General features: G+C 34.2%; 2 protein-coding genes across 3 annotated transcripts; one reads left to right on the top strand and one right to left on the bottom strand.

Moving 5' to 3' along the window:
* Positions 1–34,503: 34,503 nt before the first annotated feature.
* On the bottom strand, positions 34,504–35,373 carry LOC128671404 (uncharacterized). Its single transcript, XM_053747852.1, has one exon. It carries the CDS (start codon positions 35,371–35,373, stop codon positions 34,504–34,506), a length of 870 nt encoding a protein of 289 aa, XP_053603827.1.
* Positions 35,374–35,756: 383 nt separating this feature from the next.
* Positions 35,757–44,293, top strand: LOC128671313 (lathosterol oxidase-like). 2 transcript variants are annotated; one of them, XM_053747681.2, is made up of 9 exons: positions 35,757–35,952; positions 36,031–36,132; positions 37,280–37,369; positions 38,603–38,834; positions 40,287–40,483; positions 41,700–41,948; positions 42,480–42,663; positions 43,618–43,790; positions 43,928–44,293. In XM_053747681.2, the coding sequence occupies exons 4-9, from the start codon at positions 38,609–38,611 to the stop codon at positions 44,093–44,095; spliced, it is 1,197 nt and encodes a 398-aa protein (XP_053603656.1). In that variant the 5' UTR covers positions 35,757–35,952; positions 36,031–36,132; positions 37,280–37,369; positions 38,603–38,608; the 3' UTR covers positions 44,096–44,293. The 2 variants fall into 2 exon arrangements, with proteins under 2 accessions (XP_053603656.1, XP_053603655.1); XM_053747680.2 differs by lacking the exons at positions 35,757–35,952; positions 36,031–36,132; positions 37,280–37,369 and adding an exon at positions 36,985–37,107.
* Positions 44,294–72,089: the final 27,796 nt, after the last annotated feature.

Raw genomic sequence — 72,089 nt, forward strand, 5'->3', positions numbered from 1 at the left:
TGATGTTACTTTGTTCATCTGTTACAGAAATCTTGATTTGTTGTCTTATAAAAATAAATTATACTTTTGATTCAGGATCAGTCAAATATTTTTTTTTTAATAAATAAATATTTTAATTAATAAATAAATATACTAGGACAAATCACATAGATTAAGCTAGCCCCAAAGTAAGTTCGAGACTTGTGTTATGGGATACTAACTCAACGATACTATATTTTATAACAAATACATATATAGATAAACATCCAAGGCCCGGGCCAATAAGAAAAAGATCATTTTCCACCATGACCCGACCGGGGATCGAACCCGGGACCTCTCAGTTCAGAGGCAAGCACTTTACTACTGCGCCACCGAGGTCGCACAAGTAAAGCTTAAGTCAACACACCAACAGATTTTCTTGTGGTTGCCTTCTCCCAAAAAGGTCGTTGGTAAATATACTCAACTAATTAGCGTAGCCAATCATGTGTTATATAAGTTACTTGTTGATCATTTTGTATGATGATATGTATATTATATTTCATATCTGGGCGATCATTTGCTTACGGTGAATATTAAACATTTTGGGAGAAGGCAACCACAAGAAAATCTGTTGGTGTGTTGATTTAAGCTTTACTTGTGCCTCTCTCGCCTCGGTGGCGCAGTAGTAAAGTGCTTGCCTCTGAACTGAGAGGTCCCGGGTTCGATCCCCGGTCGGGTCATGGTGGAAAATGATCTTTTTCTTATTGGCCCGGGTCTTGGATGTTTATCTATATATGTATCTGTTATAAAATATAGTATCGTTGAGTTAGTATCCCATAATATAAGTCTCGAACTTACTTTGGGGCTAGCTCAATCTGTGTAATTTGTCCTAATATATTTATTTATTTATTTACTTAATGAGAACAAAACTCAATTATAAAGAATACTACTGTAATAGGTAAATAGAACTGAACCTAACAAATTTTCAGGATAGATTTCACTCCTTCTTTTTTCAAAAATCCACACTACTATTCCTCATTCCTAGAAATCCCATTTCCTCGTCTGCCGTGACACGACTTGTGTCCGTCGCCTCCTTTGTGCGCCCACGACTTGTCACAAAAGTAAGTGCTCATTATGTTCTTGTTTCATTTTACAAAAGCACTGACACAGAAGTTCTACAAAATACTGTAAAGAATAGAATAATCTTGGCGAAAACCGTTTTCAAAGGTTTCAATTAATTTAATATTTTCCTAATCTTCGCATTTTCCAGATTGCGTTCGGGGCTGCGACGGCGACGCTGCAAATCTCGGCGTCAACATAAAAATAACCTGAAAGTCCGACTGTGACCGGCCTGCCTTCAGTGCGACAGTCACTTCGCTGCCTGACGTCACCTTGAGGATGATATTGTTGCTTATGACCTTCCTAGGCTATTGGTCGCCTCATACGACATCCACGGATATGGAATGGTCCTATTCTAGAGCCGAACCACACGCTTCGAATGAAATGTCAGTCGATGATATCTTTTTTGAAAACTAGTTGTTACACGTGGCTCCGCTCGTTGCAAAAAATGACCTGTCACTTTCAAGCTCTCTACCGTACTGTTACCTTACAAATAACAATTTTTTTTTTTTAATTAGCTGTTTTAGTCCCACTGATGGCCAAAAGCCTCCCTTAACTTCTTTCACGCATTCCTATCCTTTGTGTTCTATTGCCATTCTTCGTCGAATTTTTTGATTGATTTTTGATTTTTTTGATTTGATTTACACACAAAAAATATATTGTGCATAATTTAAAAAATATTTTGACGACAAAATGAAAAATTCCTTATCTCTACTTCAGTGTCAGCATCTACATAAACCAAATATTTTGCGAAGCTGGCGTGTTCTTGTCGGTAAACAAAAGGTGTGATGAAGGGTTCAGTAAAATATCCCATGCTGACTAGTGCAGCCCTTATCCAACAAACTCTTGGGCCAGTATTAATGCTGTGGTTTCTCTGTTTTTATAAAGAACTAGCTAACAGTGAGAATAGTATCAGAAATCGGAAACATTATTGTTCGTATCACCGGTGACTCGAACGATAAATCATTCAATATCAAATCTAGAATCCCTCGACTTCGAGCGGTGAGTCGTGCATTTCACCGAGCTCCTCAATTTGCTTGGTGGAATAAAATGCATAAGTTTTATTCCAAGGAATTCTTGAATTTCTGCACAGACAGACAACCCTTTTCTGTATGAGACAAAAACAACGACATCAGCAGGGAATTGTAAGATTGTCTCTCAACCTTTGCATATTATAATGCTATGCGCGGCTCGAGTTAAGTTAAAATTTTCTATAGCTAGTCCACTGCAACGCTTATTATATTCTAACTGTAATATTACAAATGCGGAAAAAGGATTGTTTGTTTGTGTAATTGTTACCTCTTCAGACTTCATCTACACAACCAATGTTCTTTAAATTTTGCAAACATGTGCATGATAGAGTGTTCTTTTGCTTTTCCGCACCGAAGTGCGAAGCTGGACATAAGGTACATGGAAAATTCACGCCGGTGAAACCGCGCACAAAAGCTAATTAATTGACATGATAAGGCAGTCTTCAAAAACATTAAGTTTGTTTTTGTCCACCAACTGAACATGGATGCTTAAAACTTAAGAGTTAGTTTTTACTACAAATATCAAATAACATTTGGAACCAAAATAAAATGTATGTTAAATATCGTATAATATTTAAGTTAAGTATGCTTTGTTTTTTATTTCGTCTCACATATTACAACGATACTTTTTATGATGTCGTAAATTCGCACGAGAGGATTACATGAGCAATGAAACCCACTTCTACACCACAAAGCTCAAACATCAACAATGTTACAGTAACTGCTTACCATGCACAATATGATATTCAAATTGGTACAAGAGCAAACAAGACCGGCGCACTAACGCAATTGACCCAAACTGTATCTTTGTTGCGGCGCTCGCGCCACAGCTAGATCCAAATCAGAAGTGCACGTATACAATTATTTTGTGTTGTATAGTCAATAATATTCTTCTTCTTCATAGTCGTATTCCTCATGGCTGGGTCTCGTGGTTGTTACTTGGAATAAAACACACACAACAACTTTCTTGGCATTATTAATGGAGTGGTTAGCCATTGCGGTGAAGGAAAACATCGTGAGGAAACCCTCACGATGTTTTCCTTTACCGGAAGCAAGTGGTGGACGATGAAAACTATACATGAGTCAGATTGGTATACAAACTCATGTGGCACGAGTAGGATTCGAACATGGGACCTTTCGATCCACAGGCGGACGTCTTAACCATTACACCACCACCGCTCAATAATATAACAACATGCAACATCTTGACAACCCGAAGCCGAGTTCTCTGGCGTAGGTATACGAAGAGTACTACTATACGAAGAGGCTCAACCCCAAGTGAAAAGGGATAAGGGATGAATAAGTCACTAATCTTTTAATAATCTTAATGCTTTCTCGTTGCATTCAGGAGTGTGACGACGCAGCGAGGCTCGAGGTCAGCATAGAAAAATAAATAAAATGTTGAAGATTCGGCTATGAATTTACAACATACATGGTTTGAGGAGAACGGATTCCCTTAGAGATTTTTTAAAGATATTAATATTTTAACTTTACCCTCTCAATACATATATGTCAATATTATGCATGTCCGGAAAAATTTAAACTTATTTAAAAAAGTTGGTGATTACACTGATAGAGCCTTACGTAATAATGATAAATTGTCTGTCCCCGGGCATCGGTTGGCCAAAGTTAGATCGTCTTTTGTTGGGAACTGTATCCGTTTTTATAAAAAATTGCCTAAATGGATTCTTGATTTGCCGGACAAAAAATTTTGAAATTATATAAAAGAAGTACTTTGTAAAAAGGCATATTACAAGTCTGATGATTATGTGAACGACAATAATGTTTGGCCCAAGCATGGTGCAGTATCCTCATAACATATGTAATTGATTTATGACATTATTACGTACGTTTTGTACATTTAACTTTTTATTTATATATATATTTTGTGTGACAATTTTCAATAATTTTATTGGAAATACATATTTTATTTTATTTATTTATTCAAATTTTGTCATTTTTAATAATGATGTAAATTCGTCCTCCTAATTTTTAATATATATATATATATAAGACCTATATTTGTTAATTGACGTCCTTGGAGAAAAGGCTGCGGTGAAGTTTGTTGCGCCGCTTCTTCTTCACTTGCGCTTTGGAAGCCGGCAGTAGACTTAGTTTAAGTAATTTTTTTGACGTCAATAAATGATGTATATCATCCTAAATTGAATAAAGAATTTTGAATTTGAATTTGAAAATACATGACGCCGCCCCTCTCTGGTAATGCCATTGTTGCCTTCCAGCTGCCACCGTAACATGGTAACGGACTGCTATACTGGATGTCCCGGGTTTGATCTCCGGTTAGATCAACATCAATAATTATCTTTTTCAGATTGACCCAGGTCAATCTGAGAAAGATTCTGAAAAGAAGAAGTTTAGGATGTTTACCTATGTATATACATTAGGTATCCTCACATATTATAAAACAAAGTGCTCTACCGCGTCTGTCTGTCTGTTCGGGATAAACTCAAAAGCGGATTTTCATGTGGTTTTCACCAATAGTGTAATTCTTGAGGAAGTTTTAGAGGTATAATTTATTTTGTTTTTACCCGAGAAAAGCCGGGACGGGTCGCTAATATGTAATATAATATAGTATCGTTGAGTTTAAAAGTTTCAACTTGAAGGAGGATAAGATATCTGTGTCAAGATGAATATGAATTGATGGAATCGATGCTTGTAGAGTTTCATAAATATCAAAATCATTTTTGATTCATCATTTTCTATAAAAGTACATTATTCACATTATAGAGATTACCTTCTGGTCTTATGATATTTACTACTTTCACCTAAAAGAACGGTTTCTTTGAACGCGGCAATAAATACGAATCCTGAATACCTATTATAATATCCTTTGTAGAAATTGTGTTATATTTCGATCTTCAGGGTATTTGAACGTGTTTTTTGTTATGGAAGTAATGTCAATTTAGTTAATGGAATACGTATCAGATAAGTTTTATTGTGATCTAAATCGAAAATAGAAAAGAACCAATACTAAGCTTATGTTTATCGAATAAGATCTTGGGACGAATCTATGAAAATTGTTTTGTTAGTGTTCTGTGTATTATTAGCACTGAATTGTTATCGCTCACAAAATAGTTGTATTTTATTGGCATGAAACGAAATTTCAATAAAATATGTACCCAGAAATGTGATCATTTATTAAATCGAGAAGCATAACGACTTGGGAGTAAATTTATTGCGAGTAACCAGCTTTTGCCCACGGCTTCGCGCGCGTGAGTTTCCCACGGAAACATTTGTTTTTTCGGGATAAAATGTACTCCTTGTCCTTCTCCATACTTCAAGCTACATGTATGCAAAATTTCAAAAAGATTGAATAAGCAGTTAAAGCGAGAAGAGGAAAACTTATTTTCGCGTTTATTATTTTAGTTAGGATAGTGTAAGGCTTAGGATAACTTTTTTACTACCATAATCGAAATATTCCTCAAGCAGTTTCGAAATACTGGACACCTTTCTTGCAATTCTGTGAAGTGCAATTGAGAATCACAGTCTCAGTTAAACGTGAATACTGGAAGATAGATGAAACCACCACGATCCGTTGCAAGTTTTGTGTTTGGTACAAGTTATAAACTTAAGCATGTGCTTGTGGTCTGAGGGCCCAATTCTTGAAATTCTACGAAATTATGCTTGGGATTTAGTGAACATTCCAAAAGAAATGTGAAAGCAACATTTGTTTATATTGACTTCACAATCTGTAGAGTGGATATCGTTACGCCACCGAACTAAAGTTCAAAAGCGATCTCCAGAATTGGCACCTGGCTAGAAGGAACGATAGAAGGCGGAGTAAAGCTATAACCGATTGGTGACCCAGAAATGGAAAACGAAGCTTTGCCAGATGAGATATGAACATTATAGAATACAACTGACCTAGGTAATTTAAATATATATTGTCGCAAAGATCTACAGAGCCTCTGAGTTCAGATGTAAGTAAAAAAACTACCAGAAACTCCATACAGATAGTGGTGCGACCACTTATAAAATCATACTCATGCAACACTAGATTTATAATATGAACATTGCCTATTATGTGGCCTAGCTAGAGAGTAACCTGTAATTACACATTCTTCAAACTGAAACGCATCATTTATTTATTTATTTATCAAACAAGCACTGCTGTTTTTTAGCTGTAATAGAAGAAGAGTCTTTGTAACAAGGTTTACCTAATTTATTAGCTAGTGATTTTATTTTGAAATAAATGATAATTATTTGATATAGTGGATTCCCTTTAATGTTTTATTCATACTAATACTAATACTAATCTATAATAATATTATTATAAAGAGGTAAGCGTTTGTGAGTTTATGACTTTGTGAGTTTGTATGTTTGGAGCGGGTTATCTCCGAAACTACCGAACCGATTTCAAAGTCTTTCACAATTAGAAAGGTACATTATCCAAGATTGCTATAGGCTATATTGTATCTCAAAATTCCCACGGGGGTGAAGACCCGGGGAACATCTAGTATTTTTATAATTGTATTTACAATTGCATAATACTTTATTTCTTATATTATCTTTTTTTTTAATTTTAATTTTAGCTGTCAGTCACTGTGTAGATATAATAAAAACAAATGCCGTATTAAAGTTTCATATAATCACACGTATTTATACGCTGCCCTTTATACTTTGTACCACAGACGACAAGTCGCCTGCAATCCAAAGTGCTTGAGACGTGTCCTAACCATAATCAGACTAATGCTGCGCCGCCGCATGACTTGTGATGGAGGAATATTATGCAGACGATGTGACTGTTTCAATTTTTAGTTTTAAAAAAATCTTGGCAGCAATTTATTTTGTTAAAAATTCAGGTGTTTTTTTTTGGCATATGTTCGCACACACTTTAAATTTATCTTTGTCTAAGATTGAATATGTCATTTTTTGCTACAAAAAATATTGTTTGTGATCTTTTTAAATGTAGCTTTCTAATTCCTGAGAATAAAATACAGATTAAATATATAAATTTTTCTTGTCACAGTCATCATTCTATACCATGTATAAAGATACAAGTAAGTATACTAATTACCTTCAGATACTACCTTTTTTGACACTTGTTAAATTAATTCTTGCAGTTACTTAAACTCATAACTAGGATCTGAGGCGAAATTGTTAGTTAAACATTAGTTAACTGTGCAAACAGGCTTCTATCCTAAGTAAGCGTTATTAGATGTTTAAGCGTATTACTGACATGAATTTGATAGTTTACATAATAAAGTTATTAAATTTATTTGCGTCACTCTATCCAAAATTAATTTCACAATCTGCAAGATAGTTTTTAAAAACCGGTCAAGTGCGAACTGAGCTCGAGTGAAGAGCAGCATTGTATATTGAACCCGCCAAAGCTCGGCGAAAACATTGGCGACAGTGTGGAGCCGGCATTATAATGCCGGCTCCACACGATGAAAAATGACCCCGACATTGGTATATCAATGTCGGGGTCATTTTTCATCGCATAAATTATTTTGTCCTATTGTTTATTGCCATAACGATTTTGTCTAAGGCATAATTGATTTTTGGCATTAAATGTGGCATGATTAACTTTTAGAATGGATTAGGTTAGGTTATGGTTCAAATTTTTATGCGTAAGAACGTTATGCTTAAAAATAATTATACCATAGTACAGTATGCTGTGTTACATTATGCCTAAAATTTTTATGCTTATAGACAGAGACCCTTATATATCTTGACATAATAAGGGTCTCCATCTGAATTTGAACCATTCACGATGACACCAAGTCAGTGCATAAATTAAAAATCTGTCCAGTTTTAAACTATAAAAATGTAGACCATAATTAAATACACATAACAACTATACTCTAATAAGCTATATAGTTAGCCCGTAACAAAACCGTGAATGCAAACCATTCTCTCATTCAACCTTTGTCGTATAAAACAATTCCCTTCCAACATTTCATTTTATCATCTGCGTAATTATGGCGCTTTCCCGGTAAATTTAGCACACAGAATTTGCAATGATAAGACCACAGAAGTGCCATAAATCATGCATCTAATTAAAGCTTTTGCCTGCAGCGATTTATTTCTTGCGTCTGTTCACAACTTATTATTACCGATATCTCTTGTTCTAAGCTACACATCGAAATGAAACCTATAACAGATATTAAGTTAAAACTTCTGCTAAGGCTCTGTCACTTTATAGACATTATACCAGCACACAGTGCACATAATTTTAATCAACACATAGTACTTCTATTATCCTTACAATTCTAAGTTCTATGTACCCTCTATTACGCTATTTTAAATGCTACAATTTACATCTTATTTATTGTGTTTTAACGATGGCTAGGCATTAAGGGCTTACTTCCCACTTTTGAATTGTTTATTTACCGTTTATTTGGTAATGGAGCGTTTGCTCTTTGAGACGTTTTGAAAGGTTTACGCAAATGTTCCATTTTTTGGTTTCATTATTATCAATTCTGTTATTATTCCAATTCTAATATTTAACTAACATGCGTGCCACTAAGGTTGCCAAATATCGTGCGAAATGCAAATAATAAGAAAGCCGAGCCTGGGCTCCGAAACTTTTCCGCTGAGGTAGTAACCGGGTGAACGCTCAAATGAGAGAGAGAGAGGGTTGATCGCTTTCGGTGGGACAGAGATAAAATATTATTTATTGAAAGTGGTGATTTCCTGCCTAATCCTACATGTTGGGACTTTTGGTACCGTGTTCTAAATTTTGCTCAAATATAATTGGACCGCCAGCACTATAATTACATATCTTGAGACTTGGAAATCTTCCAAAGTGCTGACAAAACGTTGCGCTAAATATGATAATAATATTAAATGATGTATATTTAATGATATAGATAAAAATTCTATTATATGATCGAAGTAAATTTAATGAAGACCAAACTTAAGACACCTATATTATAATGTTGGTGATCCAAATTGGATTGTTAGTGTCCATGGGCTGCGGTGTTTTCTGATCATAAGTTAATCCACTATATTGAATTAAAAAGCCAACAACTTCATACTTGCTTGTATGTTTGCATGTTGCTGGCTCAGAAATGAGGTTTCATTGCCACAAACAAAGTTGACTGCTCTTATGGTGAGGTTTACCAATCAACTTTGACGTTAACTTTAACCTGCTTGCCATCGTTTTGTCAAAGTTAGCAAGGTTAGCTGATTGTAAAATCAAAAATCGTTAGCTTTTTATCTATCGGGCAACTAAATTATTTAAATAATCCCGAAATATCAGCAAGTCTGTGAACCCTACTCGAAGGTCGACACATCGGGTTTCAATATTATGTAAACAGCTGCGGTCCTTGGGTCCTCAGAGGGGAACAAATTTGGGTCCTACCTGGTCTTTTGTTACGCGACACTGTGGGTCTGTGGGCCCCAAGGGCGTCATTAGACCTAAATTCGGAAATAACTTATGGAACTTTGTAGTGGACAATAGGTTGAGTCTCTGTGGAAATTTGACGTGGCAGTTTCATGAGCTAGGTACCTGTTGTTCAGGAATTTGGTACTTTAATGATGGTGAGGTTTTAGAAGTAGTTGAAATATTATGTTTATTTGTCTACATTATCTTCCTAGATACATCCCTGTGTAAGCAATTGTTTTACTGATTAGAAGACTGTGGTTACTCCGGTTTCGCGTCGCTGTCGTTGGCGGTTGACGTGTATTATTGTAAGTTTTTTTTTATTGTAAGATGTTATTGTATCACCTAGATACATATCCAGGTAGACATTGATCATCATCATTTTCCTATTATCACTTCCGACTATTTAATATCGGCGCAAAATACCTAATAATATATATTGCTCCGATATAACTCCCCTCGTTCTGACGTCGGAGGTTAAATTCAAATTCAAAATTCAGAAATTAGACTTTCACAGGCACTTTTTCACGCCAATGTTTTTTATTAAATAGTTATTTCTCGCAAGCTACAAACTACTGGCATTTCGGAACGACCACTGCTGAGAAAAAATGCCGATATACTGTTGGCGTTAAAAATAAGTAGTCAACAAGAGATTTTGAATAAATGTCATATAAAAATACCCAATTCTGATTTTATAATTTTTGATTATCCGAAAGCTTTGCCCAGCGCAAAACATGTCACTAAAAGGATCAATAATCTGGGGGCACGGTGGTGACCCCGCCAAGACGAGCCAAGCAAAGAAACGCAAGGGCACTACCTACCTTTTCTCGAAACGTTTCGTACTATTTTTGAACCCTCGTAACTTTGGTTTGGATAATGCCAAATAGTTAAGACTACAGGCTCTATACCTACAAGCCCTAACTTCACAAACTCTACACATTTGTCAAAATGTATGAAAAAGTGGTCAGACAGATCTCATGTAGCATGGGCGCATATATCAAGAACCTTACCAAATCTAACTTCGCATACTCTACATTCTAGTTAAAACGTGTGGCTTGCCCGTTTTGCTGTCGTCACATAGATTTCAAATGCATTCGTTATCTTATTTCATTCATACATTTTGAGTTAAGGCTTAGAGCCTGTAGTCTTTGGAGCTTGGCTTAACACGATGTATAAGTTTTTCACAGGATAAGCAAACAAGACTCGTCTTGGCAACATTTTTACATGAAAATGTTTTTCGTCGTCGTCGTCGATAAACGTTACATTTTTCAATACCCCATTACTGTAAGTAAAAATATACCTAAATATCTAGAATAACTGAACGTTACTGTGAAACTTAATGGTTTAGAAATGTCTCGGAGTAATGCAAGTAGTTTGTTTAATGACTGAATGTTTCTATCTGACCAAACGACCTACTTAGTTTATATTGCGATTTTAATAGTCGATTTTAATGTTTAAATAGCTTTTGCTCTACTTAATATAATAATTATTATTTGTTGGACAAATTAAAAACCCCCGACTTTAATCATTAATTTCGCTACAACTTTTGTACGGCTGTACCGATTTTCATGAAACATGGCTAAGAACACTCGGGATAAAATTATCTGTGATACAAAAGAAAACTAAACAAACATCGGTTCATCCGTTTCGGAGCTATGATGTCATAGACGGATACACAGATACACACGTTAAACGTATAACACCCCTCCTTTTGCGTCGTGGGTTAAAAATAAGTGGATTGTGGACTGAACACAGGAGAATATGGCTCCTGTGGATGTATACAAGATGTTTAGCGACAAATAGCCTTAGCAGCTGATAAGCAACGATAGCATTCCCAAGGAGAGTTGGCGTTAGGCAGATGGCCGGGAGTAAAACAACTGAGGTTTATTTTGAAATTGCTGTGTCACAGCCCCAAATGCAATCCGGAAAACAAGAGAATTATTTTTCATATAAAATATGTCAGAAAAACGTAATGTACGCCATTTTGTTGAAACTTAATGGGAACAGGTTAAAGTCAACGTCAAACTTTACTGGTACAACTCACCCTAGTATTTAATTGTTACTAACAGAAATTGACATCATGATGTCTCGAATAATTAAAGCGAATTGATACGATTACGTTCTGGAAACACTCATGCTAACTTTATTTCTCATTGTTCTGCATCACATATAACTATTTGACAAAATGGACTAAAGACTAAAGCCAGTCAAAAGTAATTTAACTGTCTATCGATTTGTATATCTACGTTTGCAAGGTTGAAGGGACGGGAAGTCTGGGCCTGGGCCTCGGCGTCTCGGTAAGGTCGGGTCGCATGGGCCGAACTGATAGCTGGCTCATTTACAAATTGAAATTACAGATTGATCAACACTTGCTAATTCCCAAAAGGGTGACCGAACCGAACCGAACCCTTCTTGGTGGGAGTAGAATTTTATGTTACTGCGGAAATTCGGAAATTCTCATTCGATTAATATTTTTAATACTCCAATTTAATAAAAATGCCACCTGCCCTGTGCCTGTGATTGTAATCCTACTAATATTGTAAGTGTGAAAGTTTGTAAGGAAGTATGTGTGTATGTTTGTTACACTTACACGCAAAATCTACTGGACGGATTGTTATGCAATTTGGTACATCGCGTGGTAAATATCACGTGGTTGTTGTTAAAATAATTTAAACTCATTTTGATTTCACCGTTCCTTGGTGGTCATACTGTTGGTGAATATTGGTAAGCATTCGATATTTTTCAAATTGAAAAAAAGCAGTCTATATATTTGCTGGAAACACTAAAGAAACTTATGATATTCAATATTCATATCATTTCGTATGAGGAATGTTGCCAGGGCGCGATAAACTGAACGTGTTAACGCAAGTTTTGTTCGCGTGAAATATGAAAATGTGATCGCGAGCTCCCATAGCGATTCATAGAAAGGCTGCTGACACACTGCGACAGTTTAAGACGTGAAAACTTCTTTAGCGGCGTTGTGCACCTTTTTTTTAATAGGTAAAAAAAATTAAAATCGCGTCAGGACATGTTACCTGATCGAAAATTCGTAATATGTAAAAAATGCACAATATTCAAGTTTTCACATCTGCCGGCACTCCCGGAGTGCAACCCGTTATTGTTTATTTTCAGGAGTGAAGATGAATCTTTCTCTCTCATTTGATCATTTTCAGGGTTTATTCCTCACCCAGCATGGAAGCCCAGGATCCGCTTTCGTACTCTTTCATCTCCACTTTCACGGTCACGGTTCGCGGTCGTCGGCATCCCTATTTGTCCAACCATTGGCACACACACAATCACAATATCAAGTCAGCAAGTTTTTAAGTTCTACTTCCACTACTTCAGAAACATTAAAGATGTATGTCCAGTGGTTGAGAATTACGATCTAATGGTCTTAGGTTTGAATCATCGTGCCAGATAAGTTTGTTTACCAATCTGTCTTATGTATGTAATTTTCAAAAACCGCCACTTGCTTTCGATGAAGGAAACCATCGTGAGGATACTGCGTTTTAGCTGTCTGTTTAGTTCACTAGTGAACTTATCGACTTCTGGTAGAAATCGGCAATTTAAACATTACTTGACACCAAAATAATGTCATAATTTTCATTTGTTTCGAAAACATGAATATGTAAGTTATAAACTTGAAATGTTCGTTAGTTCTTATGAAGAATTTGAGTCATGAGCTTTCCTTGGAAATCCTGTTTTCTTAGTACAATTAAGGAATAAAATGTCGAAATGTTTGTAAGTATACAATGTCTGAGTAAATATTGAGAAAGGTTTCAAACAAAATATCATCTTGATATTATTTTACTAAACTTTCCGATCACAGGCGGTCGGTCTTAACCACTTCACCACTACTGCTTTAGATTAAATTTAATATGTATCTATAAGTATGCTATTATTATAAAGAGGTAGGTAAGCGTTTGTGAGTTTGTGAGTTCGAATGTTTGAGGCGGGTAATCTCCGAAACTACCGGACCGATTTCAAAAATTCTTTCACCATTAGAAAGGTACATTATCCAACATTGCTATAGGCTATATTTTATCTTAAAATTCCTGCGAGAGCAAAGCCCCCGGGCAACATCTAGTATTATATAAAAGAAATAACACTAAATAATCGACTGACATATCAACGCACAGCCCAAACATCTGGGTCTAGAAACTTACAATTTAGCACGTAGATTCTTCATGTGGTCTAGGGCTGCACTAGGAAAGGATTTTTCAAAATTCATCCTCAAAGGAGGTAAAAAGGGTGTTGAAAATTTGTATGGGGAAACCAGATTAGTTACAGCGACTAAATATTTCACTGAAGGGAAAATTACGCGGGCGAAGAGGCGGGCAAAAGCTAGTAATATATATAATATATTTGACAAAAAAAAATTCATGGACTTCAAAATTATTCTAATATTAATACCATGTGAACACCAACCTTATTACCGCGTTGTACTGCTCGTTGCAACATCGATGTTAGCACATTCCTAAGTAACATGAGTTTTATACTTCTACGGATATGGTTACACAACTTTACTCATGATTATTATGTTCCTTGGTTTACAGTGAATATGAACAATGGCAAGAACGCACGATATTTGAAAACCTTCGTGGCGTAGTGTTCACCACGGCCGTCCGATATCTATAGGTCCTGGGTTCGATTCCTAGTGTAGGAAAATATTTACCAGTCACAATCACAAACATTTGTTTGTGTGTTGTGCACGTTTCTGTATTTGTATCATGACGTTGAGTATGTTCATTCATTTATTTATATCTGTCATTAAACGTCTTCCGTTGAATAGTTTCGATACGAAAATAATGAGATAATGACGATTTTTTTATATTGAAAAATGAACTCTAATTCAAGACTACAATATTATGGAGTTAGTCAGCCTCATGATGCCACCATAGGCTGCGGTGATGACTACCAACCAGCTAGGTCACATGACTGTTTGCTAGCAAGCATTAAAAAAAAACAGTCGTAAGTTATACTTAAGAAAAGAAAAAAAAATACGTTTAACCATTCGAGCACATCACCGAATTACCCGAATTTCATCTTAAAAATCTATCTCCAAAAATATTCCGTCGATCACAAACGAAATCTTCTAAGCGGCGCTTCATTCCAAAGTTTTCCATTTTCAATTGTCGACAGCGACATAAACTTATCGTTTCATTGCCCCGTAGCAACGAATGATTCGAAATATTATATTTTCTTTACAAAAATGTCATTTTTTGATACAAGCATTTAATGTCAAATATATTTGTGTTTATTGTGTTGTATCAATGCGTGACAAAATCATGTCCGATCAGCAAACCATTGAAGAATTCTGTCATCGGGAGCTATGCCTGGGTGCACCATCAGATCATGCTTATCAAATTATTGCATTGTCATCCAAACTAAACGTATGTACAAACTTTTAGTTCAATCGGTTGAAGATATCTGCTTCACAATTGAGTTGCAAGATTCCACTCGAACATACCATACATACAATATAAAAGCTTGTAAAAATACTGGTAAAGATATTTGAAACTCTCACTATTCATTGTAAGTTTACAATAAATTACACAGCAAGATGAAAAACAACAATATTTCGCTTTAACTAAGAATATAACAAGATACGTGAGGATAATCTGAAATACCAGTTGCAGCGTTCAACGGACCGACGGACGCTGAAATATATAGAGGAGATTTATGAAAACACTAGCAAAATAAATTTTAGTTAGCGGGTAAATACTGTTAGCGCGTTTAGAGTTAGTTAGGAAGGAGTTTAGTAGTTAAGGATGACATACTATCTGAGCGAGTGAAACAAAATTGAAATATTTTTCGTTGTAAAAGATAATGTTGGGAGAAAAAAAGATTTCCATACATAATTAAAATAATATACATCTGTGTGTTTTAGTAAGTGATTCTCGCTAGTTACTGATTGTCATGTTTATTTTATGGGTGAGTTGCACCAACTTTTACCTTGACTTAGACCTGCGAACGTACCTCTATTAATGATAGATCGAGAAGGAAATTTCTATATTTCATATACTTACATAAGGGGAAATAAATCACGCATGTATGAGCTAAGGCCTTTCAAATGGAAATGAAAGTTTTTCCACGCTCATAGTGCCTACTCGAAAACAATGCGAAGCAAAAGCGAAGTTTAATATTCCTATTAAATTATTACGGTTGAAGGAACAAGCAATTTACGAGCATGCGTGATCGCGCGCCAAAAGTCTAAAGGGGTGAACATGTTACAAAGAGCAAGCGGAAGAAAAGGGTTTTTTAAATTATCAGGTCGTAAGGCACTTATTCTATTACGATTTCGGCCAGGACACCCTCTGATTGAACCATTGAGAAGGAACTTATTTACAGGAGATCCGTTATTTTAATTTCATCATCGTGCGCTTATCCTACCGAGTCCGAGACTGGAGAAAAGGCTGCGGTGAAGTTTGTTGCGCTGCTCCATTATAACCTGTGTAGTAAAATATGGACGTTAATATGTTATGTATATCATCCTATGTTAAATAAAGGATTTAGATTGTTTTTAAAATGACATTTATCTTTTTGAATTCCATCCATTAAAATGCGTTACTTTTTCTAATTATGAGTATAATGATGAAACAGCATCGACAACCAATATCGAAAGTATGACCACCCGGACATGATTTGTCAATGACGACAATAAAATGTTTAAAATAACGCATGACATGTTTAAAATAACACATTTTGCCTTAGGACTTTTTTTTTTATATTTTATTTCACATATAAAGAACAAATATATATAGTACATAATATAAGAACACTGACAAAAACCACAGAGGTTTGTCCACAGTGAGCATCAACGTCAGCAGTAGTATAAAATATTTTGTATTAATCACTTAACAGTAATATAGGAACCACGTACGTAGACCATTTTAAACAAAACAAGTACCTAGTAGTAAGTTGCAATCTAACACAATTGTTCGATAAAGTAGGACTTAAGTTTATTTTTAATATTTTTAGGAGTTAAGTCATTTTTTACAAAGGTGGGTAGTGCGTTAACTTATTTTTCAATATATATAAAACAATATACAATCGCTTTCGGTTGCCAGAGTTCACAGTGTAAAAAGGGCCAATAAAATCGTTGAAACGGTTTACATCGCCTATGTTCTGTAACACGGGCATAAAGGTGAAAATTTATTGAATATCAAACCAGAATTTATAGTTGCCACTGTAATTAGGTCGACGGAGGCCCGACTGATGAATAAATCTAAACATTAACGTAAAATAGATAGAAATATGTATACTTGTATTTGTTTTTACTTATACTTTTATACATAAATTTATATTTAAAAAATGGTAAGCCCTTCTGCCATAATCTGAGACCAACACTGTTTGAATGAGTTTCTTTCGGCATTTCTTCTCAGCAGTGGTCGTTCCGAAATGCTTGTAATTTGTAGCTTTGGTAAAAATCATTTAATTTAGAATATGACGTGAAAAAATGCCTGTGAAGGCCTAATTTCTGAATCTCCCACTAATATCATAAATGCGAAAGTTTATATGTTTGTTACTTCTTCACGTTCAAATAGCTGGGCCAATTTTTGTGAAATTTGTTACCTATTTGTATCGGGGTACTTTTTATCCCAAAAGTATTAGATTTCCGTAGGATTTAGACAAAAGGTCGATGGTCAATGGTGCTTTATGAAGTAGATGGCCCTACCGTGCATAACAACGTATTTTTTCTGTTACTGTATCACGTTATCTCGTACGGTAATGGTAGACGTTTGATCAATATGAGCTTATGTGCTCTGTCATATTACTGAAAAAAATGTAATACGTATTTAAAAAACAATAATTAGCTAGTAACAAAATGTCATGATAGGAATAAGCCCATTTGTTATGACTCGTCATAGGAAGCAACAATGCTAAAATGATTTTTTGGTATACTCAGCAGCCGTTCTGTAGTTTGTAGCTTCGAGAAATAATTATTATAATATTAAATTTGTCGAGGCTGTAAAGGCCTAATTTCGGATCCCGAAGGAAGCAACTGTGGTTGCTTCCAGCCATTTCAAATAGAAATGTTGCAAATTAAAACAAAGAAAGTTAAACAAAACACAAATGTCTAAAACACCGCATTGCAGATTCAGGAAATTAATCTCAATTAATTTTGTTTTATCAATTTTCAGAGCAAACACAAGTCTCGTCCAAAGTAAAAACAATACATCCATTTGGAACCTTATGTTTCATACAATAAGAGTAATTTTATCCTTTTAAACATTTAGATGTTCGGTCACTGGAGTATTCCAGTTAGCCCCTAAATTTTAATTACGCTCTTAAATTGTGCCTGACAATATTTTCTGTAATTTTATTGCTGAGTGTGGCAATTAGGAGCTCTTTTGAATGTAGAAAGAATAAAATTGTTTAAAATGACACAATCTATCAAAAATATTTGTTTGCTACTTACCTAGTTATTTTCAGATACTAATAATGGAAGTTATTGAACGCGTTTATTCTGTTTCTCTTAGACTGATTTAAATAATTTTATTTTTGTCTACGATACATATTACATTTATGTCTCACATATACGTGAAGAAAATATCTAGTATATATACAGAAATAATACAATATAATTAGATTATTACAAACAGCCAGTAACATTAAAAATAAATAAACCGGACAGTATCACCGTCTGTTCCGTATTATTTCAAAATGTATAACGTTTAAGTATGTATTATGGTAATTTCTTGGATTGCTTTAAGAAAATTAAAAATCTTGATTCAAACAAACATTTTAAAAAAGCTAATTTTTCGTTTCTTGAAATCGAAATTTAAAGTAATATTGACACTATTGAAAGTCATAAATCTTGATATAGTCTAAGAGTGAATTTGTACCAGTCAACTTTGACGTTAACTTTAACCTGCCTAGAAAAATGCAAAGTACCCCGTTTAAATATTCAATAACATATATACAATATTCAATAGATATATTGATAAACGTACAAGACCCAGGTCAATCTGAAAAAGATAATTTTCCACGCTGACCTGACCGAGAATCGAACCCGCGACCTCAAGTGTAGCCATCCAGCGTGATAACCTTTAGGCCAAGGAGAATAATGTAGTATGCTCAGATCCAAACACGAATGAATTGTCTTGCAGTTGATGGCAAAGCCTAGTTTCGAAAACGGAAGAAACTTACAAAGCCACATTAATCTCTACCAAGGAGCTGAAACGAATATGGAACAAAAAAATAATTCTTCATAGTCGTATTCCCCATGGCTGATGGTCGTGGCCATTACTTGGAATGAAATACACACAAAAGCTTTCTTGGCATTATTAATGGGTTGATTTACCATTGCCTTCTCCATTTCACACACAAGTTAATAATAATCAACCAGTGTGCAGGTTTCCTCACGATGTTTTCCTTCACCGGAAGCAAGTGGTGGTCGATGAAAACTACTATATATGAGTCAGATTTGTATACAAACTCGTGTGAAGAACCTGAACCTGGGACCTTCACTGGGACGATCCACAGGCAGGCGTATTAACCATTACACCACCACCGCTTCAAAAAAAAATAATATCGAAAGTTAAAAAAATAAATATTTCTCTCAAGACATCTGCATGTTCAACAGTTACAAAATCTTGTAATTTTTTCAAAAGTGTTCAATCACAAGTTGAACAGTTCTGATGGCAATGTTTCATGTTTATAATTACGACGATGATCAATTTAAAATCTTTTAAATTAAATACCTATGAATGATTAATATATTTCTATTAGCGGAAATAATAAAAATCGCAAAGATAGTATTGTCAATATTATAATATCGTCATTCTGGCTGCATATATAAAATACTACCTCATTGCCTGATTGATTAACGGCTATTTTAGCGTTATTTTTCTGGTATAAAATAATATAAATATAAATATATTAGGACAAATCACATAGATTGAGCTAGCCCCAAATTATAGCAATACATATTGATAAACATCCAAGACTCGGGCCAATCAGAAAAAGATCATTTTCTATCATGACCCGACCGGGGATCGAACCCTGGAGCTCTCGGTTCAGAGGCAAGCACTTTACCACTGCGCCACCGAGGTCGTCAAACTACAAGATGAGTCAAGTCAAACATTTTTTTTAATTAAAAATAAATTTAAAAAATATGTTACTACAATTATACATATTTATTATTTTTAAATATTTCTTTGACCTCCGTAAAGTTACTCTAATTCCATACCAGCTCTCTGACTTCGCCATAATGAAGTGTCTTGAGGCGCGGATTTTTATAATTATTTTAATTGCTGTACGTGTCGCCATCTTGTTGACGTCTGCGTTTGAAGTTTCTAGAAGAAAAGCTTCTTTGTTCGCGGGTTATCTTTGTGTAACGACTCTTCCATTCCATTTTACATTCTATTTTACTCGAAATTGCCAGCTCAGGATCGAAGGAACATGATAAAAACAAAAATGATTCTCGTAATTTTTATTATTTATTTTTGAATTTGGAAGAAGTTTATGAATCATTTATGGTTTGGTTGGTATTTTTCTAGCTGTGTGTCTGTTTCACGGCTAAACCGGACTGATTTTGATAACATTTGTTATGCATGTAGTTAAAAAAACCTCCGTTCAAACATAGGCTAATACAAACCCCCAAAAAACTATAGTGAGGAGATATAAAGTTCGTACGAAAATCTCTAAACTCTCGAAAATCTCGAAAATCACTAAATAATGTTCCATCACACAAAATTTGGTCCGAGAAAATAAATAAAAAAGATAATCTGCCATGGGTAAAGTCATATAATCACAAAAAATATAATTATGCTATCAGAAGTAAATATTCTACGCTGACGAAGTAAACAATATTAAAACAAGACTATATAGGCAAATCCGATAAGATATTATCCTATACTTTTTCCTTTAAAGTAGTAGTATTTTAAGGCAAATCAATAAAACACTTATTTGAATTAAGAATGTAAAAAACTACAAGCAAAAGAAGACAAACATCAAATTTATTCTTTAAAAATGAAACATGAAAATAAAAAAGTAATCGCCTCAAACCACTTTCAATATTGAAGCAGATATGCTGGCTGGAAACAAAACAAACATTGCAAGATCAAAATTTGATTTGAATGGAACGCCGGAAGGCGCTGTGCACGGAATTCGGAAATTTTATATTATAAAATTAGAAAGTACATTGTCGACCGGTAAACCAGTTTTCTAAAATACTTTTTATCGCATTGACATAAAGTTCACTTTTGTATGACGTAAAGTTTGCATGATATTATGAACTAAAAATGAAAAATAACTTGACTCGACAATGACGTCGATCACAATTAAATCAACTTTAAAACTTCTTCCTCATTTTCTTACAAATTTTTTTAACAGCAGCGACGCCCACAAACCGACAAAAATAAGTTTGTAGTGTAAACGATAAATTAGCACCTACCACCCCTTCTTAACAAAACAGATGCTGTATCATCGCAAAAGTCATTTCTATATATTTTTTAGACTTCTGTGAAATCCCCGGGAGATCGCCGATAAATATTAAAGTGAATATAAAGTGACTTAGCTCTAGTTGATTGCTGACATCGATATTAAATATAAAACGAAATAAATTTTGAAGAAGAAGAAACATGACATTGTATGTGAGACCTTTTGACCTTTGGCACCGTCACAGACAATATTCTTTAGCATTCGACGTCTACTTCATATATATTACTTGTGACCGTATATTAAACGTATGAATGCAAAGGACCATGGGCTATGACGCTCTGCGGCTGAGGAAGAAAACCGGACAAACGATGAGATAATAGAGTTATGTTGTTATATAATATAAATCAAATAAATTCTAATACTCCCTGATGACTCCTGCATAAAACGCGATAAGTTTTAAAACTACTACAATAAAAACACTATTAAAGAGGAATATAGTAAAACTCTCGCTTGGAGATATAATATGTAAAAGTACCAAATTGTTTTTCTATAATATATTTTCCTGCCCGTTGCCAAGTCGTCGTGGAAAAATAGATAATTATAGTCATGACAACGTTGTTTGATATGTCCCTTTTGTCCTGTAAGATTCTATTATGTCCCATTTCCAACTGAGCATGGGACATAATAACCGAAACAAATAATATGTTATCCATTGAAGCCTATTCCGTCGACTGAATACCTTTGTAAAAATTTTGCTTTCCACTGTATTTTTACTATTTTTAATACAAACGCGTTTTATGTTGTGGCAAAAAAATTCAATTATTTTTTCAGCTTTACTGATGATATAATCTATTTCTCATGTGGCAGAAGGGGCAAGATCAATTAATGCTAATTTGATGTTGTTAAGGAGGATAAAGGTTAGAACTGTCTATTAATACACCAATGGTCTGAACACTAAAGATACCGAAGACAGTGCGAAGTGAAGAATAAAAAAAATAGGAAAGCGAATCTTCAGCCCAAACACTTTAAGGCTGTGAAACGCTCAGATGAGAGAGAGAGAGACAAAATGAGACAAAAGACAAAAGGAAAATGATCCGATGAGAGCGAAATAAAATAAGACAAAAGACAAAAAAAAGACACTCAGACGAGAAAGACAAAATGAGGCAATGAGACGAGTTTTTACTTGTATGTAAACATGTACTAAAATTATCAAAGTACGTTTAGACGCAATGTAATCCGCATTTTGTTAAGTTTACCCATTTGTTTCAATGTTTACCACGAGCTGAACTGTAACAAGATATCGAATAAGTAAATGTTTATCTGATTTAATTACTGTATCTTGTTTGCCCGATCCAGTATCGAAATAGAAATTCTACCTAATTTAATCGGTTCAGAAATACAGTGCGTTTCTACAATCTCACTTGGATATGATAAAGCCTTTTATTTAATTCCAATTTTAATCTCATTAACCCTATTTTAAAAATCTTTTTTTTTTATTATTTAGTAAACTGAGTGGACTTAATGCATTTCCAGAAAAAGAAAGTATTTTTAGGTTGAGTAGCAAAAGTTAGTAGAGTGATATAAGTAACCTTAAAAGATACAATACATTTAATTTAATCCAAAGGATCCGATGTCGAAGGAGAACACGAAATCAACCGAAGTCATACATTGTAATCATGCAGCAAAGATAACCAAGGAGACACTGATTAATTCTATAACAAAGCCTAAGGCTTTTGTAAGTAAGAAAGTCACGAGATTGAAGGAATACATTGTCGTTGAACAAAATGCTCCCCTGATGATGATTACGGATTACGTCATATTGATCTGCGAGAAAAGTAATTTTAAATAGACGTTGTAAGGGATGAAGGGGATTTGAGAAAGAAGAGTGGAGCCCGAGATTACATATTTCTTAGTTACCCTACCAACGTGAACTATTACAATAAGATATCATTGATTTTTTTACATAATAATATAGTTCATAATCAATGCATATAATAAAACTGAAGAAAGGTCAAATTTGTATATTGGATATTTTTTTATTCTTCATGGAATATACTTAGTTACGATATAGATGACGAAAATATAGTTTTGGAATTTTTTGTCTGATTGTTGATTTGCTTGAAATTTGGTATGTGGGTGCCTTATATACCGGGATAAAATCTTAGATACATTTCATCTCGGTAAATGGTCAGGTTCCCGTAGGATAATTAAAAAACGACTTATGAATCAAAAATGCCTCGGAATCCCGGGTTAACATCTTAAAGACATTTCATCCCGAAAAATGAGGAGGATCCTGTAGGAAAATGAAAATAACAATCCACGGAGCCGATTTACTTTAAAATTTTGTAGAAAGGTGTAAACAGAATATAAATAAATTGTTTTTATCGATTAAAGTCTGATATAGATATAATGGACGCAGTATGTATCAATATATCACTATAAAACTCTTTCGAGTGACTGACTGACAGACAACATACACCCGAAACTGCTGGGCGGGAAGCTGAAATTTGGCATGGAGAGGATTTTTGGAAATTCTACTCCGAAGGGGGTGAAAGGGGAGAAATCTGTAAATATAAAAGTTCTACACCGTTGAAGTTAGTGACTTGAAAATTTGGATTTTGGTTGTTTACAACAAAGTAATGAATACGTGTTTCAGATTTTTCTGAAAATTAACCCTCAGCCCCTTCGTAAAGGGGGTGAAAAATTGTATGGGACTTAATACAATTTTCAAGATAAAAAGCTGAAAATTGGCACACTTACTTTTTGTAGCAAATAACAGTAATAGTAAATACAAAAAAATGTTTAATTTACGTTTGTGGTAAAAACCGGGACGTAAAACGTCATGGAAAATGGTACGACACGTGTTGCAGAAAGCGGGAGTGGGAGTAGGAGCGGGAAATGGGAAGGAGACACGCAGTGGGAAACAGAAAATTGAAGTAATGATGAAAAAAAATGCGAATTTGAATCATATATATTTACCAGTCTTACAGAGCACGCGATAAAATTACTGAGATTTTGCTATGATATTCACGCGGGCGAAGCCGCGAGAAAAAGCTAGTTTTAATATAAATTTATTGATTTTAGATTATTTTATTATTATTTTAACAATATTTCAATGATGACAGGATATTTGTCGAGAAAGATCTCTTCAAGATAAAAACTTTATTGAATATTCAAGAATTTTATTTATAAGTTTAATTTTTATTGCAATGTTTAGGTATAGGTGGGTATAGAATAAATTTATGTTTGTGTTTAAAGTTAACTATAATTTCTTTTTTAGACGAAAACCTTCACAAGAAATAAAATACTATTTACGCTTCCAACTTGATTTATAAGTAAGCAAATTTTTTACTCATAACCATTTATGCAAAATCCAATTTTAAATCGTCAATATAAGGTTGATTTTTCTTATGAGGTTGTATCAAGAATGACAAATCGTAGGGTTTGGATAAATATGTGGAGTCGTTTGGACCCAAGTGACGCGGGTCCAGACAACGAGCATGTAATCGAGCTTATAAACCATTGGGAAGAAAAATATGTACTATTGAGAGTGACCGGCACGTTATAGTATCGCTCAACCAATTTATGGTACAAATTTATCTGATTTGTTCACTGAATTTAACTTTTGAAAGACATTTTCACTTTTTACTAAATTTCACATCACAACACTACATCTATCAGTCTACCAGTATGTATAGTAATATGTCCTCACGATGTTTTCTGTCACTAGTAGTAGTAGTGGTCTAGGAAAACTACAATATATGAGTCAGGTTGGTATAGATCCAATAAAAAATAGTTGTGGTTACAATGTTTCAGCTTTGAGTTCCACGACCCTGTGCTCATGTGGCTGGACAATTTCAAGTAAAATACATACCTAAGCTATTGGTAATATAATCAAATATAAAATAATGAATGGCATTATATCAAAATAATATCAAACAAAGGTTTACAAAGATGTTATTCAACTCATGGCTAAAATTCTTTGTCATCCACTGCGACATACCTTTTGTATCTCCAGTTATGAACTGAAAAGATTTAGTTTTTAAAGATCTAGTATTTTATTCATGGCCTAGACTCTGCGTGCTAATGAAAGTCAAACAATTCAGATATGCCATTGTTCCGACTCAAAAGTTTCCGGAAAAACTTTGATATTACTTTTTGCTGCCAACGAAGTGTTCATCTAAATTTTATGCTCATTTAAATTTTAAGAAATCTCTTGGATTGGGCAATCTCTCGATGTTGAATTTTTTTTTTTTTTGATGGATGACTAAAATTTCTCAGCATATCTAACATTCAAACCTAACCCAATGTCAATTATTTTCATATCAATCCCTAATTGCAATTGTTAATTATAATTTTCATTTTATTTTGTGTTACTACCTAGTAAGTTTTTAGAAAAAAAATATTTTATCGGCTTAGTCATGATAGGAACTGTTTGTTTGTATTATCTTTATTGTACGAAAACTCAAGAAATTAAAATTAACACAAGAAAAATACATATGCAACAGCGGGTATCAACTATGCTAAGGGACACAAAATCTTCACAGCTTATCAGCTGTGAAGATGTGGGTTCAGGTCGATTCTTCAAAACTGTAGGTAACATATATTTTTAAAGCGGAACACGGTATACAGTATAATACGTTCAATTAATATGAATGACATATAATCAAATGTTTCACTGCAATTATATGCTTTCATATTTCAGCCTAGAAATCTATATCTACATGTTCGGAATACCAGAGAAGTAATCTCAACTGTGCAAATAAATCACAAATAGCAAAATTTTTTTTTAGTACTTATCTAAATTGTTTGCACATTCCTACTTAGGCAATATTGTTTATAACAATAGTTGTTACTTTGGCTTTTGTAAAACTTTGGTTTGTTTTCTTTTAAACCGTTTTGTAAGTTGTGATTTTGCCCATAAATATGTTGATTCTATCTTCTATCTCTTTATGCCTATACTTAAGACCTGTTTTGATTGTAATCTGTTTGTGTATCAACTAAATAAATAAATAAATAGCAAAACAAGGCCGACAATTTTAGATGAAAGAGATGGCATCAAGAATAGTGGGGATTTTCGAAATAAACGTAGCGTATAATCTCAAAGGTCGGTGCAGTCACAATGCATAATGCAGCAGGCTTTTCGACGCCCGTTTACTGAGCTTTGTGACAAAGATCAACATATAGCGTACGTCATGTCCTGAGTAATATGTTCTTTAATACAATAGAATGTTTCATTTCAAATCTATATTAACTGATTATATTATAACGTCTTATTTAAGTTTAAAATTACTTTCGTTTGCAATGTTATGTCTGGTTTTGTTCATGTTAAATATTAAACGTTTAAATATATTTATATTTCTTTAAAATATATATACGATGAAAATAATTCAGTCAGAAATCAGAATGGCGTTAGACAAGCCGAGTTACGAGCCGAGCGCACTAATCATTCCAACATTGAGCTCCTGACATATTTCCTCTCACGTACATATAATTAATTATGTATATGTTTTGTGTAAGCCAAGAAGGGCATTTCTAGATGAAATAAAAGGGAAGGCAGAGGTCGTGTCGTATAGGGAGGTAAAATCGATAGCTGAGGACAGATTAAAATGGAAAGTGCTCCAGTGATGATTTTTGTGCAGACGTAAATATATCTTCTCGCTCACAGCTTATGACTTAATCAGTGCAGTCTCTGTATAATGCTACATATAGCTTGTTACGGCTTAAAGTGCCCTCAACTTATCAAGCTGGATTGAACTTTGAAAACACGCGCAATTTCATTGCCCACGTAAATCCTTTTGTTTTAAATCCTGAAATGGTTAACTTGTGGCCGATTCATTTAATTCAAGAACACAGTTCTTGTCGACGATTTTCCACGTATATACATAATTAGCTTTGTATAGCTTTTACCCGCGGCGTCGCACGTGTTTGTTTTGCTGCTCATAAATTATTATTGTCAATATCTCGAGTTCGTAGCAACGTATCGCGATGAAAACTATACCAAATTTTAAGTTAGACAATCCGACACACACCTGTGCAAATCGTATTAACCCACCCAGTATTTTTTGTACGCTGCGTAATGTAATATAAGTATGGATTTATCTTTTGTCGAGTGTCATTTATATGTGGGGCCAGGTCTAAAGTTACTTATGTACCAGGTAAGTGTCTAGATTCTTTTAACTAGCGTAACATTTTAATTTTACATAAATCTATTAACAAATATCAACCAGCACCTCAGGCCATTGTTATCATTAGAACAAACCCTTGATATGAGAAAATGTATAATAACCGTATTCCCCAAAACCACCCTCCCATTTAAAATCATTTCTATTAATGTGCCTAAGACAATGCCACTAACGACCTCTAACGGCCGTCCAGACAAACTGCCAGGACAGTTATCCCCACAGAATTGGGACTACATAGACAAAATAGAAGTGGCTATGTCAAATTTTATAAATAAATAATATAAAATCATTTTTATTCGTATAAAATAGATCCACATATGTTAGTAACAATGGTAATATTAGTATATTGTTGCTAATAACAGCTTTAAGTCTATGGTCGTGCCTGTTGACAACGTCAACTGTCACGGACCGCCAATGTCACGTAAAACTTATTATTAAAAATTGTAACTTCCGTATTATTTTGCTAATTAAAATTATTTTTGTATACAACAATGTTTTATTAATACCGAAACAACTTTTTACACGACACTCTTTATGGTTAAGCATAAAACAACCGTTAATTAAGACTTGATTTTGTTGATGATACAGTTGCCGGTGCTACGACTGACAAGGCAATGTCATTGTAAAGCTCTTGCTGATGACATTTGAAATTGACACAATTGTATTTAGGGCGTATTTAAAATCCCATATTATGTTGTCTAATGACTCTAATGAAACAACTGCACGCTTTGGCAACGGAGCTTTACTGCTCAGAATTGTCGTTCTACGAAAATAACTGCGTAGTCGCTGTAGTCAACATTTTAATTTCATTGCGTCAAACGACAAATATTTTTTTTATCTTTTTCTACTTGAGTCGTTATGGCTATTCACATAACGTGAGTCATGTGTGGCCAGTGGAAATATCTCAGTAGTTCTTAAAATCATCCGTGGTACAGGAAGTGGGATAGTATCTTCAAAAGGACAAAATGTGACGCTTCTATTCGCCATATTATTAAGAATTCTGCGGTTAGCGCCATAAATCTACCCTCAATTTTATTAACTTCCCAATGCCTGTCCGTGATAAGGGCTACTTTCATCTTTCTTCATTTGTTTAAACACACTGCTAATGTTTAGTTAGGGCTTGGTTAGGTAAGGATTTTGCATGTTTAGGTTACCGTTATATTGAATTACGAAATTCGACATGACGCTAATCAAAACACATTAATAATATAGAATCGATTAGCTTGTCTGATTGTTCTGCTTATATTACATATTACATACAGATTAACGCAGTTTTTAGACTAGTAATATTCTGAAGATTTCTGAATATTGGACCACGAAAGTAAGAAGAGTGAAGGCTTCACTCGGAAGAAAACGTTGATATTGTGTTGGATGGGCTTAGCAATAGGAATAAGGAAATGTTCATGTGAAACAATATTTCTAATATACTCGTAAAATATGTGTGTTTGTTCTTCTTTCACGTAAAAACTTCATATGCTACATATGGGATTGATTTTTCGCTGGAGTCTGCGCCACGATAGCCATGTGGCATATTTAGATCTTTTAATAACAGATGTAGGTACCTCGATATTGCTATCGGCGACTGTGACCGTATACTTCTTTCTTGGCAAGGACTTTAAAGGAATATCATGTTTTATTTAATGAGGGGGTCACTAGGAGAAGACTAAACATCTTTATAAAACATTTTCTTGATAATTTAATTCTACATACCACCATTTGGAAATTATCTGACTATTATTTCACATAAATATATTTTTTTTGTGAGTTCTGAGGAAAAGAAGATTGGCCAGGCCATCAAAAACATGCTGTATTTTTTAAACCACTTTTTTACACAAGTCTCGCAGCTCAGTTTTTCTACCGTAAAAAGTTGTGAGATCCATATAATACCAAGTCGATTAATTTATTTAGTCCCTACTTAAAGGACCTTCTGTCTTAAGTTATTACGTAATTTGTTATCATATCAATATTTTTTTGTGAGTGTTGAGGAAAAGAAGAATTAAAATGGGAATGGAACCGCAATTGGGATGAAAGATTAATTTTTCATCTCGGGAAAGGTTTGTCCAATTAAAATCAATTAATTTTAATGCCCCCTCTCCGATGTCTGCTTCAATCATGAACAATGGAGGACATATTATCACAAAATGTTGTAAATTACATCAATTATTTTTCATAACGAGTAACGAAATGTAATTGGCAAAATTTTAAACTTGATACGTTTTTCCATTCGCTTCATGTGAAACTTATTGGCGCTCCCAACTTGCGATAGATACAGTTAAGCAGTTTTATATTTATTATATTTATACTTAAACTCTCGAATCTAGAATAGCTCGTTTTATTATATTTACGAAACGTGTAGTGTGGGGTTTTGTTGCTCCATTTTCACTTTTCTTAAATCCTTACATCCTTACTAATATTATAAATGCCAAAGTAAGCTTTACCTTTTCTATCAATGTTCTCGAAATTTTGCATACTCTACCGACAATAGCATAGCTCTTAAAATAAGAAGAACAAGAAGTGGTTTGAAGTAGGTACGGAGAAAGACATACCGTACCTCTGTGGAAAATGAACGCGGGCGAAGCCGCGGGCAAAAGCAAGTTCCATTATAAAAACTTCCATTTATAACAACCGAATGGGAATCAGACAGTTTTATAGTAATACATTTACTAAAAGTGATGTTCTAAAAGGCGAAACAAAAAGTTATCTCATTTTCTCGTGTTACGTGTTCAAATTCATTTTTTTCCCATTTATATGTACAGAGCCAAGAAAGCTCGCAATGGTTCTCTTGGGAGCTATAGCGTAAGGTCTCGCTTGTCTATTATTTATTTGCGGGTGAAGACATCGCCTGTATTACAATTATGCTATACATATATTCACAAAAGTGGAACATAAGAGAAAGTACGGACCTTCTTGAAATGGATTCACATCATATTTTGCTTACGCATTTTACTTATTAGTATGTCTAATATATGTACAATGTGTGTTTGTTCGTATTTGGAACCCGCATCAAATTCCATGCACTAGTATTTGAATAATGCACGAACAAACATAAATACAGACACAGACAAAAATTATATGAACAAAGGATTTTTCTGCAATATCTCCTATACCTCCTAGGTATATCAATAACTCACTTACAGTTTTATTATATGTATAGATTGAGATTCCTATCTAGACTCAGTTTTTTGTTGGGTTAAACCAAAGATTTGTTTGTGAAATACACGTATCTCAGCGGCGCAGTGGTAAACTGCTTGCTTTTGAACCGAAAGGTCCTGTGCTCGATCCCCGGTCGGGTCGTGATGGAAAATGATCTTTTTCTGATTGGCCCAGGTCTTTGATGTTTATTTATATATGTATTCGTTGTAAAATATAGTATCGTTGAGTTAGTATCGCATAACACAAGTCTCGAACTTACTTTGTGCCTAGCTCAATCTGTGTGATTTGTCCTAATATATATTATTTATATATTTACGTAATTAAACATGTGAGTAAAACAATAGTATAATTTGCACGTGGAATCTCGTGACTTATTGCTGAAAAAACACGTCACGTATTTCACCGAATATAATACCGGCTCCACACTAGCGCAGATATAGATAGATAGTTCGTCGAACTTGACAGATTCGGCATACATTGCGGTAAATAAAAGCACTCATATAAACTACTTAATGTTCATGCATTCGCGTCGGCACCTGTCCTATTTCAGTTATGGTGCGAAGCCGGCATAACAAATATGCGCCTGTCAAACGGGAGGAGCGATCTAATTTTAGCTTAAGCTATAAACATAATGGAGTGTCTTCAAGAAAAATTTGGTACAAATTAAATTGATGTACATTTCAATTTAGGTTCAAGTATAAATCAAGCGTTCTTCACATTATTTCCTCGGCCTCTCGAGAGGCCGACGCAATTTTTTCCGTCTCGTAAGTGATGAATGGTCGACGTGAAAAAGCGGAATTCTTCCTGAATGGCACCCTATTCTTGAATCCAATCGTGAAAAAATGAAAATGAAAATGAAAAATGTTTATTTCTTTAACAAAATTGGTACATCAATTACATGTTATTGTGACCTCCTATTAAGTGAAAAACACCTGTATCAGGAGGTCACGCTCTTCCATAGCCAGTAATAGTAAAGTACCTATTAACGAAATAAATGTTTTGACAAAAATAAGTTAAAGAAAGTCGAACATGCAAAGAAGAAGGAGAGGAAGTAAGATTAACAAAAACCTATTACACAACACGTTCAAATAATTTTTCGATCTCCTCGTAGTCCTTTTCCTTCAACCAAGCAGTTATCAGTTTCTTACAAGTAAATTTAGGTAACAAATAAAAGTCTATTTCTTTATTGACTAAATTATATATACGTTTTGATTCATTGTTATACTGTCTACTTGCAAACACTGTCCTGACGCCCGTACCAGTAGTCACTATGGCCACTTTTCTTCGTTTTAATAGATATGATGGATTGGGAGTCAGTGTTTTGTGAAGTTTTAGAATTGAATGAAGGATGTAAAGTTTACGCACAGTCAGTAGGTTACAATCCAAGTATAGTTTTGTGGTAGGATGCATTTTAGGTTTAAAGTAAGCCACCTTTAACAGGGCCCTTTGGGCTATTTCAACGTCTAAGAATTTTGTTTTAGTGGCACCTCCCCAAACGGTAATACAGTATGTAAGTACCGATTGAGCAAGAGCTATGTAAATCGTATTGAGAAGACTTTTGGATGCAACATGGCGAAGCTTAACAAATATCCAAATTAGTCTACGTAGTCTACCTGCGGTTGTTTCTATATGTGAATGCCAAGTCAGATGTTGATCCAACATCACACCGAGATATTTGATAGAAGATGTTTTTTCTATTTTAGGACACGTACAAGAGAAAATGTTGGAATCAGTGCAGTTAGGGTGATGAATGCTTATACTAAAGTCTTGCGGGGGTTGAGTAGATTTGTTAATAGTGTAACACATGTACTTAGTTTTAAGAGAATTTAGAGTTAATAAGTTTTGTTTCAGCCATGTGTCAACATTTGTCAGACCTTTATGAGTATCGACAGATACCGATTGCCATGTTTTGCCAGAAAAGATGATTGCGGTGTCATCGGCGTATGAAATAATGTTGGCATTTGTCAATTGAAGGTTGAGTAAGTCGTTGATATAGATTAGGAAAAGCGTGGGTCCAAGTACACTCCCCTGTGGAACTCCAAAGTCAATACTGGAGGATTCACTAATGTGCAACCCAACTTTAACACATTGGCTTCGTTTAGTTAGATAATCTGTAAATAGTTTTAGAGGGATTCCTCTAATGCCAATTTGTTCCAGTTTTTGTAAAAGTATGGGGACAGAGACAGTATCAAATGCGTTTTTCAAGTCTAAAAATGCCGTAAGGCATTTGTTGCCTTTATCTAATTGTTCTACTAAAGTCGTTGACAAGGTTAAAATGGCATCTTCGGTCGATTTATTTTGTCTAAATCCAAATTGCCGTTCAGATATAATATTGTATTTATTAAGATAGCTAACAAGTCGCTTATTCATAATTTTTTCAATGATTTTAGAAAATACGCTTAAAACTGAAATTGGCCTATAGTTACTAATACTGTCTCTGTCGCCACTCTTGAACACTGGAGTTACGATAGCTTTTTTGAGAGAATCAGGAAAAACTCCAACCGCAAAGCACTGATTAATAATGTGTGTCAAGACTGGTACTATCTCATTTTTTGCTAGTTTCAAAAAGTGAGTAGGTATGGAGTCCCACCCAGGAGCACTCGAGGATTTTAGACTCATGAGAATACTTTCAACCTCCTCTGTATCTGTATCCATCAACACAAACGAGTTAGGTTGACTAAAGTGTGTTAAAACCGATCCTCTGTCTACTGTGCTATTGGACGTTTGAGATATTCTAGAAGCCAATTCTTTTCCAATATTAGCGAAATGTTTATTAATATAGTCGACTGATTCCTTAGGTCCTTGTTTTATGCTGAGTAAATGTGTGTTGTCTGATTTGTTTTGTTTATGATTAGTAATCTCAGCTATATTTTTCCATAGGTTTTTAGGATTTTTAGCGGATGAATGTAATAAGTTTCTCTCGTATGTCCTTTTAAGTTTTTTTATTAGTTGGTTGCAAAAATTTCTGTAGCGTCTGAAGATGATTGCTAGTGTTACGTCATTGGGATTTTTTCGAACTTTTAGTTGCATTTTGTTCCTATTTCTTATGCAGCGAAGCACACCTGGTGTTATCCAGGGCTTAAGAATACGTTTACTTTTAGGGATATGGGATGTTTTTGTATTTTCTAATAATGAGTCAGAGATTGATTTAATAAGTTGATTCAATAGCAAATTAGGATTAGTACAAAGTAAGAGTTTGGAAAGGTCTTTCTTTTTTAGGCTTTGTAGGGCTTCATTATAGTCAATAACCTTTCTAACTGTAGGAGCTACCGTATTCGTTTTTATATGTGACAAAGCCAAAGCGATCATTACATGATCAGTTATAGAGGTGTTTAGGACCGCAATTTGCGCTGTTGTACTACTATTGTTATTTAATTTAATCATGAAGTGATCGAGACAACCTTCAAGTCTAGTAGGCAAATTGTGACCCATAGTTATACCAAAAGAAGCAAGCATATTTAGGTAATTATGTCTATTATTTCGCTTGTAAGCAGGTTCATTTACCTGTTCTATTAGATCTATGTTTATATCACCAGTTACAACAATAGTTTTGTTACTTTTTATAGTTTCCAAATGCGAGCTAAGTGAATCAATAAATGGTGTAGCGTTGATAACTGACGGAGATCTATAAACTCCAAGGACAATATGATTTTGATAGTCGATTTGCAAACAAGATGCGTCCTGTAAGTTCACTTCTCTGACTTTCATTTTTAGTGAGTCTTTTGTATATGCAACTACACCGTCGTTTTGATTAATGTAAGCAGTAGTATGTTCTCCAGAATAATTATTTACCTTTGGAATCGGTACTTCACGTTGTAATCTGCACTCTGTGAGAATAATGACGTCTGGTGTAAATTTAAGAGGAGTTAGATTAGTGATAAAGTCATCGAGATTACTATAAACACTACGGATATTTTGAGAGATAATAGTGAAATCATTACGTTTAATTTGAAAGTGATTGTGAAATTCTTCGACGTTACAATTTATAGCAGGTGGAAATTCAAGACTGTCCAAATCTGAAATAGTATTAAGCCGATTATCCATAACAAAAAGTATATGAAATAAGCCCATACTTAACCAAGATCAGTTTTATTTTCAAGCGACTGTTCTCAGAAAAAAATATCAATTTCAAAGCAAATTCAAAAAATTGTAATTGAGACGTATTTTTAGTGGTGGCAAGTGCTACATAGTATTTACCAGAGTTGCAAGTGTGTATGTTGTATGTGTGGGTGTGCATGTTACTTTTAAAAACAGAATCAAAAGTGTATTTAAATATTATAAAAATAGAACAAAATAAGCATAGAATAAAAATAAGTACTAGTCACGTGGCATTCATAAGATCCTGACATTGAGCTTCCGACCTTATGATGATGATAGGAGAGTTTTCAGTTCTTCTGACGTAGACTTTACCATACGCTGTCCAACAAAATTTATAGTTTTTACTCTTCACTAGGTCCCGTGCCAAAAAGTGTAATCGCGATCCTTTACTCGTCAGATTTTCGGAAATAAAGATAGGGACTTCCTCATCTTTTCGGAAACCCAAATGCTTAGCGGTGAGTTTCGTTTTATTTCTTATATTAAAGTTTTTCGCCATCCTCATAATGTCGGTCTTCACAAAAGTTGACGTTGTTTCGATCACAATTGGTAAGTTCTTGGGAGCATCTTTCTTACCACGTACTCTGTAAATATCACTTATGTCTTTTTTTGAAACTTCACATCCAATAGTTTTTGATAAGTTGATAACCATTTCTACCAAGTCCTCCTTCGATTCATTTTCTTTTCGAGGAACATTTTTCAATTCCAAGTTCTGTTTACGATTTGACATTTGAAGGTCCTCAATTTTGTTTTCAAGTATAGCAATATATTCCCTATCCTCTCTACCCTGAAGTTTTAGTGATTCAATTTCTTTTCTTAACTGTTCATTTTGCTCCGCTAATAGGGAAACTGAGTCCAAAATGCCGCGGTTAGTACCCTGAACATCCTTAATACTCACTAACATTTCGTTCATCTTCTTATCGGAAGCAGCAAAAAGTGCTGTCATTGACTTCGTGATGTCATCCTTACAGGAGGTAAATTCAGGTACAGTTATATAGTCATCCGTTCTAGCCCTCTTTTTACGACTAACAACAAAATTCGGCGGTGTAACATGTAAGTCGGGTTCAGAAGACGATTTTTCAATCGAGGTATTCATAGCTGACATGCAAGTCAAATAGACACAAAGTAGAATCTGGTAGAATGATATTTTAAAAAGAACTCGTTGTCTGCCAATAGCGCTCACCTTCCCGTCAACAAGTAGCAATACAAAAACAACTCATCTGATACAGTCCGCTGGGGCACTGTCGTAGCACTCGTAGCGCAGCTCACCGTAATTTGTAGACAGCGCGTAGGCAGGTGATGACGTCGCGTCGTCGTAGCCTCGTACGTAGCACAGCTCGTAGCAGGTGTTACGTCGCGCTTGAGTTGCTACGCGGCGCGCGATGCAGCGTAGGAGCGGGACGAAAAATCGCAGCCGTTTCTTCTCGCGGAGGTGAGGGTGCGGTAGCCGCACTCGCTGTAGGTTGCCGTGGCGCTCCCGCAGTGCAGTGCTGATTTTATTATGCGTAAGTACGCCAGGTGTCTTGATAGGAAATTGACACGACCACTAGCAGCTATACGATGTATATTAGCGCGTATGATATTTATTTGCAATAATTAAATACGATAACACGTCTGCTTTCGGCAGAGTCACGGACGGAAGAGGAAGGAAGGAAAGGAAAGGAGAAGAGGAATCGTAAGTCTATCCATTCTTGAAACTGTTTGCAAACGCCACATCTTGAGAAATAAGAGTCTAAAGCATGATATATTTCAGTTGTAGTGAATATACTTCACAATGATAACGAGAAACGATGATAGCTGAGGTGGTTCGGTCATAACTCGGAATTACCAATGTCAAATTCATTGATATTCCTGTGTGAGTATTACGTTTTAACTCTAAATATTTGGTTCTATAAGTAACATATTCGTGATATTATGTATTTCCTGTATGTATGTATTTCGATCTGAATCTTGATGAATAAGGACATAATTTGAAGAAATATAAGTGTTAAGTGTTTTACCTCACGCATACTGAAGTTGCTATTCATAAATTCATATCGCTCAATATAAGAATATCTTCTCCTTCGAGTTTTGGCCTGTCGGGAAAAAGTCGAGCGCCCTTGAATAGAAGCGATCTTATTATTTTCGGCCATTGTTTCAATCTAAGCTATGTCGACGAATATTTTTATTTTTGTTCGCCAATATTTGCATTGTTGGAAAAATTGTTTTGTCACCCTAATGATTTATGGGAGGTTAAATTGGGAAGACGTTGTGTCTGTAATTTGTGGGGGAAATGGGACGAAAACAATCTTTTATTTTATCCCGGCAGAGCCAAACGCTGATGAGTTTTTAAGCCTATAGTTGTGTAGAACTTTAACTTTCCAATTTTTTTGCATTCAAAAAGTTATTATGACACTCTCGGGGAAATATAAAAAACAAACTCAATATATAAAAATTACGAATGTTACAAATTTAGCTACAGCATTTAACGATATTTTTTGTTTTATTACTGAGCGAGTCACAGTTTAGTGTCACTGTTAGTAATTCAATTTATTTACTTATTTTTTATCAATAGAAATACATTGCTCAGTTTGAATTTATGCGATATAAGATAAAATTGAGCAATGTACATCGATTTTAAAGTGAAGAGCCAGCATTGGCCAATCATGGTCCACCTCGCTGCTTACATCATTGTTTTTAAAACTGTTATCATAGTTTTTTCACTTGCTAACATGACCATTAGTTAACATAATCATTTATACTTTAATCGGCAATTTTTATTTGCCGTTATGAGACGTGTCAAACTTATTTATATATTTAATCATTGAGTGTATTAAGGATTTTCTGTAAGGTAAACTACTTTTATTTTATTCCCTTTCTCGTGATCCCCCGAATTTTGCGAAACGAAAATTGTATCAAAGATTCGCCTGTGTTTTTACAACCAACAGCCTGCCTGAAATCAACCTTAATTGGGAATGCTGTTTTAGTCTATCTCATATCATAAGCTTTTTTTTAACTTTCAGTCGTCTCGTATGACATCCCCGAGATAATATTTATATTCTAGAGCCGAGCGGCAAAGTTTTTTTAAGTATCAGAGGCTATGTCAGTAAAAGGTATGCCCTATTTGGTTTTTAACCCCCGACGCAAAAAAAGGGGTGTAATAAGTTTTACCGCTAAGTATGTCGGTCTGTCGGTGTGAACCGATTTGGATGCGGTTTTTTTATTTAATAGCAAATTCTTGTGCCGTGTTCAGCCGTTCAAAAGATGTAGCGAAATCAATATTGAGAGTCGGGCGTTTTTTAATTTGCCTAACAAATAAACTTGTATTTTATCAAGCGCTACTTTCCTTGGGAGATGTTTTAATAAAATTTCAAATAGGAGTCTAAATATGTATGTATGTTTTCAATAATTACTAACATTTCTTACTGCAATATTATGTTTATTCAGTTCAGATATACGCATGTATTTTATACATGCGTGGTGAGTATAAACTAGGGAACATCAATGAACAGTGATCGTATTCATTAAATTGTGGATACCTTTTCTCACTAATCTTTTAACTTTTTATGATAAAGAAAAAAATCTCGTCATGTTAATAAATTCACAAATAAATTTGCATTCGATTTTTGTGCGGTGTTTTAAATTTTATTATACGTTTTTATAAGCGTATTTTATTTATATTTTCAGTGTAATTATTGTCAGCGAACATTTAAATTTTTCATACCATTGACATTTTACGTAAATGACCTTTGTATTTATACATAATTTGACCCAACAGCGATTGCAAATTTTTAGATAAAACTCATACGAGTGTAATCATACGATCATCACTTAAAATCATGCACTTAATACTCATAATAGGTAGGTACTTTATGTAAATAAATACAAGATTATTTGTTAGACAAATTAAAAAGATACCTTCCTCGGCTTTCAATATTAATTTCGCTACAACTTTTGAAATGCTGAACCGATTTTGGTCGAACATATCTAAGAACCACCGCATTAAAATTAGCTATCAAATAAAAAAAAACCGCATCCAAATCGGTTATGAGCCGTTTATGAGCTACGGTCTCACGTACACAGACTGACATACATAGCGGTAAAACTTATAACACCCCTCTTTTTGCAAGGGGGGTTAAATACTTTTTCATTGCAAAGTTTTGCTGTAGTTTATTCTATTTTATATTAGGTTGATCTTCCAACGAACATATTCCAGGAATAACAAAATGAGATAAGATTAATAGAGTTTAGGTGTGTTTTGGACTTCGTTTGGATATGGTAGTATGGATGTGCAGTATATATACAACATACTGTTTAACATAATATTCAAGTACGGAACTTTTCAGGTTAAAATGACGCTATCATCAGAAATGCGTCACCGGCCACACCAGAACGGCCAACACGTGAATGCTGAAGATATTCCGGAGCCGACCAAGAGGTGGGACCCCTTCATTGATGGTATCCGATGGATTGAGAACTATTCCGATTCGTTAGAAAACTTTTTTGCCAAAGTGCCCAACGTGATAAATACGGTCGTTAGCACTTTGGCAATATTCACGTTTGGGGCTATTTTGAGAGGTAATATTATTTTTAATTTACTTTGTTGTACCATTTAATGCTTTGTGCGTCTGTGCTAAATACGTCTCACCATCGAGTATATTCGCAGTGAGACGCAGCGAACCAATCATATCGCCGTGTGGTTGTCGTTACGTCATAATGGCGCCCTTTGATTAGTTAGCTGCGACTCACTGCGAATCGACTCGATGGTGAGAAGTAAAACGCAAACCCACACTAAGCTCTCTAATTATAATCACATTGCCCATCATTACATGGTAGGCAGGAACAGACAGTGGGAAGCGACTTTGTTTTATACAAAGTCGCTTCCCACCGTCTGTACCTGCCTGTCCCAATGTATGCTCAGATCTTTAAAACTGGACATCATATTGATAACCGCGAATAATCTGAATTTATACAAGTCAATACGTCAGTTTGATTGCTTATATAATAAGCTGAAATCAATAAAAAAAATGTAGCTGAAATATAATCTAGATAAAGCATTAAAAGTTTATATATTCATACACAGGAAATATCGAAGTCAATTACACTGCGCTATTTGAAGCTAACTTTCAAAAATACCAAACTTTAATTTAGATAAATTCTGCCCGATGATATGTTTATTATAATACCCTTGCAAAGTAGTATAGTATAAATAGAGCAGTGACCATCATAATCTACGTTTATAATATGGTTATGATTAGTTTATAGTTTTTTTTTATCTATAACATTCCTCAGCTATCATCTATGACCTATTGACCCTCTATTATTGTGTAAATACTCAATGAACTTATGCTGATTAGTTGTGTTTGCAAATTTGATATCCATTATTTATTTATTTTTTTGTTTCACCCAGTTACATAGAAACATTTTTAAATTAACAACTATTAGTATTAACCAGAACAAGGTATTTATTTGATTTTTTTTTAAAACAATATGCTATTTACACATCAGTAATGATTGGTGATCGTTTAGTTTATCACGAGAACAAAAAACTGAACGTGAAGAAAAAATCTAATTAATTTAAATTCATAATATTTTCTATTATACAAATAAAATCTAAAAAGATTCTAATCGATAGTCAAAACTTAAAAATCATTTGCAATTCAAAAGCCCAATACATTTTCTTGGACATGCGGTACGCAGTGGTGTTCGCACTGCATCCTAATAATGATTACATCATGTACCTTAGAATAAAAATCGACCACAATGAATAGAAACAATCAAGAAAGAAGTGTTGTATGTTAAACTGTAAGTATTAATACCTTCTCAAGCATTAATTTAACACACAATTTTTTTTTTTTTACTATATACTTATATAGTATTTCTCAGAAAGATAAACTGCTAACATTGCGTAACCACCGCTGCTGAGAAGAAATTCCGAAAGAAACTCATTAACAGTGTCAGTTACCCTAATTAAGGATCCTTATATAAGTGTTGTAATTACTAATTTTAATGTTATATCAAAAAATCCAGGAGAATGGGTGATAATCCTCATCACAGCGTTGAAGCAAGCCGCGGGCCATACTCAGAGCGGTAGGAACACGACCACCGAGGAGATCTACGAGCTGGTCACTCTGAAGAAACTCAAGATGGAGAACTTCTTCGTGATCTTCATAGTCGCGCACGTAGTGTCTTTCAGCATGTACTTTTTGGTGGGAGGATTTTTGCATGTGAGTAATTTCGAATTTTATATATTGTTGCTCTTACAATTATCACTAAACAAAATCTAGTACTTAATATAACTATATCACTAAACTAGGAATATAATTATAAGAGGGTTCAAACCCTCTTATAATTATATTTCTAGTAAGATAGTAATGAATCATATTCGTATAACTATGTCATAAATATATTACGGATTAATCTATCTTACAGAAACATGTATTTCTCGAATGTTAGTACCTATAATAGAAAAAAAAAGTACCTATTATTCCGTCATTGGTGGATCGAAGAGGAAATAAAAATGTACTATCCACGAGGATATGACCCGCTCTGGAATAAGGTCACTCTTTAACCTATAATGTCTTACGAGGCGTCTAAGGGTAGGGTAAGCGTATTTTGGAATACTATTGTCTCAATTGACCATATTCAATTGAGACAATAGTATTCCTAAATAATGTTGAAATTAGGCGAGCGGGTTGAAATCTTGGTAGAAGCTGGTTGAAATCTTAGCCGAATCTTCAACATATTAAAGTTTTATTTTAATCCAAATGCAACGCAAACACTCAAAGATGGAATAGTCGAAGAACATCTGTATCAGCTAAATGAAGAACATCAAGTAAAGTAACCCAGAAGTCGGCGCTAAGTGAGGTCGATTAGTCACGCGTATTCTGTGGATAGTCTTTGTCTCATGTGAGAAACGTGCCCCTTTTATAATAATATGCTACTGCAGTTGATTTTTATTATAAGCACTCTTGAAAAAAGCTTAATCGAAATCTTAAATAATAGGTAATTACAATGTCATACTATACAACCAAAGAAGCAAATAGCAAAACGCTGCGACACAAGCATCGCTTAGTGCAGAGTCCACAGTCCAACTTATAAATTGTAAATCTAACTACTAAAATGATTCTGTCAAGTAGTGTACAGGGAACAGGAACAGACGACCTTTATAGCCAAGAATAGCCTTTTTGGTTTACTAATAAGGCTATACTTTAAGGTCTTAAGACTAGATTTTTTCCGTGGCTTCGTCCGCGTAAATTCCCACGAAAATAGTTATTTATTCCGAGATATAAAGTAGTCTACGCCCTTACGATATTTGTGCGAAATTTCAACACGATTGGTTGAGCAGATAGAGCGTGAAGTGGTAACAAACAAAACTTACTATCATTTTTATAATATCAGTTTGGATAGTTAGGATATAGATGTAAAAATATTGCGTTTCAGTGGTACTACTACATAAACAAGCGCCACGTGGCTCATGAATGGAAGATCCAGCCGACAAAATGGTTGAGTCCAGAACTCGAGCGCCACGAGATCAAGCTCGGTTCGTTATCGCTCTTCATCGTCGGTAGCTTCTCCGCGTTTCTCGCCACTTACATCTTCAACGGAAACCCTTCCACTGTCTACTTCCAAATTGACGAGTATGGATGGCTGTGGTTCTTGTTGCAGTTCCCCGTTATTTTTATTTATATGGTCAGTATTTATTTCTGACGTTTTTCTAATCATCACGTTAAGTACTTTTTGAGTAATGTCCACTTTTATATCAGTGCTGACCTACACTGATATAAAAGTGGACATTTCTCAAAAAGTACTTAACGTGATGATTAGAAAAACGTCAGAATACTTAAAGTGGTACATAATTATAACACTGTCGTCAAAATTTATTGGAAATTTTCTCCATTACAAGGGTACATGAAAAAATGTAACATTACATGCGATTGAATACTGATATTTTTTCTGCAGTTTTAGAAGTATTTTGATTGACTAGCTATAAATATATATAAATATATCCGACCGCGTGTATTTCGCGTGGTAGCACTTATTTGTTTAGGATGAAATATCTATGTTTTTCTCTTTAAAGTACACGTACCAAAAATTTCAAGAATATTGGTTAAGTAGAAGCGATAAGAAGCAACAAACAAATTTACTTTCGCATTCATTAGACATTACGTTACAAAATGGTTATAGGTACCTAATAATTATGAGTCTCTAATTAATTTCCAGGACTACACAACGTACATCCTTCATCGTATGTACCATACGCCTTTCCTCTACAAGCACTTCCACAAACACCACCACAAATACAAACAGCCCACCATGTTCTCAGTGACTGCCATTCATCCTATAGAATTGCTACACATTCAAGCTACTGTGATTCTGCCGCTGTTCCTGTTCCCTGTTCACTGGTGTGAGTATTATTTCCTTCTCGACTTAGTGAGTGCACTATGTACAGTCAACAGCACATTATCCTACCTAAATTCATTGAAAACTAGCCGCTGTTACCACGCCATAGAGGTTCAAGCAGAGTAACTTGATGTGCCGTTAACTGTACTATAAAAATATTTTTAATCGTCACTGAATAAGGAAGTTTGAATTTTAATTCTCTGCAGAGTCGTGGTCATTAGATTGTTATAGCGGTGTGGCGAAATAAAAGTGATCAGATGCCTGTTAAACAGAGATCTCAAACCAATTATACTGCTAAATCGGTGTAATACAGTTAGATGTTATAGAAATTATCGATTTAATCATTACACATTTTAGTAAATAACTTTGGGTGTGTTAGAAATTTTTTTTCCTAGAAATAGCTTAAAACAACTATTGGATTGTATAAAATATTCTCTCTCACATCTGAGCGTTATCCCGTTTTCTTAATCAATCAATAAATTTAAGGACGAGGTTCATGTCTATGGAGTATTTTCTATTCTACTCTGTTTCCTGCCATAGATTTTCTCATTTAGTCATAAAGCGTCAAAACCCAGGATCCGCTTTCACACTTTTTCTTTTCTACTTCACACAGTCTTTTGTATCCTTAGTAGTCAGACCATTGACACCCATGATAACATGAAGCCAGGATTGCTCCTTATGCTAGACCCATTAGGAATTTGTTTCCAGGAGGAAATAAATTCCTGGATCTAATAAGTTATGTGTTACTTGTAGGTTTATTCAAGACGTGAATTGTAAAGTGTTGTTAGTTTGTGGACAATGTGATTTCTATTAGACTGATACATATACAATTTAGTAGTTTTGGTGCAGTGTCAGTTTTCATTTTCATTCATTTTTTTTTCATTCATTTTTCATTTAATTTACATCATGAATGACACGAAGAAGCTAGTTAACATTATTATCGCTTTCCTACTTCCAGTTGCATTCTACTCGATCGCAATCTATAACTACACTCATGGCATTCTGGATCACTCGGGCATCAACTTCACAGCGCAGTGGTGGCAGCCGTGGCAGCCCGATTCTGACTTCCATGACAAACACCACGAGTTCTTCCATTGCAACTTTGGCTTTAACATGACTCTGTGGGATAAGGTCAGTTGCTTTACTTTACGAAATTTTATTAAAATAAAAAAAAAATATGAAGGTAGTGAAAAAAATTTGAAAAATTTGTTAATACTTACGTTGTACAAATATTGTTTATTAACTGATTTTCTCAATTACGTTTACAGTTACACGGCACGTGCAGAAAGCAGAACCACTTATACACAGAGCAGACATACCACGGCGAAGCGAAGCCTATCGACTCGGCCGAAGTCCAGGCAATCATCGAGAATGATCCTGAGATAAAGGAGATTGTCCAAGACATCATCAAAGCTGACAAATTGGGAATGAATTAAAACATCATCTACATCCCACAAGAAATCTACCCCGGAACAGCGATCCTATATTGTTATCGCACATACTTTGTCTTCTTTGAGTGTTGATGTGGTTAATAATGATAGTTACACCAACTACCAAATCCATACAGACTAAGTCCAGCGTTCTCAACTGTGAATAATTATAATAAATTAAAAGAAAAAAAACTTAAAAAAAAAGCTTTTATTGAAATGCTCCAAAGAGAAGAAAATAAAATTTTCCTTTCAAATTTTAATTATCAATTTATAACATCATTATACACAATTTATATGACAATAAAAGGTTGTCGCAAGGTTTGGGTAAGTATCTATAGTATTTTACTCAATTAAATAGGTACTAGTTTATTTACACAAGTAAAAATTCCATGCCGTCTAATATGGTGGATATTGGAGTTAGAATTATGTCACAGCCTATCGTGTATTATCATCCAAACTAAACGTGTCTACAAAATTTCAGGTCAATCGGTTGAAGATATCTGCTTCAAAATTGAGTAGCAAGATTCCACTCAACAAACATACATACACATACATTGCAAGTTAAATAAAAGCTTTTAATTAAAAACACAATCCTTCGTTTATACTAATGTATGATGTTGTGCATAAAATAGCACCTAATTTTCTTCTGATATCATTTAATATAGTTTTGCAATTAGTGTAGCAGTTTGCAAATTGCAATCTGTGCATAAAATAGCACCTAATTTTCTTCTGATATCATTTAATATAGTTTTGCAATTAGTGTAGCTGTTTGCAAATTGCAATTTAAGATCAGACCTTTATCTTGCAAATAGTGAGTCTGAAAAAATACCACGTATTATTGAATTTAAAAAAACTTTAGACATTTTCTGTAAGTACATCGAATATGTCTTATGACAAACGCTTAAATAATTAAATAAATTCATCTCAAACATGTCATTCGTAATCATTTATCCTGCTAATTCTCCTAATGTTATAAATGCGAAAGTTTGTGAAGATGTGTATGTATGTTTGTTACTCTTTCACGCAAAATCTACTGGACTGATTGTTATCAAAATTTGGTACACGGGTGGAATATAACCTGGAATAATACATTGAGTATTTTTTATCCCAAAATTCCCACGAGAGTAACCCCGGGGTGCAGCTATTTATTTACATTTGTACCAAATGATTATTAAAACAACCTAGTTTAGTTTGTCACAGACTGGTTTCCCGTCGTATTTCTCACTGTGCTTGACAAAAGTAAACATAATGCATTATTAAGTCTTATTAATCCTCGACGATAGTCTTCTGAGCCCAACGTCTTGGCTTCTCCATAATAGGTATATCTTCATTCTACAAGTGACTCCGTTTCCTAGCAGTGCCATGTAGCTGAAACGAAAAACATTAGTTTTGTAGGTAACGATTTTAAAATGAAACTAAGAACTAAATTAAATATAAAACTACGTATTTACAATAATTCCAGTCCCGGTAATTAATTGCCTTCAAGTAACTGTGCAGAAGGGAGACAGCATTACCACGTTCTTATTTTCAGAATCCATAATCCAAAAATAGCGTACGAATGTAGAATTGTACAGTTGTAGGATTGTACGAATGTATTTAATGGTTTGCAAACATAAAAGATAACAAAACAAACGTGATTACTGCTGTAATAAACAAAAATTATAGCAACAATTATATCTCGAGAATGCGAAAATTTCGTTTGCTTATTCACAAGGCGATTTCATGAAATTTCCAGCAATAATTAAGTCAGTCTAGATTTACTCCGGCTATTGATTTCTCTCTCGGCTCTCTCACGGCCGATATTAATTGCTAATCAAATTATCTCAAGTCCTGAGCAACTTCCGTGCACATCAAATTAAATCCTATCTAAATTGGAATTGAACAGCGCTTGTACTATCAACATCCAACATTGTGGAACACATGAAAATTTCATTTCAGCGATTGAGAAAGAAAACATCTTTATGCGTATTAATGGTTCAGGGTATGTATGTTTATGCGTATGGTATGTTTGCGCGCTAACGTATTTTGGTTTTAAGAAAGCGCTTAGATTAAAAAGAAGATTTTGACATATGAATTTAACAAAGTTCATTTTGAAACAATCCAAAATTCAAATAAAAAAATACAGTATTTTCATGGCATTCCAAGTTATATCTAGAAGTATATTGCTGTATCATACATACTCTAACGACGGGTAACATTAACTATTCTCGTAATAAATTCAAGCTTCATGACTAGACCAAAACTAGGAACTATCTAAACTTGCACTCCCTAGTTTTCAAATATTTAAACTTGTTTATCAGGGCAGGAACTGTTTTAAAATTAACGGTAGCAGTTGGTGTCTAAACTATTTTCAAACGGACTTTATTATAGGGTAAGCCATTTCACTGTCTCGAATAAATACGTACCTTTTAATATATATATACATTTGCATACAAATATTTGTTAATTGACGTCTTTAGAGAAAAGGCTGCGGTGAAGTTTGTTGCGCCGCTTCTTCTTCACCTGCCTTTTAGAAATCGGCCGTATACTTAATTTAAGTAATTTTTTGAATGTCATTATACGATGTAAAGTATATTATCCTAAATAGAAAAAAGAATTTTAAAGTTTGAGATAAATTCAGTAAAAGTTGAACTAGAATAGTTAGTACTTAATTTTATAAATTGTATAATTATTTTGTTATTGTTTAACAAATCGTTAATATGTATATTTTTATCAAGATTGGAAGCACGACGTAGAAAAGTAATACCTACCGTGAAGCGTACGATTTTAGTTCATGACTTGTTCAGACATGTTCTGCAGTGGAAGAAATGAGCCGCAGAAGGATAAATAAATAATTAGAAGTTTTATGCATCGCTAATTTCAATAATCTGGATTATACAAAACCTTAGCCCAGTTTGAATAGATTCTTATAAAACGTCCCGTTTCTATGTCACACGTTTGCAGGCCAAGTTTACAAAGACATAATCCTGCAACACTAACTCAGCAAAGACATGTTTGTCATATGTCAGAGGTCTCGTCGAGGAAGGACTACTTCTATTTGTGCATTTCTTGTGAACTGGAGAAGTTGCATACAGCGTTGAGTTGCGACGTGTGCAAGCAGCTAGTCATGCAGTGACGATTAAGATTTTCTAATAAAATTGTTTAGTTTTGATGAAATTATAGGTGTAGGGGTGCAGCCGATCTCTATTGGCTAAATCTAGTTGTAACCTGCTTACTCTCGGTTAGGTCTAGTTTTAGCCTTTATCAATCTGAAACTTTGCAGCTATAATAATTTTACAATGGTTTAAAGTATGGTGGGGAAGTAGTTTTAAAGATAATATATGTTTTTTTAAGGCCGAGGGGTTACTAACTCAACATACATTTACATATAAACATCCAAGACCCGGGTCAATCTGAAGAAGTTCATTTAACATCTTGACCTAACAGTAGCAGACCGACATGACGTCAAATAATTATGGTACAAAGAATTTGATTTTAGAGCACTATTTTTTTATTTATAGTTAGTTTCTTACATTAAAATGATCTTTTTCTGATTGGCCCGGGTCTTGGATGTTTATCTATATATGTATTTGTTATAAAATATAGTATCGTTGAGTTAGTATCCCATAACACAAGTCTAGAACTTACTTTGGCGCTGGCTCAATCCGTGTGATATGTCCTAGTATATTTATATTATTTAATATATTTATCTACTCAGCTAAAACATTATATTCTTTGACAAATTAAAGTAGTGTAAGAACTTAATTGGATGAAAATTTAAGTTGTTTCAGTCTTAGATTTAATCGAATATAGTGGTGTGCATAGTTGGTAACTCGATAAAACTTGCTAAGTGTTGGGAAACTCGATTTAAGTGCGGTTAAGCATTCACCAAGAGCAATCACTTAGTTATGAAAATATGGCCACATTTCTTTGTTCACTATCAGCTAAGCCATCCTAAATTTATTTTATTATTTAAATTGAAACTTTACGTTAATAAGCAAACATGCGCTTTTAAAAATAATAAAGGTTCTTTATATAAATATCTATGTCAAATAAAATAGGCTATTTTAAATCTCAAAACTTTTCAACTAAAAGTGACTTTGAAAAAAGCTGCTGGCGAATGTTATATATTTATTTATTTTATATCTACGTCATGTCCTACTGCTGGGCAAAGTCTCCCCACTCAATTGTCATGTGTCACTGCCTCTGGTCTTAGTTATTTATCAGTGCTACAGACAATAATTATAGTCACTATTACATAAAAATGTTATTGCATAAGCTTTCGGTAACAGGTTATTTCTTGCAATTCACAATATCAATTCATACTTCACAGTCGTATTCCTCATGGCTGAGGAAGGTCATGTCCTCATGGAAGGAGGTCGTGGTTGTTACATGGAATGAAACACACACAACAACTTTCTTGGCTATATTAATGAAGTGGTTTGCCATTGCCTTCACCATTTCACACACAAGTTAATAAGAATCAACCAGTGTGCAGGTTTCCTCACGATGTTTTCCTTAACCGGAAGCAAGTGGTGGACGATGAAAACTACTATACATGAGTCAGATTGGTATACAAACTCATGTGGCACGAGTAGAACCTGGGACCTTTCGATCCACGGGCGGGCGTCTTAACCATTACACCACCACCGCTTCTCACCTTTCTTGCTCACCGAACTGGCGCAATATCAATTATATTCCAGTAATAACAAATCGCAAAATACCAAGGCCTATATGCCTCTTATGTTAGCTCATGTTTAGCCACAATAATAAACATGAACACTAACGTCTATCAAGGAAAATATCATAATATAAGTAAACAAATAATACCTACAGATTGACCTCACGATAACAGGGTCATCACTACATATCGATCGTAATGATGACGAATAATTTTTATATAGATAACATGAATCATAATTATTTCATCATCAAACCAAAAACAAATTACAAATACATTCCACAATAGGTATTCGATTTTTAAATTAAATAATTAAAATTGATGAAATAAACATCGATTGCATGAGAATCTAGCCCCTAACCCTCTAAATGACATAGATACCTTTAGACGTCCGTCGGAAACAATCGTGAAACGCTAACGACTTCTTAAGTTGTAAGCTTTCCTAACGTATTCTGCCATTTAAGATATAGGACGTCTAAGATATACTGCGTTCAGAGGGTTAAGAAGAACGGGCGCAACAAAATTAACCACAGCCATAAAACTGAAATTTTTCCTAAGCGCCTTTTAGATTTGTTTACATTGTCAATTTACAATGTAAATTGGAAATTCTTGCACCGTTCGAAAGTCAATTATTTCAAAATAAATTGATTCAGGTCCTTGAAGTTTAGACTTGTTTTCATCGTCCTTATTACCTTGCTCCGTGTTCTAGGATCTATAGAAATTGTCTCCAGAATTCTATAGCGACACGATATCCGTCCAACTCATATCGATCCTACAGCTCATGTTGGTTTATTAACGTTTCCTTCCAACGACAAAACATTTCATTGTCATTATAATAATATCAACAATTCCATTCTATATATATATATATATTGATTTCAATAACTCCTATTATAATAGCACCTGGGGTTATTTATTATCTGTATAGTATTGTTATTGTGATACCATTAGATTTGCTTTGACTTCTGTTTTAACTCATGGAATCATGGGTTCATCTAATGGTAAGCCCTTCTGGCATGATAGGGACCAACACTGTTCAAATGAGTTTCTTTCGGCATTTCTTCTCAGCAGTGGTCGTTCCGAAATGCCAGTAGTTTGTAGCTTGTGAGAAATAAGTATAAATATAAAAATTGACGATAAAAAATGCCTGTGAAGGTCTAATTTCTAAATAAATGATTTGAATTTGATTTGAATTTATAAATTTTTAGCTCTATAGGTAAAAGTCCACGCAATATAACCTATATCTATACTATTATTATAAAGAGGTAAGCGTTTGTGACTTTGTGACTTTGTGAGATTGTATGTTTGAGGCAAGTAATCTTCCGAAACTATGGCACCGATTTCAAAAACTCTTTCACCATTAGAAAGGTACATTATCCAAGATTGCTATTTTATCTCAAAATTTCCACAGGAGCGAAGTCCCGGGCAACATCTAGTAATATAAACTTAAATAACAGCTTATCATTTTGATATCAAATATTTTCCAAAAATACTAATCTTTTTATCGTACCGTATGTCTTCACACCATTATGAAGACGACCCAAAAGTATCTAATTAAAAAAAACATTTGCTATAGCGACATCTACAATAATATTATTGTATGAACAACAACAATAAAAAAGTAGCAAAAACAAAACACTAATAATGCAACATGGCGTTGAAATCTAATGTATTATGTTTAATGTGTTTATACGAGTATTCATTAGTTTTCTAAAATAGGTATGCAGTATATAAGCAAGCAAAAATGTTTTTATCATTTAAAAAATATTGGTTCTCTTTTTTATTAACGCCATCTATCCGATACCAAAAGTATCTACTCGCTTTAGCAGACAACAAAATTCTTCTTTCTGAGAAGCATCAGCTAGATAACTTTTATCTAGCTGATGCTTCTCAGAAAGAAAAATGTGTAGTTTTAACATTTTCGCATAGAGGGCGGTATTTGATATTCTAGTACCAGCTATACACACGGCAAACAATTCGCCGAACTTGGCGGTTTTGCCATAACTTGCTGAGATGAAACGTCATAAAAGAAGTAACAACGAGAGAGAGAGATTGTTGAATGAGCCAGGACCAATGGGGCATGGCTTGTTCCGTCATTTTGACGTCCGTCGATAGGCAACACCGAACATTGCGGTTGTCATGGAATTAGTAGGTACTACGTACAACTGAAGTACTTACTAAATCCATGGCGGTTGCAATTTTATGAAGTTTCGACATACGTCATCGTATGTCAGTGTCAAAACTACGTGAAACGGTAGTGGTGTAATGGTTAAGACGCCTATCGACCGAAAGGTCCCCTGGTCTGGGTAAAATGAGTTTGTGTACCAATCTGAGTCATGTACAGTAATTTACATTGACGACCACCTGCTCCCGGTGAAGGAAAACATCGTGAGGAAACCTGCACTATGGTTGATTATCAACTTGTATTCTTTGTTTTTTATAGGTTTTGATACCGATTTTATTTGTCTCATAATTTAAACATGAATGTGCCGCTGCAACCACTGATCGATTAGAAATATTGTTGTTTCCTATTTACTGATTTTTAAGATAAATATAATATGTGCACTTTTCTTCAACTACCTAATCACGCAGTCAATCAAATTATTTATTTATTTATAACCATCAGTTATCCCACTGCTGGGCAAAGGCCTCCATTCATTCCATTTCGTCCGGTCCAGTGTTGTACTCGTAGTTGTCCAGTTTTAGCGGAGCTTCTCCAAGTCGTCTCGCAAGTCGAATACCTAACTTAAACTAATTACCAAAGAACACATACCCAAACCCATAATTACAAAATATTTACTGAGATATCATCATCACATCTCATTTCAATGAGCCAGAATTAAATGCCTCCCGTGGTGGTCCATACCCCAAATTATGGGCGTCATGAGTTATAGGGCAACAAATTTAATGTTACGCTCTAGGGTTGCCAGCTCCTAAATGTGTAAATGTATCATGAAAAGCTATTATATTTTGGACTATGTTTAACAGTAATCAAATCTATAAGCACAGAAGGGAATCTCTCCCATGTTATAAGTACGTACGTTTTTCTATTTGTGTAATTTTTATGAAAATTGGTTCAGCCAGTTCACTTTCTGCATCACTTTTTGTTTTTAACAGTTTGTGAGAGATTTATTTAATACCGAATGCATTTTAAAAAATACATTTTTATTGACGCTTTCGAAGAAAAGGCTGCGGTGAAATTTGTTGCGCCGCTTCTTCTTCATCTGCGCTTTGGAAGTCTACAGTAGACTTAGTATCAAATATATTTTTTACTTCTATAATTGATACAAAGAATTTTAAAATTGTCCTTGGGAATGCTATTCAGCTGCCCAGGTTACGTGTCTCTTAATCGCCTCGTACGACATTCACGTGAGTGGTCCTATTCTAGGTCGGAATCACACGGCACAATAATATATAGATCAAAAGAGAAATCTGACAACCCTATCCAGTACAATGGCCATTGATTTGGTAACTGAGTAATGGCGGCACGGAGTTGCAGTTTGCAGTTGATTTTGCAGTAAATTATAGCTGGGATGCATAATGGGGGCATTATTTTGCAAGCCGATTCAAAGCCGTTTGAGGGATATCTTAGTTCGAGTAACTTTAAGCACCAGCCTCACCTTACAATAAAATAATTTATACGAAATATATGATACTATATCAAAGTTCAACTTGATAAATACAAATCACATGTGAGCTGTATGTATGTTCATTAAATTTATAGAAAAAAAAATATATTTAAACTGTTCTAAAATGATCACAAATCTTTATGGTTGTGAGTTAAAAAAATGTTATGATAGGGCTGACCGAATGTTAATTGTACATTCACTACTTACACAAAAATTTTACTTTTTTAGCGAACCCTGGGCTCTGATCCTCAACGGCTGAGGAAGCAACCAGGAATACTCTCAGATGTGAGAGATAATATTTATTTCACTGGTATTAAGTTATTTAAATATGTTTATATTTTGGTGAAAATCAAAATGCCTAATTAAAAAAGAAATAATCTTTTAGAAATCAATCCATTTCTTAAATGACGCCACCTGCGTGAACCTAACAATGATTTGCATCTATTTCAACCAATTCCATTAAACCCTGTCTATCCATCCATCATATTACGAAACAGTAGGACGCCCGTACAAAAAGCCCTTTAGGTGTAGTAACCAAAAGGTTGGTAAGTAATCGGTTACTGTGGAAGCGCTTCATCATTGTGCGCTGTATTGAGTTTCACATTTGAAAATAATAACGCGGTAATAAGGTTCGAATCCCGCGGGCTAACGTAGCGGGGGTCCACGAATTACGCGCAAAGATTATTTAGATAGAAGGTGCTATTCGAAAATTTGTGCCTATTTCTCTACTAACAAGTATTGGTACTAATACGACTAATTAAATATAAAAAATAATACAAATAATATAAAATATAAATAAAGAAAATACGACTACTACTTATATGAATTTTATTATTATATTCTTTATTTGCTAGTTTAAATTTTTCTTGTTTCATAGAGGAGTAGATTTTTCCTTGTATTATAACAATATTGTAAAAAGACATTTTTCCTTTACAGATTCTACTTCTGCCTGTATGATTTGTGACTAAAATGCGATCTTCTGTTTTACTACTTTTTTCATGATATAGTGGGCAAACGAGCTTGCAGGTCGCCTGATGGTAAGCAAACACCGCAGCCCATGGACACCGGCAACCAGATACGGGTCACCTGGTGCCGGCTTTTTCAGAAAGTTTGTGTAATGACTTTTAAAATATAAATCCACCAGTTTTCAACCGACATCGAACATTCTTACTATTTTATAGACAAACGATTAGTCACTTCTGCGTCAAATCTAATCTCTGCCCTCCACAGCTACCCACAAAGGACTCGGCCGTCTACAGGGGGCCAAAATAATCCGTCCACTGAAATTGATACATTATTCACCGCTGCGCCGGAGTGCATCGTCACTGGCCCGGAATTAACATTCATTGTGGGCTAATACGTGTGTTGTGAGCTATAGATTAGACTAGGCGGGAGGTGAGATCATAAAAATCGCTGGATATTTTATATGGAATTTTGCCTTCTAGACATTTCGAAATAAAAATCATATTATACTTACTTATATGTAATTACACATTCTAATGCTCAATCAGTACATCCTTACATATTATAAAACAAGTCCTCTGCTGCGACTGTCTGTCTGTTCGCGATAAACTCAAAAAGTACTCCATGGATTTTCCTGCAGTTTTCACCAATAGATAGAGTGATTCCTGAGGAAGGTTTAGCGGTATAATTTATTATGTTTTTACCCGAGCGAAGTCGGGACGGGCCGCTAGTATAAAATATAATATAACTCTAGAGCCAGCAGATCACCAATATTTTAAAATGCTTCTTCATACAATCAGATGATAGTCAACATAAAATTGTACACTGTTGAGTCTAAGTTCATCACGGTGTAATATGCGATGGAGTAAAGATAAATTAATTAATTAATAAATTAGGACAAATCACACAGATTGAGCTAGCCCCAAAGTAAGTTCGAGACTTGTATTATAGGATACTAACTCAACAATACTATACTATATTTCATAACATATATATTTATAGATAAACATCCAAGACCCGGGCCAATCAGAAAAATAACATTTTTGCATCACGACCCGACCGGGGATCGAACCCGGGACCTCTAGGTTCAGAGGCAAGCACTTTACCACTACGCCACCGAGGTCGTCAAGATATATTATTTAAACTCCTATGAGAACGATTCAATTTTTAACAGCTGTTAATTATACATTTTCATGCATATTCACATCGCTTGCTCGAGGCCACTCGGGGTCGGCGCGTGGTCATATTAATAAGCTCAGTATATTTATGCAGGTTTAACTTTTCCGAACATTTACATCCTTATATCACTTCCCTAATTACCCTGACAACCAAAACAAATAAATAAATCAAAAACAACAGCTCAGTAAACAAAAGCTAACCCGAACAAATAAGGGAGAACAACTGAACAACCATCAACACACCAAATGACGAAAACACCACAGCGTCGGCACACGCTGCCATACTTTTTCTTTATGACGCGGTTTAACGGTCGGGGTCATCCCTTAAATTCTTTTTATTGCCGCCCTTGTAAATCATTGCGTAATGCTCCACTGCATTATCCGGGAAACTTCATTATGGCCGGTTTAATGGTTCGAAGGAACGATAAAATCTAGCAGTGGAAGCCGGACCGCCGACGTAACTGATAGGGAGACCAGGCTTCGGGACCTTTTAAGGATTTTCTACCCTATAAACAGACATTAGAATAAACTGATGGAATGGGTAGACTAAGCTCTTATCAGTTCAAAGTTTATTTAATAGTAAGTTTAGCTAATTTGCGACGCATATAAATCCTTTAGAAGGAAAACAGGCAGCGTGCGTTTTCAGTGGGAAAGAGTGCAAATTATTTACACTCGATGGCTTTTCAAATTCTTAATATTATATGACTTATTTGACGTCAAAAATTAACTTCTAATTTAATTTCAAAGTACACAAAGTTGAAAAGATAATTTAAATCAAAGTTAAACTTAATTCAAAACTGTATCGAAATCTAGTCAATTTGTATTCTGTGTTTGTTTACTTCACAAATGTCAAAACCGAATTAACATTTGGCGCCATTTGTTAAAGATTTCTAATGAAAGATTACATTTGCCTCATATTATGGAACACATTTTTTTTCCTTCTAAGTTTCCTGAATCATGCCCACCCTAATAATGAGTGTGATACATCACGTGCAATTTGTAGCGATAGCAGACACCGAGCAGAGAATTGTGCTTTATAGCTAATAAAATGTGCCACACGTGTGTCGGCTGGTAATGGCTCGAGAAGCCTTAAGACTGTTTAATAGACTTAAGGCTAGCTCTATAGTCTACTTGAATTGTAAATATATTGAAATAATGTCTAGGTTTTTCATCCTTGAAATTTTTAATTATTTATTTGCCAACTATGGCTCGGTTGTTCCGGTCAATTTTAACGTTAACTTTTACCTGACGCAATACAACGCAAAGTACGCCATTTCGTCTTAGTGATTTAAATTAACGTCAAAGTTGACTGGAGCTACCGAGCCTAAAAGTTATAAATTACAGACTAAGGGTTAAAGTTAGTTTCCAATCATAGCAACTCAGAGAGAATTGCAAATTAAGTAAGATAATAATAAAGTTACATTGTACACTATTTATGAGTTTTTAGATAAAGTTGTATTTTTTTTTCTTTATTGATTTAAAGGGCTTTTGTCACGCAGTGACTATGTCACCCCCGTAAGGTTTGCTGATAAAGTTGTACAGATTATAAAAATGGTTTTGAATTTGTTTATTTATGTCCACAACATAAAAGTGACAATATAAAACTAACAAATAGAAAACTAAGTAAAGAGCTATTAGGTAAAAGTATATATGAATAATGGCTATATAATAACAGATACAATAACAGTTACACAGCTATTCTTACACTACGAGTATAATATGAACGATCTTTTAACAGTTACTTATTGGCATTTCGTTGATGAAATGGAGCTAAAGATTTTACATTAAAAAATATAACATTTGATCAAAATTCTGAATATTTCAGTCATAATAAAAGTGAAATAAAATATGTTATTATTTATTTATGTACTATCGCTGAGTAATGGCCAGATATGACGTCCAAACACTTGATGCATGACCAAAACGACCATCTAAATGATATGAATGATGATTTATAAGCAATAAAAGACCCTCGCTACACGTGGATAGCCTGGTAATATTGAAATGGTACTTATAGGCAGTTTTATGGCAAGAAGACTGGCTTAATGGTGGCTACTTGTATTTAATGTGATACTATGATATTTTAAGTAGGTAATGGTCGAGCTTTTATAACGACATAGTAACAACTAGAAATTTCATGTTGATACCTCCATACGATGATCACATAATTGAGTTTTGACGCACACACATAATAAGGGAAACGAAGTGATTGTAAAAGCTTATAAATTCAGATATTTTACTATGGCTGTATAATAATGAAATGGAGCTGAAGATACAATATTAAACTTATGATATCTTTCAAGTAAAAAAACACTTAACATAATAAAAAGGGTTTCAAGACAATTTGAACAGTCGCTTTGTGTTTAGCATCAACAATCACAAACGTATTCAATTACGATGATAAAAACCTAAACGAATAACAAAAATTACAACGATTAGTAAGATTTATCCCTTTCGTGTCATATAAACCCTTCAAAAAACAATTTGTGACCGATATAATGGGTGATAAGGACAAGAACGAAGAATTACGGCCATTTTGCCTCATAACTTTGTTCCCGATAAACGTTAAAGGATTTTGGATATATCACACAAAAGGTGGACCAAAACTGGACATTTTACATTGGAATTAGGTTTTAAGGTGATTTAATAAATGAGACGCTACAAGTAGTTTACAAATATAGATGTCTAAATAACCCATGTTTGAATGAAACTACTTAGTTACTTCCTAGCCAATTCAAAAACAAAACTTACGCTAGAAAAAAATTGAGGAAACCTTTTTTGGTAACAAATAAGGTAAGTAAAGGTAAGTAAGTATCTAAAATGGAAAAAAGAAAACACGTCTATTTACTTTATGGAAATATAGTTGTATGTACCTAAATAAGAACATTGTTACCTAACAGAAAAATAAACTTTTTTTGATTTGGCGTTTCAAAAAGTTCAGTTTTGGTCACATTATCGCCCATATGACCTCGTTTATGTCCAAAACGTAAAGGATTTGTAATTTTATTTAAAGCCTTGATACGAATTGATTAATGAACGGGTAAAATACATGTTGTGGTATTTAAGAGTCTTTATAACAAGATCATGTTACAGCTGTGTTGAAATAATGCCGTGTTTAAGAGTAATAATGATAGCTTGAAAATTTATAGGACAAGAGAGATTACTTATTCTTCCTTCTGGAAACTTGACATCATCGATTTGGTTGATATCAAACCCATCTTGATGAAGTGGTTTATTTTTGCAATTGTACCTATATTAGTTAGTAGAAATAAAAGTAGTGTAAAAGTTTTAATATTTCATAGTGATTCTTCTGAAGTTTTAATATTTCATAGTGATTCTTCTGAAGTTTTAATATTTCATAGTGACTCTTCTGAAGTTTTAATATTTCATAGTGATTCTTCTGTACAGTAACATATTATTAATTTCGTACTCAAGTCAGATAAAAGACATCAGCCTATCCACCTTAATAGTGCTAGCAACAACCTTCTTAATCGAGTCGGATTTTTTCCACCATTACCCAGACAGGGGCGAATTAAGGGCCCATAATAACAAATTGAAACGGTCCGAATGTGGTAAAGTATGATCGCGCGCAATTAAGCCGCTGTCGTAAATCTGCGCGTATCTGATCCGAGACATGAAAGAGGCGTTGCGCCGACGGCGGGTTAGGTCGGGGACTGACTGGGATAACATTATGAATTGACGCCATATAATAAAATAAATAAATTAGAAGCTGATGAATCTTCTTTGTAAGGAAGTTATTGGCACCCGTACCCGGAGAGCATGCATAAAGAGTGATGATTATATAGGAAGCGAGTGAGATTTGTCAGGATCGTGGCAAGCGGAAATCTGTCCGTATCCCAAGCCCACAAATCTATAAGAATGCAGCATTGGGAAAGCAGCATGGTACAAAATATTATTCCACAATCTATAGATGCTAGCACCTTTGAAAATTATTTTGAGGAACTCAACGTTCTTCTTTCTAAGAAAAGCCACATGCCCACTGAAAGCCAAATGCTCACTCTAAAACATATGACTACGTGAGAGAGTATTTGTATTGAAGCGCACTATATACGATACAATACTTACCTTTTCCTGTTCGTCTAGATCAGAATGTTTTCTCTCTATACAATTCTATATTTAGCTATCATGCTAGCTTCCACTCCCAATAACTTCATATTTTATTATCCCTATCACAATCCATCCATCTCTTTTTATGTCTTCATTTTCCCATTATATTCATCAACATTCAACTTCACTCTTCCATATTGTCGGGAAATATCTCAACGCAAATATCTCTGGTCTCAATAACATGAGACCAAAGTTGGTCAGAAGTGAGATCTCCCATTGTGCCCCATGTCGGAAATTATACAAATGTATTATGTGCGCGCATGTGGACGTTTCGCATGACGTCGACCGCGCCCCTTTAAGTGCCGTGCGTGATGAAGAATATATTAACGCTGATAGCAATGTGCGTTGTATCACTCAACCCTTGTATATTTTAAACATTATTTAATTTCTTCGCGAATGGAATATGTTCACGATCACTTGCAGTAAAATCGTTGTGTTTGTCTTTTTTTTTTTTCAAGTCTTTATCAGCTTTAGCTTCTTCACCATCTTCAATTGATATGTAGCCGTCTGTCTTTGTGATTTAAGTACTACATTCAAAATTTTCTATTTATGCTTGGCTATTTACCATTATCTTGCTTGTGAGATATTTATTCTTAAGAACCTTCAGACTTTCCGTTTTTCTTTTTAATACGTACGCAATTTCATACGATACTTATTGTTTTTAAGTTGTTTTGTTTTGGACCAATGACGAAGCTATACATATTTTATTTTTATTTTTTAACACAGAGTACGGTCATACGTTGATCTAAATTCATTATAAATTCGCTACTATTATTACTATGAAAATGAGGTCTATAAAGATTAACCTTACAGTGGATTTTATGAAATCAGATGATGTAAATAAAATAGTACAATAAAAAATGCTAAATCACAATAGTATTGTTCGATAGATAAAAACAAAAACAGCACATAAAACAAAGCTGTATCCAGACTATATCTGGGTCGTAAATACAGAGTCGTGCGGTTGGTAGCACTGTCTGCGTAGTTTGTAGCCTTGATCTTCATCTCTTCAAAGCAACTTTGTATTGTTCTTCTTTTAAGAATTTATTGTTAACTAGATGCTCCTTGAAATTGTGTTCCTAAAATAATTTGATAGTTTCAATCTTCATGGAACATGTTAAACGATTTCAAAAATTTTCCGATGGCAACTTCTTCAGGTTTCCGAAAATTTTCAACCAAATAATTTTAGCAGACAAATTATTTACAAATTTCTATGCGGCACTAATTCAAAATCCTTTACTTCCACTTGTAGCTATAGTAAGTAACTAAATATTTTTAAGTTTAACAGTTAATTGTGTAATATTAGCTATATGTAGTCAAAGTTAGTCTTAATAATGCATACAAAAATAAGTTTTAAGAGGTACATTTTATATACTCGATGGATTTTGTATATGGAGCCTCAAAAATGACTTGCTGACTTCCATAAAGATGACTAAAACTTATAGCACTACATTACGAGACGACAACACAGCATAGTTACATTTTAGGCGACCCGCCAGCTTCCATTATTTAAAGTCTTTTCTACAAATATTTTCCCGAAAATATGTCTGCTATCATCCCATGTGACACTAGTTATTGAGACTTGGCTCGGGTTATGGTAATAAAAGACGATATTTATATTTCCATAAATTGTTTTTATTTGTTGTATTCCATACAACATTATCACGTTGTGCGATGCACATTAGTAATTTTCTTAAAAGATAAAATAACTATTTCTTTCTCGCTCGATTTAATTCTCGAGAACGGCGCCTCGTGTAGCAAATCATTCGGCTCGGGCCATCTGTCTGCCAGTTAAATTAGTGAAAAATAATAGCCATAAAAGACTCAAAAAGAAGAAGGAGAACATGATGTTATGTAAGTTATAGTTATATAAGTGTTACTTAATGTATGTGTGATGAGTTAGCAAATAAAATATATTTAGAAGCTTTCAAAAATAATCATTATCGTTATGAAAAATAAACGTCATTAAATTAATTGTTAAAATGACATTGATATAATATTTTAACGAATGAAAAATTACCACGTCAATGTTAAAATGATTATAATTTACCAAGAAACCCACAACAAAGCTGATAAAATCAAAACATATGATTAATGTCTAATAACAGCTCACGGATGGAAATTTGCATTCAATTCGTTTAAAGGAAACTAAACAATATATTGTATGAAGCTATGAATGAATAAGTTTGTAATTTATTAGAGTTTTGGTCCTGCGAGCCGGATGGGCGTGGTCGCACGCCAATGTCGCTCCACAGGGGATCTTATTAAGGGACTGCTATGGTTTTCTTCTTTGACAGAGCGTCAAATAGGTGACCTATTTGATGGCTGTTGCTAAAATGGGTGTTTACGCTCTTTTGTTGAATGACGCCGTGTTAGACTGTTTATGACGCCCATTTCGCTCACACGCTATGTACAATTTATTATTGTTAATAGAGGTTTAGACTCATTTATTACAACGCTCTTTTAATTTTTATAATTTTCCTCGCAATTGATGTGGATGTTGCAACGAGGGTATAAGTTATGACTCGAATTATGAATGAAAATGGAAGCAATATTTCTTGGAACATGTTTTTGCATTGTGGATAAAATGAGTTCATTTTTTATATTAAGTAATCATTACGATGTTCAAATTGTGAAGCATACAACAGCGATCTAAGTAGGAATGTTTCAGAAACTTTATTATTCAATTTTGTATTGTCCCATTTCAAGCTTTAAAAACTCCTTATCTAGAAAATTGAAGATAGTCTTTAATTGAATGGATCTATCCTTATAAGTCGAATACGTAAAACTATTTGTATCAGTCATAATGCACAGGGACAGCGATGAAGTCTTCAATATGATTTTTTCACCCGTAATATTGTCAACTAGGTTGGCGGCATTTTAATTGCAGATGCAAAAAAAAATACTTCAAGATTAAATCACAGAAAAATTATGACATTAGAAACTCAATACCAGACAGCAGATAAGATATTATATCTTATAACAGTCGCTTTCTCTTGTTACGCCCAGTTCTAACGAAGCTCTTCACTCGATGACTCTCACAATTCCAATATTTAGCTAATGGCACGTCAGTAGGCGGCAACCAACATTATTTCGTCTTCCTCTTGGGCACTTTATGTACTCTTTATCTTCGTAAATTATTGAAAAAACGAAGACTTACCGGAATTAGTAATTAGGTTAGTAATATACAATTATTATTTTATGCTTACAACAACATTTATAACATATAATTTTTCTAAAGATAGCGACCTTAATTTTTTATCATTAAAATGCCAATAATAATCTGGTATTTTTGTGTATATATGGATGAAATTATCTAATTTCATAATATGAGTTTTGAATTAGAAAATATATTTTAGGTATTCAGAACTCACATTATGAAATACATGAGTTTATACTAACTCTACAGATATTTATATAGGCATAAGGTTTTGTAAAATCAAAATTTTAGATCACACAAACAAAACTTCAGCTTATATTTTCATAAAACAAGGTAAATAAATAAGTACCCTCACTTTATAATCAAGTCTCCTCTACAGGCGAGTACCTAAAGACGTGATTAAGTTGAAGACAGACGTTAATTTGACAATTTAACGTCAACTCCTCCCGGTTGTAGGGCTCTCGCAGCCTCCGCCCATTCGCGAACACTAATGAGAATGGGGAGACGTCATGTCGTATTTTGAAAAGAAATTTTCTTTTCAAAATACGACATGAAATGTATTGTGAAACAGTTTATTGTAATAATTTATTGTTAGAGTGGCAAATATAATATTTTACCTTAAATTGATCTACTGATAGAAACAGAATAGACGTCAAATTCTCTATCAAAAATTATCATCGACCAGACTATTTCCTTAGAAAAATATTTTTTTATTTTCGATGCAATAATCAATCTTCAAAAGCTACATTCATATTTATGTGGTGATTTATTCTGGTTCAACTACAGCTACCAGCTAAATCAATCAAGTTTTTAAAAACGTCGTTCTTATTGATGGAGCAGCTTTCATTTTCATCTAACAATTATTCTAAAAATGACCTTACTAACTACAAAATAAAACACAAATAAATAAATCAAAACAAACACTACACACACAGCAGCAATAAATAGTAGCGATAAAAACACGCTTCCCGCATTCACCGCGTTTGTTAAAATAGCTAAATCACACAATATGGTACATGGTAGTGATATACTGCCACGGGACAATACGCAGATCGCGATATGAGCTATGCAAAATTCAATAACACGACCCGCAGGTGAGTAGGGTTACCAATCTCGTGTTTTTTAACTACTCCGCCGCTCTTCTTTGATGGATTTTATATGAACAAATAACTATCTATCAAGTATATTTCTAGTATATTTAATTCCATGGAGATTTGTAGGTAAGTTTGGAGCTTTTATTAAAAGGTGTTTAGGATTTTTTTGCGTGTCGGCGGCAGTTGACAATGATAACAGAGTCAAATCATGTACCTACATCGAAACTGAGCCACTGGCTGGCATGCAAAGGCTTAATTTATACTCTGTACAAACAAGCAGGTAATTGAGCCCTTGTTTGCGGAGAAAAAACTTACCTAGTGGCTCATCTATTGTCAGCCCTATCCACAATGCTATGTTGAATAGCAGGTCATGAACCACGATTCACTCCGCGATACGCAGACGCGGTAACCCCCATTACTGTCGCAGATATCTTCCTGGCTTTAGATTTAAGTTGCTAATGCGAAGATGATCATTGGTATTGTATTTTTATTTATTTATATTTTGTAGTAGTTATCAGGTATAATGAAACAAATGCAAGACACCGCAACTCCATAATTTAACAGATGTAATATACTGCTAATGCGAAGAATATTATTTTTATTTTCTTTTATGTTCGAATTTTGTTCCTGTTTACTGTCATCAGTAAGTGTGACTGAAGACTCTTCTTGAGACTTTTACTTGAATATTTATGAAGTTACATCATCTAGATCTATTGATCATATTCTAGATAAATATTTCTGATATGATTTATGTTGTCTATTCTTTTAATTTAGTGCATTTGTCTATTTGACAACAAAAATATATTTTTATGATGACAACAAAAAGAAAAACTGTATTACAGTTTTCAACAATTTGTCAGTAGAAATATTTTCTCCATTGAATTTTATACGAGTTATGCTTGCACTCGTAGATAAAAGAAATATAATGCTTGCACCAGAATAAAATTATCGGTAGGCGAATAACCCAAGTCATAACTTTGAATTTATGTGAAGAGAGATTTATACTTTCCGATTCAACTGCAGTAATTTATAGAGCAAATTTGACTCATGATTTAGTGATTGAAATACATTCGACGAGTTTTAATGTCGTCTGTAATTATTTCTGATTTAAATAGTTTGTGTTAAATTATGATTACTTTTGGGAAAGAGTTAAAAGAGAAGAATTAATTTTGAACTTTATAAGAATTTAAATATCATAAATCGATTTAAAAATCAAGATTAAAGTGACACCAAATACATTGCCTATCAATGGCCTACCATGACTGAAAGTGAATCATATCAATATTGATATTGAAGAGAACAGTGATCCCAAGTTATAAAGAGAACGATTTTATGGATAGCAGGGACTTAAGTAAGACATTATAGCAATTGTGATGACAGATCACAAACAGAAAGAAAAAGGAGAAAATACAAAAAAAAAATCCTATATAAACCATATTGAAAAAGATTTGCAATTTCAAGGGATGTTAAAAGACAATTACACGTCTGGCCGGGAGAAAAGCAAGGCAGATAGCTAGTGGAATCATAAAATACAATAATCTTAAACCACGCCAGAATTATCGGCGGTTGGGCAGCCCGGATAATAACTCCCGATTTATGTGGCAAGCGGACTGGAGATTTATACCTTCCTACCGAGATAAAATATAGCTGCTTTATTATGAGTGGTATTGAGGTATAATCGTGTATTGAATAGATCCGATTGGGTATTTACTCAATTATATTGTAAATGTGATTGTAAAGACTTTGTATCTATTACGTTCTTGGACTGCCTGTCAAATATTCTAAGATTACTTCAAAATGGATGATGGAAGTTTGCATATTTCCAATTTGGTAAAATCATAAGAGTGAAACTAGCGCCAATGGTCTGACACAGAGTAGGAAAGTAAACTCTGGACTCGGAAGCTCAAAGGCTGAGGAAGCATTCGGGAATACGCTCAGATAGATAGAGAGTAAAAACAAAACCAATTAAATTATACTTACTGATATATACATCCTCTCATACATACTCTAGTCTGAAACACAAATATCAATTCAAATTAAAATATCAATTAGAACAAAATCATAAAACACGACCCTTTAAACTAACAACAAAATGCACCACAAAAGACGACGTAAATAGAAAAGCTGGACAATAATAAAAAAGATATACAAGCGCAAACAAAAAGGTTCCAGAACTTGGGGCATAAAGTTGAGAATTATAGCGCTTTCAGCGGCACATTTAAGCGGCACATATTTCAAAACTTTCAGCGTATTAAGCAACGTTTATTTTGGCACTGACTTGCTATTACGCCTCAGAGTGGATGCTCGCAAGTTACGAGATACACCAGTTGTACCACTGAAACTATTTTTATTACAAGCTGTTATGTAGTTTTAGTTGTTCCGGTCTACCTATGCAGATATTCCAAATTTGAATCTTATATATCTCCAAAATATGTATAAATGTAGGACTCCTATATATCTGCAGATATGCGTACATACAAATGTTAAATCCGGCAAGCAGATAATTCTACTTTTAATTATATTAAATTGTTTATTGTGACCCTGTATTTGTTCTGTTTCAAACACACAAACATTTGTTTAGTTTTAGCTGTCCTATTCTATCTATTTATTTATTCACGAGTACACAATATTATTCCGACAAAGATAATCTAAAACTCATCTTAATTTTACGAGGACATCGATCTCGCAAGATTAAATGAAAAGAGCCATTTCATTTCAACAAACTTATTGAAACAATAACTAGTCTCAATTATAAGTGATTGATGAAATTCCCGTATAGATAGATTCTCAGTATCTAGTTATGATTAAAAATGCATGTCGATCAATTAAACAGTTATCTGAACTGACAATGTTGATGTTCGCTAATTTGATGTTTGCATGAGACACGAGTTTAGACACGCAAACTGTAATTTCTAGTTTTTACACTTCATCTATTTGATGATTGATATCGGTAATTAATAAAAATATATTTGTTACTAGCTGTTTACCCGCAACTTCGTCAGCATATTTTATTGTGATTAATGTGTTTGTTCATACCAGATTAGTAATTTCTAGGACCAATATTTTTTGTGTAATAGCCGATTAAGTCATCTTTGTTCGTCTTTTCAACATGATTTTCTTACAAACTTTTAACCGCAAAATATTACAATATATTACAATATATTACAATATATTACAATATATTACAATATATTACAATATATTACAATATATTACAATATATTACAATATATTACAATATATTACAATATATTACAATATATTACAATATATTACAATATATTACAATATATTACAATATATTACAATATATTACAATATATTACAATATATTACAATATATTACAATATATTACAATATATTACAATATATTGTAATATTTTGCGGTTAAAAGTTTGTAAGAAAATCATGTTGAAAAGACGAACAAAGATGACTTAATCGGCTATTACACAAAAAATATTGGTCCTAGAAATTACTAATCTGGTATGAATAAACACATTAATCACAATAAAATATGCTGACGAAGTTGCGGGTAAACAGCTAGTAACAAATATATTTTTATTAATTACCGATATCAATCATCAAATAGATGAAGTGTAAAAACTAGAAATTACAGTTTGCGTGTCTAAACTCGTGTCTCATGCAAACATCAAATTAGCGAACATCAACATTGTCAGTTCAGATAACTGTTTAATTGATCGACATGCATTTTTAATCATAACTAGATACTGAGAATCTATCTATACGGGAATTTCATCAATCACTTATAATTGAGACTAGTTATTGTTTCAATAAGTTTGTTGAAATGAAATGGCTCTTTTCATTTAATCTTGCGAGATCGATGTCCTCGTAAAATTAAGATGAGTTTTAGATTATCTTTGTCGGAATAATATTGTGTACTCGTGAATAAATAAATAGATAGAATAGGACAGCTAAAACTAAACAAATGTTTGTGTGTTTGAAACAGAACAAATACAGGGTCACAATAAACAATTTAATATAATTAAAAGTAGAATTATCTGCTTGCCGGATTTAACATTTGTATGTACGCATATCTGCAGATATATAGGAGTCCTACATTTATACATATTTTGGAGATATATAAGATTCAAATTTGGAATATCTGCATAGGTAGACCGGAACAACTAAAACTACATAACAGCTTGTAATAAAAATAGTTTCAGTGGTACAACTGGTGTATCGCGTAACTTGCGAGCATCCACTCTGAGGCGTAATAGCAAGTCAGTGCCAAAATAAACGTTGCTTAATACGCTGAAAGTTTTGAAATATGTGCCGCTTAAATGTGCCGCTGAAAGCGCTATAATTCTCAACTTTATGCCCCAAGTTCTGGAACCTTTTTGTTTGCGCTTGTATATCTTTTTTATTATTGTCCAGCTTTTCTATTTACGTCGTCTTTTGTGGTGCATTTTGTTGTTAGTTTAAAGGGTCGTGTTTTATGATTTTGTTCTAATTGATATTTTAATTTGAATTGATATTTGTGTTTCAGACTAGAGTATGTATGAGAGGATGTATATATCAGTAAGTATAATTTAATTGGTTTTGTTTTTACTCTCTATCTATCTGAGCGTATTCCCGAATGCTTCCTCAGCCTTTGAGCTTCCGAGTCCAGAGTTTGCTTTCCTACTCTGTGTCAGACCATTACATTGCTGATTTTTCATTGCGGTAAATAAAAGCACTCATACAAACTAAGCAATGTATCATGCATTCGTGTCTTGCCTACACCATAAAGATCGTCTAATTCTTTCATTTTTATATCCAAGTGATAATACTGGCAATTGCAATAAAGCCAAAGATTCACTATATTTTGCTTTAAATCAGAAAATTCGGAATAATAAGCCTAAACATATTTATACTAATCCGAACAGGTGCCGGCGCAAAACATCAGATGTAGTTCTAACTTGCAGCGTGTGATCCCGCCCTAAAATAGCACCACTCCATATCCTCCCATGGATGTCGTACGAGACGACTAAGGGACATATAGCATTAATAGTTGAAAAGCAAAAATGTTCAACAGCTCCAAATGTAACCAGGAACGCGCAAAGATGAGAGAGGGAGATAGAGAGATGTAATCCTTATTTCTAACCCTCTTTACTTTACATAATTACTCTCAACTGCCCTTTACTAATATCACATAACCATATTATTTTAATGTACGATATTCTAGATTCGAATATTTTTTACGTCTATAGAGCTATTAAATTCTTCTTTACATCTGTAAAATTAAATAACAATAAAAAACTGAGCAACTCATTTTACTGCTCACATTTTTCACCCATAAGGCTGTAATTTGACAGTGTTGCCATGCATGAGTTTAAATTTCCCCGGCTATTTATCACCGGCTGTTAACACATCTCAATCGTATATCTTGTGGGTGCAATTAAATCCGACGCCGCGCCGTAGGCAGGCATTCGTCCATATATTACACAGGGACATTTAGGGTTGCCAACTCGATAAATATATTTCCCATTTGTAAGTAATTTTTGCCGAAGAAAGAATAATAATGCTTTAGCGTTGGATATATTAATAGAGAGGGCTACTGTAAAACTTGGGTTCAACAACACGAATAATATTTGTGCCATCTTACCAAACTCGTCACATCATCTCAATACGAAATGAAAATGAATACAAAACAATTTATATCTCTGCGTGTTCTTGTGTATTTGGGTGGTCGCTCTATTATTGCTATTAAGATGCCTAAGGGTGTATTAAACCACCATCCACGGAGCTTCGAAATTTCCATATCCTTCTACAATCATAATATTTTAACCAATTTCTTTATCTATCATTTTTATTATTTTCCCGTAGTTTTGGGTAAACTTCCCACCAAGCAACACCGTTATCGCACACCCATATTAAGATCTAAGGGCGTGTAGTTTATGTTGCAATGAATGCACTTTGTTCGATACTATGTATTGTAAGGTTAAGTATAGGTTGCAGGGGATATAAATTATTGTTGCATACGATAAATTTCATACAATACAGGATTGTATTTATGTGAATTGATACTGTTATCGTCAGACGGCCATTAGACTAAACGATGCATTTTGGCAAATTCACACAAATGTGTGTTCCTAAAGTCCTCATATTTTTTTTTTTACTCTCGTCAATCAGTAAGGGGTGTAGTTTGTTCTTGTTTCTTGCCAGAACTGATTCACTCCACTGCTAAGGTCTGGAATTCTGAGAATGGAAGGTCCAATAATGACATTGCGCGTAACATCTTAGATCTCATCTCTGCTTCCCATCAAGACAGGTAGAGGTCAAACTCACTCAATGGACTTACAGAACTGTTCATTCAACTTAACTGAAATTGAAATATAATGATGGTATGCGAGCATTGATGTCGCTATTGCAAGCCAAAACATGAATACATAATATAATGACTTGAAATAGTACCAGTTCTGACTAAACTAGAACCAATAATGTACCTATATCTGTTGGATTAGAACCCACGATCTCCAGTCAATAACGCCTAGATCAATAATCGGTCTAGTATCTATTGGATCTTCGAGATTCGTCCCAAAAGAAAAAAGTGCCAATTGAATCCGATGTACGTACCATGTACAATTTGTACATGGTCCATTTGACTTGCTTAAAAATGTTATATTCAATGCTCCCACTGGACCCTGTATACTAAATCTGCTAAATACCAGCTTTATGATAAGTTTATCGACTGTAGTGGAACTAAAAATAAATATGACGTTTAATAATACTTGTATTTAGACCAAATATATATTGACTGGCACTAGTACGGGAGCAGTTATATCTAAGGGATGGAAGATACCCTTCACTATACCTCAAACTACATGTATGCAAATTTTCAAGAAGTTGGTTAAGTAGATAAAGCTTGAAGAGGTAACAAACAAACTTACTTTTGCATTTGTAATCTCAATTGGGACAAGATAATGATCTGAACGTATGAGACTTTGATACGAGGCTGTTGGTGGGTCCAAATGTTCTACCGAGTACGTCGTAGTTATTGACTGAGGTCGTTTTACGAAAGTAAACTGGGGACAAGACCCAAAGACAAAGCAGTACAATTCAAACTTATGATACGCAATAATCCTAAACATCCAACAAATTAGACGTAGCTACGATCAAGATGCAATCGACAACACTATCACGATCTCGACTACGATTACTGCAACTTATGCAGTGCAATCACTTGTTCTCAAATCATTTAGATATGTCCTGTTCAAAAAGCTAAGACGCCATGAGTCATAATTATGAAACAAGTACTGGAAATAATTTCAACATTCTGGTACTTTTCATACATGACGTCGCCTTCTTTTTTTCTTCGTATGTTCTTGATAGAGCATCTTTGATTTGATTTCTTTTAGTCTAGTGAGCACAGGGAGCGCTCAATTTCAACTTTTTATTTAGTTCAAGTTGTTCTCCAAATCGTTTAGATATCGTTTATAAATACAGCAATAAATTCCTGTACTGCGTGGGCTCGCCCGTACACAGTTTCATCCAATTTGCCAAGATTAAATTGAACTTTATCGCATTCTACTTGAGCTTCAATTTCCTTGTAGATTTTCTGGAACATTGGTTTAATGGCTAGAAAGTTCTTCAAAATTGAACTTTATTGCTATTGGATAAAAGTTGAAAATTGACATGCATGTAAATTTTAGAGTCACTATTGTTTCAAGATGTGCTCAAGCGAAATGTTACTTTTTATCGTTTGCGAGTCGTTTGCTATATTTCCTTGTCTTTCCGGGTGCCAGTTGGAAAAAATTTAAGTCAGAACTTGAGGTTGAATTTGTTCAGTTAACACAGAAGTAGGAATATGACTGACATCAAAACATACTATTCGCATTCGAAAAGCTGGTCACATAGTCTGGAAGGCAGACAAAAAATCTTAAAAAAATGTTTTTTGCTTCTACACAATTTGCTTTATTGTCTCCCATCTAGTGTATTCCCGATTACTTCCTCAGTCATAAAGCAGCGGAGTCCAGGTTCGGCTTTATTTACTTTTTCTCTTTTGTTCGGGTTCAGCATTCTAAGTTGTCAGACCATTGTCAGGCATTATCCTTGACAATATCAAGACATCAGTCGATACATTTTATTTACACAAAATAGAAATTGATTGAGCTCTCTGATTAGAATATTTTGTACATTTTCAAGAAGAAACCAAATATATAATAATACTAGTGTCTCGGAAAATAAGAGAATCAAAATAAAACCGTTTAAAAATACATCTAGCTACTAAGTTTTAACCGTTGAGAATAAAGTGGATGTGACATTACAAACGGTCAGATAGACACAACCAATCTAAGAATAAGGATGGGTTGGACCGTAAACTTTTTTGTTTAAATATCAGCAGCGCGCCGGTTAACACCAACATCAAATTTGAGGGTGCAACTCACCAAAGAAATCTTACTGACTTTGATGACCTGCATCCTTTATCTAAGTCATCACGTAAAAGTCATTCCAAGTCGCAGTAACATGCAGTTATTACTACAGTGATAAATCTAAAGTACAGCAATAAGTGGTTTCCGAGACTGTTTGAAATATTGCCGGTACGGTGAGCAGAAAAACTAGTAGGTTTCTCTTGACCATGGAAAAAATAAATATAAATAAATAAATTGAATTTCAAAAGCTAACAAAACATCATGTTTTGAAAAACAAGTTTTTCACAGTATTTATTATAGTGTGTGGTGGTCTCGACCGAGTAGCCGTCGCGAAAGCACGTCCCTTTAGCTCCGAACGCAGACAATAGACCGCGCAACCAGATGTTGAAAGTGTTTGCAGATGTTGAAAGTGTTTGTGACCGTACCTATACTCACTTCCAATTTAACCAAATATTTAACAAATCTATTATTAGTCCAAGCGCGTTCGGGTTCACTTAAATTAATAAATATTTAACACAAAAGTGCATTTGGCGATTTTAGAGCGTAGTGAATTAGTTTGAGATTTTAGTGTTACCTAAACATATCATTTATAAGTATCTAAACAAAACAGCTCCAATGCTGAAGACTTCGTAAGTGAACCTGCAGCCTGCCAACACTACACAAGCTGAAAAACACGGGTGAGAGCGTTCCATGTTATAAAATATCCCCCTTCATAAATATATCTTTACCTAGAGCTATATACTTAACCCATAACGTAAACAAACCCTTAGCGTAACAAGTTCTCCAAGTAGCCAACAAAAAAGCAACTATACTTC

The sequence above is a fragment of the Plodia interpunctella genome, chromosome 7 (assembly GCF_027563975.2).
Source record: "Plodia interpunctella isolate USDA-ARS_2022_Savannah chromosome 7, ilPloInte3.2, whole genome shotgun sequence".
NCBI lineage: Eukaryota > Metazoa > Arthropoda > Insecta > Lepidoptera > Pyralidae > Plodia > Plodia interpunctella.

What these genes read in the sequence shown, in the direction of transcription:
- LOC128671404 (XM_053747852.1), bottom strand. Translation starts at nt 35,373, where the DNA reads ATGAATACCTCGATTGAAAAATCGTCTTCTGAACCCGACTTACATGTT.
- LOC128671313 (XM_053747681.2), top strand. Translation starts at nt 38,609, where the DNA reads ATGACGCTATCATCAGAAATGCGTCACCGGCCACACCAGAACGGCCAA. An exon ending in TGGTGGGAGGATTTTTGCAT is followed by an intron (nt 40,484 to 41,699) that starts GTGAGTAATTTC and finishes ATTGCGTTTCAG; the next exon opens with TGGTACTACTACATAAACAA. An exon ending in ACATGACTCTGTGGGATAAG is followed by an intron (nt 43,791 to 43,927) that starts GTCAGTTGCTTT and finishes TTACGTTTACAG; the next exon opens with TTACACGGCACGTGCAGAAA.